General features: G+C 42.8%; 2 protein-coding genes across 3 annotated transcripts; one reads left to right on the top strand and one right to left on the bottom strand.

The window, feature by feature from the left end:
- Nucleotides 1-10,647: 10,647 nt before the first annotated feature.
- BBLN (bublin coiled coil protein) lies at nucleotides 10,648-18,260 on the bottom strand. Its single transcript, XM_089669016.1, has 2 exons — nucleotides 17,841-18,260; nucleotides 10,648-13,607 (listed from the first exon to the last, which is right to left on the bottom strand). Exons 1-2 carry the CDS (start codon nucleotides 17,896-17,898, stop codon nucleotides 13,417-13,419), a joined length of 249 nt encoding a protein of 82 aa, XP_089525142.1. The 5' UTR covers nucleotides 17,899-18,260; the 3' UTR covers nucleotides 10,648-13,416.
- On the top strand, nucleotides 18,008-40,518 carry PTGES2 (prostaglandin E synthase 2). Of its 2 annotated transcripts, none has more exons than XM_089669014.1 (7): nucleotides 18,008-18,383; nucleotides 24,263-24,457; nucleotides 29,657-29,715; nucleotides 29,812-29,964; nucleotides 33,686-33,886; nucleotides 35,252-35,369; nucleotides 38,293-40,518. In XM_089669014.1, exons 1-7 carry the CDS (start codon nucleotides 18,045-18,047, stop codon nucleotides 38,419-38,421), a joined length of 1,194 nt encoding a protein of 397 aa, XP_089525140.1. In that variant the 5' UTR covers nucleotides 18,008-18,044; the 3' UTR covers nucleotides 38,422-40,518. The 2 variants fall into 2 exon arrangements, with proteins under 2 accessions (XP_089525140.1, XP_089525141.1); XM_089669015.1 differs by having other exon boundaries at nucleotides 18,009-18,383; nucleotides 29,660-29,715.
- Nucleotides 40,519-72,089: the final 31,571 nt, after the last annotated feature.

The raw sequence follows: 72,089 nt of genomic DNA on the forward strand, positions 1-72,089 counted from the left end.
GATGAGCTCTCACGCATGTTTCATGACCCAATAGTACCGTCTGAACCTGACACAATCCTGCCAGCTAAAAACTTTTTACTCCTGCAAGCAGACCTTGTATCACAAATAAAGGAAGTGGTTGATGATCATCCACTCCCCTTGGAAATGCATTTTCACCTAAGGGACGGACTGAATCTATATAAAGAACAGATTTATACACCAGAACAACTCAGGACTCTCATTCTTAAAAGATTATTATTATTATGCAGGATTTATTTAGCGCCAAAATTTTGCGCAGCGCTTTACAAAATAAAAAAAAAAATTATTATTATCAGGTACCTCTATAGCGCCGTCAATTTATGCAGTACTTTTACATATATATACAGTTGCAAGAAAAAGTATGTGAACCCCTTGGGATTACGTGGAGTTTTGCATGAATTGGGCATAAAATGTGCTCTGAACGTCATCTAAGTCACAACAATAGAAGAACACAGTCTGCTGAACATAATACTACACAAACATTAGATGTTGCCATGGTTTAATTGCACATAACATGTAAACATTCACAGTGCAGGGAGGAAAAAGTATGTGAGGCCCTAGCTTAATGACTTCTCCCAGAGCTAATTGGAGCCAGGAGTGAGCCAACCTTGACTCCAACCAGTGTGATGATATTGGATGTGCTGCTGACAGCTGTCCTGCCCTTAAAAAACACACACCTGTTTTGGGTTTACTGGTTTCAAGAAGCACTGTCTGATGTGAACCATGCCTCACAGAAAAGAGCTCTCAGAAGAGCTACAATCAAGAATTGTTGACTTGCATGAAGCTGGAAAGGGTTACAAAAGTATCTCCAAAAGCCTTGATGTTCATGTGTCCACGGTAAGACAGACTGTCTACAAATGGAGAAAGTTTAGCACTCTTGATACTCTCCCTAGGTGTGGTCATCCTGTAAAAATGACTGCAAGAGCACAGCGCAGAATGCTGCATGAGGTAAAGAAGAATCCCAGAGTGTCAGCTAAAGACCTACAGAAATCTCTGGCACATGCTAACATTTTTGTTGACACATCTACAATAAGGAAAACATTAAACAAGAATGGAGTACATGGGAGGACACCACGGAGGAAGCCATTGCTGTCCAAAAAGAATATTGCAGCACGTTTGAAGTTTGCAAAAGAGCACCTGGATGTTCCACAGCACTACTGGCAAAATATACTGTGGGCAAATGAAACGAAGATTGAGTTGTTTGGGAAGAACACACAACACTATGTGTGGAGAAAAAAAGGCACAGCACACCAACATCAAAACCTCATACCCACTGTAAAACATGGCGGGGGGAGCATCATGGCCTGGGGCTGCTTTGCTGCCTCAGGGCCTGAACTGATTGTTGTCATTGATGGGAAAATGAATTTCAGAGTTTATCAAGACATTTTGCAGGAAAACGTACGACCATCTGTCCGCCAACTGAAGCTCCGCAGAGGATGGGTGATGCAACAGGACAATGACACAAAGCATACAAGTAATTCAACAAAACAATGGCTGCAACAGCACAGAATACGCCTTCTGGAGTGGCCCAGTCAGAGTCCTGACCTCAACCTGATTGAAATGCTGTGGCATGACCTTAAGAGAGCGATTCACACCAGACATCCCAAGAATATTGCTACACTGAAACAGTTTTGTGAAGAGGAGTGGTCCAAAATTACTCCAGATTGTTGTGCAGGTCTGATCTGCAACTATTGCTGCCAAAGGAGGGTCAAACAGTTAATAAGTCCAAAGGTTCACATACTTTTTCCTCCCTGCACTGTGAATGTTTACATGTTATGTGCAATTAAACCATGGCAACATCTAATGTTTGTGTATTATTATGTTCAGCAGACTGTGTTCTTCTAATGTTGTGACTTAGATGACGTTCAGAGCACATTCTTGCAACTGTAGTTCACATCAGTCACTAACCCTCAAGGGGTGTACAATCTAAGGTTCCTAACTTACATTCATACTAGGGCCAATTTAGACAGGATCCAATTAACATACCAGCATGTCTTTGGAGTGTGGAAGGAAACCGGAGTACCCGGAGGAAACCCACGCAGGCACAGGGAGAACATGCAAACTCCAGGCAGGTGGTGCCATTGTTGGGATTCGAACCAACAACCCTAGTACTGCCAGGTGGAAGTGCTAACCATTTAGCCACTGTGCTGCCCAAATATGGCATTTCACTGCAATACATGGGATGTTTAGGTAGAATACATGTATATTATCCATGTTATGTGTTTATTTCAGACAGATCAGCTAATGTAGGATATCAATGGCATGATCATCCTTTAACGGGTCACTTCCGGATTCAAAAGACCTTGAATTATGTCTCCCATTCCTTCTGGTGGCCAAACTTAATGAAATATTGTAAAAATTACATTAGATCTTGCTTGGTATGCCCTGAAACAAGTCTGATAGAGCCATAACCTAGGGCCTATTGGAATCCCTTCCAGTACCTGAAAAACCATGGAGTATGATTTCTCTGGATTTTATTGTAGAGCTTCCCCCATCCGAAGGGTTCACCACCATCTTTATCGTGATTGATCGTCTGTCAAAAATGGCCTACTTCATACCCCTGAGAGGGACTCCTGCTCCTGAGACTGCTTCTGCTTTCAATAAAGAGATTGTGAGGTTACATGGTATTCCCAGCAATATCGTGTCCGATCGGGGAGTGCAGTTCACTTCTAAGTGCTGGAAAGCTCTGTGTGAGACACTAGAGATCGAACTTCGCTTTTCTTCTGCGTATCATCCACAAACGAATGAGCAAACTGAGAGAACAAACCAGACCCTTGAACAATATTTACGATGTTTCTCATCTTACCCACAGGATGACTGGGTGTCTCTCCTTCCATTGGCAGAAATTGCATATAACGTTTCCATCCACTCTGATACCAAACAGTCTCCTTTTTATGCCAACTATGGATACCATCCTTCCTTCCTCCCTGAAATTCCGGGGAAACCCGCTGTCCTGGCGGTACGAGAAAGGCTGGATTTCCTCAATAGGAACGGTCAAATGTTACGAGAAACTATTTTAGAGGCTCAGGCAAATAAGAGATTTTTTGACAGAAAAAGAAGGGGGAATCTGAAACCAGGAGATAAGGTTTGGCTATCCACAACAAACTTGAAATTGAGCTGCTTAGTTTAGTCTGAGGTATCTGGGACCATTTACAATTAAAAGAAATATTAATCCTGTAGGTTTTGAATTAATGTTACCAAAGAATATGAAGATCCATCTGGTATTCCATGTCTCTTTATTAAAACCAACAGTCCCAAGTTTATTTCCAGATCGAGGTACAGAAACACCTGCTCCACTGCTTGTCGAAGGTAATGAGGAATATGAGGTAGAGGCTATCCTGGATTGTAGAAAGAGGGGTGGTCAGACCCAGTTCCTCATCAAATGGAAAGGCTACGGTCCAGATTATAATTCCTGGGAACCATCCACTAATGTCCATGCTCCACGGTTAGTACAAGCTTACCTTCATCTTCATCCTGAAAAACAAGCTTTAGTGGGCATCCGGAGGCTGCCCCTAAGAGGGGGGCAATGTAAGGGAATTCCCGCATGGAAATATCAGGAAAAGAGTGACCAGACGTGCGTATGCGCACAGAAACGTGCGATCGTGCACACTCATGGTGAAGATTGGTGCCAGACTGACTATTTAAAGGGTGCCTCTGCCTGTGCTGAGTGCTGACTGGTCTTCAGCTGTCCCCGTGTCCTGCTTGTTCCTGTGTGATTCCCTTGTTGCTGACCCAGCTTGTTCTTGACTTGACTTGTTTTCTCCTCTGCTTGATACTCGTTCCTGACCTCTGCTCTGCTCCTGACTTTGGCTTGCTTATGATTTGGTACCTCGCTGTCCGCCCGTTGATGACCCCGGCTATTCCTATGACATTGCTCCTGTCTCCCATCCCAGCTTCTTGCCTTGCTCTGGTGCACGCCTGGCGATCTACCATACCGGCTCTGCATATCGCTACTGTTCCTGAATCGGTGGTTGATCAGTCTTTTAAGGACTCCAGCTGCAAGAGCTGCAAACAACATCTGGTGGCACTCTTGTCACCCTGGTCCCTAGACACCCTCTGTTTCACTTCCAGTGGGGTCAGGGTTAGTGACACAAGTGAAGCCGACCTCGTCATTTCAGTATCCAATCAGGTATGTGACATTCACTCTGTGGTAGTTCATTGAGTCTTCCTGTCAGTATATCTGCTTGCCCATACATACCATACGGGCAAGCAGATATACTGACAGATCTACAGAAGAGCTGGATGGCACCAGTGATCTGCTGATTTGCTGGTACATTGGTTTACAGGCTCTTGCAACAAAAAATAATAAATGCACATTTTTTTACGTGCAAAAAATGTGCATTTATTATTTTTTGTAAAGGTGAACTTATCTTTTAAGACAGTTGTCTGTTTGTTTTTTAAATTCGATATAGATTTACTAATGTTTGGACAGAACTTTTGTGGTGACGTAGTTTCTAATCTGAAGGTATGCCCATTGGGGAGATGGATCAATGCACTGGTTGCACTTAGGGGCCTGTCTTTTCAAAAATTCTGGACAAAGTTTCTGCACACTGCTATACACTCTTTCTAGCAAACTTTGCTTAAGCGCTTGCCAACTGCCTCCCGTAAGAGTATGGCAGCGGCTCTCTTGTGCCAGATCACATATCTATTACATGATCTGACACTTGCGGGTAGGGGGCACGCGTGCTAGCTGTGCTGTGATTAGTCACAGCACAAACCAATCAACAGGTGCCAGTCAATGATTTACCACCGGCATCCACTGATTGGTAAAGAGGAAGACAAGGCAGAGCTCTGTCAATGTAAACCTTAGAGTTCTGTCTTCTCAGTGGGGATATGCCAGGGGAAAAAAAAAACAGAACATCCCTTAGTGAAAGCACCTCACAGTACACACACAAACACTGGTTACGCAAATATTTAACCCTTTGATCGCCCTAGATGTTTACCCCATTCCAGCCAGTGTCATTAGTACAGTGACAGTATATTTTTAGCACTGATCCCTGTATTAGTGTCAATGGTTCCCACAAAGTGTCAAGTGTCAGTTAGTGTCAGATTACCAGCCATACTATCGCAGTCCTGCTGTAAGTTGCTGATCGTTGCCATTACTAGTAAAAAAAAAAAAAAATGCAGTATATATATATATCATAGTTTGTAGATGCTACAACCTTTGCGCAAACCAGTGAATATATGTTTAATACATATTGGCCTAAATGTATGAAGAAATTAGATTTTTTAAAAAATGTTTTCATTGGATATTTTTTTGTTTTAATTTTCAGTCTTTTTTTCATTTATAGTGCAAAAAGTAAGAAAAATTCCAGTGGTGATTAAATACCACCTAAAGAAAGCTCTATTTATGTGGAAAATAAAATAATTACGTAAATGTCATTTGTGTAAAGTGTTGCATGACCGCGTAATTGTCAGTTAAAGTAACAGTGTCAAAAAGCAAAAAATGGCCTGGTCAGGAAGTGGTGGTAAATCTTCAGGAAGTCAAGTGGATAAAAACAGGGATTTTTAGTTCACATACATTTCAATGTATGTTTAAGCTGGCCAACTGCGTCGAAGTAATCCCTCTCTGGCCAGTCCCTACCCTACAAAATGCAAATGCTGCAGTGGATATAGTGCCAATATGGGGCAAATAGATACATACCGTAGGAGAGCTCCAGGTGCAAGTCTGATCACTGACTTGGACTATGCAATAGAAATAAGATATACCTTTTGCTCAAATTCTAATAGCTTATATACAGGGCTATTTTTCCCTCAAAGAATAGAGGCAGGTGCTCCCCACTTCTGAGTCACAACTTATCTCTGCCCCCTACCAACCTCAGAGCACCAACCCTTGGTTCCACCCCCTACCCATCTCCCAGTACCCCTTTCAAAAACTACAGAACCAAGTAAGATTTAGTGGTGCCAAGTTATTTGTATGGCTTTTATTAAACAGAAAAGCAGTAAAATATATCAGCTGTAGCCTGGAACAATGGAGTCCCCACAACAAAATATCCCCCTCCCAGCAACAATAGATCCACCCAAGCAACAATAGACCCCACTAGCATTACCGAGTCCTAGCAAACTAATTGTCATGTTTTGGGAAATTTAAGTAATCATCACGCGTATAAATCCCCCCTCCTATCACAAACCCCTTGCTACCAAATCCCCCTCCTATCTCGAAACCCCTTGCTCCTAAATCCCCCCTCCTATCACAAACCCCTTGCTCCTAAATCCCCCCTCCTATCATCCCAAATCCCCACTCCTAGCCCAACCACCCCAAATCCCCCATCCTAGCACAAACCCCTGCTCCCAAAATCTTCCCTCCTAGCACAACCCCCCAAATCCCCCCTCCTATCACAAACCTCCTGTTCCCAGACCCCCACTCATAGCACAAATCCTCTGCTCCCAAATCCCCCCTCCTAGCAAAATTCCCCCCCAAATCCCCCCTCCTATCACAAACCCCCTGCTCCCAAATCCCCACTGATAGCATCACATGAGTACTTCTCCTGTGTGTCACATGAGTGCATGAATACTCCTCCTGTGTGTCACATGAGTGCATGAATACTCCTCCTGTGGGTCACATGAGTGCATGAGTACTCCTCCTGTGGGTCACATGAGTGCATGAGTACTCCTCCTGTGGGTCACATGAGTGCAGTGCAGTTGGTTCTGCACTACTGTAACCCAAATTCAGCTAACGGCAGGATAAAGCCTGCTGTCAGCTGACATCAGAGCCGTTCTAGGCTGTGCAATGATGCTGACAATAATGTTGGAATCCACCCAGCTGCCTGACTGGCAGCTGGCTCAGCCTCTCAGAACAACTGCTGGTTGTTCTGAAGTACCTTGGGCTTCTTGTTTGCTTGATGCTCGTCTTAAAACTAAACCTTCCTCTGGCTTAGAATTCATCTTTTCCTCCATCTCCCCACTTGATTCACAAGTGTAGTACGTACCACTTTTTGCCTCCTTTTCTCCCATCTCCCCACTTGATTCACAAGTGTAGTACGTACCACTTTTTGCCTCCTTTTCCTCCATCTCCCCACTTCATTCACAAGTGTAGTACGTACCACTTTTTGCATCCTTTTCCTCCATCTCCTCACTTCATTCACAAGTGTAGTACGTACCACTTATTGCCTCCTTTTCCCCCATCTCCCCACTTGATTCACAAGTGTAGTACGTACCACTTATTGCCTCCTTTTCCCCCATCTCCCCACTTGATTCACAAGTGTAGTACAAACCACTTATTGCCTCCTTTTCCCCCATCTCCCCACTTGATTCACAAGTGTAGTACGTACCACTTTTTGCCTCCTTTTCTCCCATCTCCCCACTTGATTCACAAGTGTAGTATGTACCACTTTTTGCATCCTTTTCCTCCATCTCCCCACTTGATTCACAAGTGTAGTACGTACCACTTTTTGCATCCTTTTCCTCCATCTCCTCACTTCATTCACAAGTGTAGTACGTACCACTTTTTGCCTCCTTTTCCCCCATCTCCCCACTTGATTCACAAGTGTAGTACGTACCACTTTTTGCCTCCTTTTCCCCCATTTGATTCACAAGTGTAGTACGTACCACTTATTGCATCCTTGTTGGATGATGAGTTGCTTCTTTGCTTCTCTGCTTTGGCAGTCATGAAACTTGTTGTTTCCTGAGGTTGGCATTCTTCCCATTGTGGTGACTCTTTGGAGTCCCTTCTGCCATTCTCTGGAAAATCTTGAGGCTTTTCTGGGGTCTCAGAAACTGCTGATGTTTTTGTGGATCCAGCCAATAGATTTTTTGTTTTTCAATTTCCAACGGCCTCATGCTGTGTAGCTAAAGTGCCTGTCAGGGGCGGACTGACAACTCATGGGGCCCACGGGCAATAGGGGACCATGGGACCCCTGTGTCCTTGCCCACACTCAAACCACACCCAAAAAAGCCTATGGAAAAGGTACCAGGGGAATCTCATGGGGCCCACTTCTGACCCCGGGCCCTCGGGCAATGCCTGAGTTCCCAAATGGTCAGTCTGCCCCTGGTGTCTGTTGGTACAGGACGTCCCAGTCTGGGGGTTGCTAAGTGATGAGACCAGCTCTCAGCCAGCCAGCAGGGGGCACTGACTGCAGTGGACTGAATGACAGCATTGGGGTCTGGTGATCAGCCTATAACAGGAAGGGCTCAGAGAAAGCAGATAATGGTAGGATCAACAGTTGTTTATGAAATATTTACTCCTACCGATATAAAGACCTTTACGCAGCTACAGTTCCAGAGCAATGAGGGAGCTTTTCAGCCAGCCTTGGGCACACACATAGCAGGGGATGTTTTCACTGACACGGAGCGATGCCGGTGCTCTTGTAAGTGTTCCTGTGTACACATTATAAATATTCGACATTATAAAGATTGATCCCAGCCATTCATAATGTGCAACCATCAGGATTGGAAAGAAGAATGAAATCATGCAAAAAAAAAAAAAGCGATATTTATGCTCCACATCATGATATTAATGTTATTGGTGATACCACCACTGACAGGGGATACATAAACATGTATATATATCCATCCATCAACCGAACTGGCCAGAGCGTCCAACAACATGTGAATATCCAATATTACAATTGTGATTCTTAGTAGTTCCACCCAAAATAAAAAAAAAAAAACCCCCACTCCAACCAAAACTGAAATGTTGTTTAAAAAAAATCAGAGCACAATAGCAGAGCCGGAGTGATTCCCCGTAACACATTGAATGTATTCATGGGGTAATTTTTTTTTCCTTCCATACACTGGTTAAATAAATAATGTATGGCCAGCTTTAGAAACCTGAACATGTCCCAGAATCTTTAACTGTTTCCCCACTGCCCTACAGTAGCAGGGCAAAATCATGTGTATGTACATGTGATTTGCATTTCCGGGTAGGAAGTACGTGCGCCACCATTGGTGGCTACAGGGTTCAATCCCCGGGTCCCAGCCAGAGATTCCCCGCTGGCACCCGGCGATCACCAAGTAACACTGGCAGGGAAGAGACCTGTGTGTAAACAACACAGGTCTCTCTCCTGCCAGCAAGAACATGCGGCTGTGTATTTCTGCGCACAGCAGGTTTCCCTAGTAAAACACAGCACATTATGTGAAACAGCACACAGTTAACCCTTTGATCGCCCCAGATGTTAACCCCTTCCTGCCCAGTGCCATTAGTACAGTATCAGTGAATGAGACTATCAGGGCTTTTTTTTTTAGCACTGATCACTGTATTGGTGTCACAGGTGATGTCAGTGAAACCAAGTCAGTTCCCACAGTGTCAGAATGCCTGCCGCAGTCCCGCTATAAGTTGCTGATCGCCACCATTACTAGTAAAAGAAAAAAATAATTTCCAGTATCTATATTGTCATTTGTAAACACTGTAGCTTTCATGTAAACCAATCAATTTGCACGTATATTGGTATTTTTTTTTTTAGTAAAGACGAAGCAGAATAGTTTGGCCTAAATTTATGACGACATTAGATTTTTTTTTTTACTGCATATGTTTTATTGCAAAAAGTCAAAAATATATCATTCAAAATTCAGTCTTTTATTTTTTGCGCTATAAACCAAAAAAAAACTGAGAGGTGATAAAATACCACTGATAGACAGCTCTATTTGTGGGGGAAAAAAAGGACATACATTTAATTTATGTACAGCGTTGCATGACCGCGCAATTGTCAGTTAAAATAACGCAGCGACGTATCGCAAAAAATGGCCTGGTCAGCAAGCGGGGCAATCATAAACACTTTAACCAATTGCTTAAGGTCAATGTGAGAGTGCCCTAACATGCCCAAGTCTCATTCACTTTAGGAACTGTTCTAGGGTGGGTTTGTTACAACAAACTTGTAGACTGATTGACAAGGCAAAATGCATTAATCCCCCCACCACCACCCTTCACCAGCCATACTTACCTTCACTTTCTCTCTACTCTGTTCAACACTTGAAGCCAAAGGGCAGATCTTGTACTTCTGGGTATAGTCAAGCATGTGATAGCACCAGGATAATCACCTATAGCCCTCTGTAAGCTCTGGTGACTTGTGATGACAACGGGTGTTTTTTCTGATCCAGAACAGAAGGTGAGTAAAAGGGAGACAAGTGTATGCTGGCAGGGCCTGCAATCCAGTAAACCCGTCTCTTTGCCCTGTGTGAGCAAAAGCAGGATGAGCAGAGAGTGTGTGTATGTGTGTATATATATATATATATATATATATATATATATATATATATATATATATATATATATATATATATATATACATACATACACACACACACGTAAGACCAAAACATTTTTATTTTCTTTTTGGATAGAGTGGGGTCTGGTTATTTTTATTTTTTTGCCGCTCTTTGTGTTTTACTTGAGGAGATCCTCCTTTACTCTCTGGAGTCAGCAGGAAAGCTCTCCAAAGCTAGTGGAATTCCCCTTTTAGGCAATGTGACCAGAACAGGTGTCCCTATTGGAACAGTAAGATGGGGTACGTGCACCCCAGAGGCCATCAGATTTGCCTAGCTAGACCAGGGCATTGCTTATTTTTCATTCTTCACTAGAATAGATGTAATTCTGTAGAAAATGCAGGCAGACACAATTTGGGTAACACATTTAACCATGTGAATGTAGACCCTGGACTCCAAGTAGCCCTGCAAAAAGAAAATACAGACACGTTTTATGGAGACCAGAAAAATCTTTATTTCTGAAAGTGTAGAGAACTGACTTCTGTGTCACATGTAGCCAACAGACAGAAAAAGTCAGACACTGACCATGACTGGAGAATCCTATGCCCAGCACAACCTGCTGCCAGGACTATAGGGGCATAGCCTGACCGATCTTTATTGGAGAATCCTATGCCCAGCACAACCTGATGCCAGGACTATAGGGGCATAGCCTGACCGATCTTTATTGGAGAACCCTATGCCCAGCACAACCTGATGCCACGACTATAGGGGCATAGCCTGACCGATCTTTATTGGAGAATCCTATGCCCAGCACAACCTGATGCCAGGACTATAGGGGCATAGCCTGACCGATCTTTATTGGAGAATCCTATGCCCAGCACAACCTGATGCCACGACTATAGGGGCATAGCCTGACCGATCTTTATTGGAGAATCCTATGCCCAGCACAACCTGATGCCACGACTATAGGGGCATAGCCTGACCGATCTTTATTGGAGAATCCTATGCCCAGCACAACCTGATGCCACGACTATAGGGGCATAGCCTGACCGATCTTTATTGGAGAATCCTATGCCCAGCACAACCTGATGCCAGGACTATAGGGGCATAGCCTGACCGATCTTTATTGGAGAATCCTATGCCCAGCACAACCTGCAGCCAGGATTATAGAGGCATAGCCTGACCGACCTTTATTGGAGAATCCTATGCCCAGCACAACCTGATACCACGACTATAGGGGCATAGCCTGACTGATCTTTATTGGAGAACCCTATGCCCAGCACAACCTGATGCCACGACTATAGGGGCATAGCCTGACCGATCCTTATTGGTCTGTTGCTGCCATAAGCAGCGTCACTAACAAATGATGAGATGGAGGAGGTGGTAGGCTGGGGCTCAAATCCAGGAACTGGATTCATTCAGTACCCTGCCATCAGGAAGTTTTGGGGTCATCAGTAAAATTTATTAGGGTGCCTACAATGACTTGTGGGTATTTATCATAGTTCAGAAATATCACAGAAAAAAATGATTTCAAAATACAGAATATGAATACCTCCTCTATGTACATTTTAAATCGAAGTTCTATCTAGGGGAGGTGACTCACAATTTATAATATCCTAGCCAGCAATGCAAGTATAGCACTGACTAGTTGTCCTCCCCCCCCCAGTGTAGGGCAATGTGATGGTGACCCTGCAAAGGCCTCTGACCCCTTATTCTCCCCTTCCCAGCACTCCCTGTGCTCATTCCTTTGTCACTGCCGGCCACAATTAAGGTAGGCAGGTGTATGCGATCCCCTCACCTGTGACAGTGCTCAGGCATAGCAATTGGCTGCTAGACTCAATTACTGTTACTTAATCAAGGGAATGATGTCACCCCTCCCTCAGTCGCCAACGCCGGTGATTTCACAGTCAGCTGCAATGCAGGCAAAGGGAGTATAAGGGGTACGGGGGGCCCTTTGCAGAGACACTGTCACTTTGCTGTACATACATATACAGTCCATTGAGAGTGCCAAACAATCCAAAAATCCTAGTTAACTGAATGATAAAATTGATTCATAGCACAATAAAGCTAATGCATTTCAGTAGCCAGGTAGTCCCCCTTCATCGCAGCTGATAGCTTTTCCAGAATGTCTGAGAATGGCTGCTTCCTCTTCAGACAGAAGCAAATAAAGTGGTATAGGTGGCCTCAGAGGCGCTTTCAGTCACACGTGAACAAATGGAATCATGATGGCCTTTCCTTTTGGGATTCCGATTGTAAAGCCACTGAGTGATAAATTAAACTTGTAATGTACTTTTTTTTTCCTAGATCTTTGTGAATGCAGAGGAATCTGATCTGCAGCTCTAGAAGGAGATATTCTGTTTACAACAGACAGTCCCATTCACATTCTGACATTTATATCTAGTCAATATTCTTCTAGATTTAAAACCTGCAGCTAAGGCTGGTTGCTGTTCATAAGGATATGAGGGAAAAAAAAAAATCAAAAAAGGTCAGCGCTAATCCAAAAAAGAGAGAAAAAAACACTGCGTGCAATGGATAAAGATGTACCAGAATCCTATAAAGTGCTATAAACAGAAATTGCAGCAAGAATATGAACTACAGCAACCATCCTTGGCCCCCCAAACCGCATTGGCTGTATTCTGCTATAAAGTAATGTTATCATTATCCTTGCCTTGGACATTTGTTTGCCACTCTCAGTGGATTGTATGTACGTTGATCCTCAACTCTGGCTCCTTTCCCTTTTTCCTGGGTGGTCCCCATTTTTGTGGAGTACTGCTGAAGTAGGGCAAGTGCACCCAGTGACCATTATAGTGACCCTCAGATATTCTGAATCCAGCATCATGTTTGTCCTTGTGTTTGGATTTTGCTGCTCCTTCATGTCCAATCACAGGCTGGGACAGAGAAGTGACCAGGCTGTATTTCTTAACTGCAGCAGAGAAAAATCAGGTCACCAACCTGCCTATGCTGTCTGATAAGCCTGTAAATCTCAGGACTGCATGGACAGAAATGCAAACCCTTCGTATTCAGCAGCTTGTCTACAGTTCTGTAATAATTTCTAAAAATAAGTGTTTTTGTGGAGTGGAATTCCTCGTGTTCACCGGGAATTCACTGGAAGGTGACACTATGTTGTGGTAACTTTTATACTATTATTTTTATTTACTCTTCATCCAGCTATTTGCAGGCCACAGGAAGGAAAGCACAGTCTTAAGGAGGGATCCTAGGAGCACCTGAGTGCTTGGAGGGAGCCATCTGCTTGGGTGGTTACATTTCAGCCTCCTGTTGTGCAGAATTCCCAATTCCATTCTGGCTTATCTGCTGCTGGAAATCACGCCGCGCCTGCCGATTGGATTCCAAAAGATCCTGAAGCTGGGCGTGTAAAAGATCATTCTTCTCTTCTAGGTGATCCAGGCAAGAGTTTATTTGGTCCAACATGAAGTCTAATGCTGCATAATCTGAGGAATTAAAGAGAGAAATAAAATATATTTGAGCCGAATAGAAGATTGTCTACATACAGATTAATGCTGTATCTGGCTAAACTGCCAATAATTGGCATGTGTACAGAGTGAAGACCAGACCCTAGAAAAATGGATGGTGGAGATGTAGATTATCCGAGAATGGCACGGGGGAAGTTGTAAGAATACACAGGGACCTATCACTTGTCCTCACAGACTTTCCTACCACTGCCGCATATTATTTGACCTCTCAAGACTTGCAATCTTATACATGAAGGTAAAAAACCTTCTCTGTGCAGCATCCTCCCCCCCAGCCCCCCTAATATTCACCAAGCCCCCTCTCGATCCAGTGATGTCAATAATGGTTATTGACTTCAATGCAAAATTGGCTCCTATTGACTTCAATTCAAAAAGGGCTCTTTTTAAGTATATATATATAAACTTAAAAAGAGCCCTTTCTGCATATTATTATTATTATTATTATTATTATTATTATTAAACAGGATTTATATCGTGCCAATACAGTTCAATACAAGAGGGTTAGGAGGGCCGTGTGTGTGATTGTATGTCTAGTTTTTGTGTTACTTTCATAAGTTATTTTAAGTTACTGGGTTGTATTTTTTAAATGCATATTCATTTAAATTCATGACAATAATAAAAAAGTCAAATAAAATACAATTTATATAGGTTTCAGTTTTCGGCCAAGTGCATCCTGAATCTTTGGTTTCGGTCCAGAATTTTCATTTTGGTGCACTAGAAGAAGGCAGTGAAATGATGTACCAGGGTTTCCTCTTCTCCTGAATCACCCTCTGCAGCAATATGAAGAGAACACAGGAGGACACCACAGGCTCCGCACTGTGATCTGCAATTGTCAAATGTACAATCCAGGTGCAGTGCTGTGCATTCATTGTGGTATCTTTTGTGGAGTGCTATCCACTCTCCTTTGTAAATAAGGCCCTAAATGTTTACTAGAGACAAATTATAAAATGGCAAAACAATCTCTGCCAATGGCTTGATGAACATTCCAGCAGCCATCCTCGGAGCCTGCAGCCAGCTGATACCTGATGTAACTAGAGCTGGCCAGCACACTACACCCAGCAAAGTTTATAGATAAACATTGTGCAGAGTCTGTGGTATGAGGAATGCAGAGCTCACAGGTCACCACATCTCTATGTGAGCTCATTCCTTCCTACCCTGGAACTAATGTACAGCAGGATGATGGACACATTGGACAACCCCTAGGGAGTATCCTTGTGCTAAGAATGGGGGGTACATAACCGACAAGTATATCATACCCCCCATATCTATTTTTTTTCCTTTTCAGGTACTTGTATAGCGCCGTCAATTTTACTTATCGCTTTTCTCTTCTCCTACTCTACAGCCAGCCTGACATCATCCATTTCTCTACCCACGCAACCAAGGTGACCATAAAGCTAGATTCCCAGCTATGTGCTTTTTCAGTGCGTTTGCACATCTTCAGAAACGCACTACAATCCATGTAACAGTATAATGTACATATGTGTAATGTGCATATATTTAAAGCGCTGCGTACAATGACAGAGCTATACAAGTACCTGTAATATTTATTTCCTATGGGTCCCATTCACATCTATGCAGTTTCCTGCAATGCATTTTTTGGAAAGGCGCAGGTTTTTTTTTTGTTTTTTTTTACAAGTAGCACAGTGCGCTTTTGGCTCCACAGACTTCAATGGAATGGCATGAAAAACGCATAAATAAATATACACACACACATTTTTGTTGCTTTTTCCTGTTTGACGACAGATACCTCCTCTTAGCAGCATCAACACCTACCTTGCCATTGGTCAAAACAAAAAAGCATAACATTAAAAATGCATAAAAAAATGTGCATTAAAATGTAAAACGTACTGGAAAATGCACCACAAGAACACATCAACTGCATATGCATTGATCTGAACCTAGCCTAATGAAGCAAACACTACTCCCTATACTCCTCAGAGAAGAGGAAAGCTAACACATGTCTAGGAGAAGTTTTTGTGTTGTGTTCATCGATGACAATATTCCCTCCCAGTCTAAGTCTTGGAGAACAGCTCTCAGCCTTGGAAAATAAGCTCTCTTAAAATTGAGCATTTTTATTTTTCCCATATGCGCTTGCTGTTTACAGCTAACAATAAATGAAATCATATTATGGTCACTGCTACCCAGATGTTCTTTTATATGGACATTCGTAATAAGCTCTGCATGGTTTGAGATTACCAGGTCCAGCAGAGCATCATTCCTAGTAGGGGCCTCTATGAACTGTACCATAAAATTGTCCTGTAGTAGGTTTAAAAACTTTTGCCCTTTAACTGTTCCTGCAGTACCATTACTCCAGTCAATTTCTGGGTAGTTAAACTCCCCCATTATTATCACTGTCCCAGCCCTTTCAATCTGTGCAAGGAGCTGAAGTGGCACACATCCTTCAAGAAGAACTTACTATGTATTTAGGAGAATCTATCACACATGTCCTTCAAGCAGAACTAACCTGTCTGGGGGAAGTCACACTCCTCCTTTGAAGAGAATTAACACGTCTAGAAGAAGTGGCACACATCCTTCAAGGAGAACTAACATGTCTAAAAGTCGCACACAATTTTGAGAAGAACTAACATGGCTAGAAGAAGTCACATGCGTCCTTGGAGTAGAACTAGCCTGCCTCGAGAAAGTTGCACACGTCCTTTGAGAAAAACGAACTCGTCTAGGAGTCGCTGCACACGTCCTTTGAGGAGAACTAACCCATCTAGGAGTCGCCGCACACGTCCGAGGAGAACTAACCCATCTAGGAGAAGTCGCACACGTCCTTTGAAGAGAACTAACCCATCTAGGAGAAGTCGCACACGCCCTTTGAAGAGAACTAACCCGTCTAGGAGAAGTCGCACACATCCCTGGAGGAGAACTAACCCGTCTAGGAGAAGTTGCACACGATTCTCGAGGAGAACTAACCCATCTAGGAGAAGTTGCACACGACCCTCGAGGAGAACTAACCCGTCTAGGAGAAGTTGCACACGATTCTCGAGGAGAACTAATCCGTCAAGGAGAAGTTGCACACGTCCCTTGAGGAGAACTAACCTGTCTAGGAGAAGTTGCACACAATTCTCGAGGTGAACTAACCCGTCTAGGAGAAGTTGCACACAATTCTCGAGGAGAACTAACCCGTCTAGGAGAAGTCGCACACGTCCCTCGAGGAGAACTAACCCGTCTAGGAGAAGTCGCACACGTCCCTCGAGGAGAACTAGACCGTCTAGGAGAAGCCGCACACGTCCCTCGAGGAGAACTAGCCCGTCTAGGAGATGTTGCACACGACCCTCGAGGAGAACTAGCCCGTCTAGGAGAAGTTGCACACGACCCTCGAGGAGAACTAACCCGTCTAGAAGTTGCACACGTCCCTCGAGGAGAACTAACCCGTCTAGTAGTCGCACACGTCCCTCGAGAACTAACCCGTCTAGAAGTTGCACACGTTCTTGGAGGAGAACTAACCCGCCTAGGAGAAGTCACACACGTCCTTCAAGGAGAACATAGGTGTCCTTTTATGACACAGAGAATAGCTGTGATTCAGAGGATCGCAGCTATTCTCTGGTCATTCACAGTTTATAACACTGCTAAAAGCCTGTGTGTACATATGTAAAGTCGGGTTTAGGAGCTGCTCGTGTATATGAAGCCTAGCACACCCTAGAGGTCCTCCAAGCTGCAGTCACACACACACACAGGTTCGGAATGATAGGTCCCCTTTCGTTGAGCCCTATACAGGCATAGTCACGGCTGGCCTCCTGGAAATGCCCTTTGCTTGGCTGTCAGAGTCTTGTTTAGGTGCATGTCACCTCCCAACAATTTCCATCGCCACGCCTGCAAGGCTTCGTTCACACCCAGTGTTTCATGAATGTGCGTTTTAGTTGTCATACTAAATGCTTAGGGCAGCCGATTCTTCTCAATGGACCTCCACAGGTGCCATAGCAGCTCATGTACTAACATGGGAAATCTGCTCCGCTTGTTGCGTTTCTAGCACCATTAATGATGAATGGCACCACAAGTGTGACGTGTTTTCCACGCATTTCGTGAACGTGCTTTTGCATGCGATCTCAGGTGTGAATGAAGCCTGTGTGAGAGGGGCCTCAGTCACTGAACTCCTATCCACACACCTGGCTGGGGCAGCCAAGCACAGCAGCATGTCCAGAGAGGTCAGCTATGGCCGCACACAGGACAATAGAGAAGAGCGCTCACCTTCCTCCCCGGACACCTCACCCATAGGAATCTGTGGGTCACCATTAGGTCCTGACATTCTGCCTCTAGGTCATGTGACTGCCGATCATGTAACTCCCTGGGCAGCGGTGACGTAGCCGGCGCTCTCAGCCTATAGCTGGCTGGAGCGGGTCATGTGCCGGGGTACTGGGAGCAAGAGGTGGGCGGGGCCAAGGTGCAGGGAACATGGCTGCTTACAGGGTACACGAGCTGGGCGCTCTGGCCGGGTACTGGAAAGCTGGCATAGCGGGATTAGGCAGCGGGCTGGCAGCCAGGGGGGCTCTGCGGAACTGTAGTGGATATGTGTGTCTGCAGAGCCGGCGCAGCTTTCTATCCTCCTCTCCACACACAGGGCTGACCCCCCTCACTGCCGCCTGGAGAAGGTACACCACAGGCTGGAGGGGTCAGGAGGAGGAGAGCAGAGGGGGGCGGAGAAGGGGGTGGGGAGTGGTGATTGTGGTAGGTGGAGCCTTGGGGGTCATACATTCCATGAACTATGTCCTGGCCGAGGAGGAGGAGACACAGGTATGACCACACTTGTCTATATACTGTATATACAGAGAGAGAGCGCGGGGGAGGGGACATTGGGACTGAGCCCCCCCAATACAAACCTGTATACAGAGAGAGTGGGGGAGGGGACATTGGGACTGAGCCCTCCAATACAAACCTAAATACAGAGAGAGTGGGGGGAGGGGACATTGGGACTGAGCCCTCCAATACAAACCTGTATATAACCACTAAATGAGAGAGAGAGGGGGGAACATTGGGACTGAGTCCTATATACAAACCCAGTATCTCACAGAAGTGAGTCCACCCCTCACATGTTTGTAAATATTTGATGCTATCTTTTCATGTGACAACACTGAAGAAATGACACTTTGCTACAATGTGACGTAGTGAGTGTACAGCTTGTAAGTCCCCCATGTAAGCAATGCGTACCCATGCGGAGTCCCCCATGTAAGCAATGCGTACCCATGCGGAGTCCCCCATGTAAGCAATGCGTACCCATGCGGAGTCCCACCATATAAACAATGTATATCCATGCGGAGCCCCCCCATGGAAGATTTACCCTCTTCCTGACATTTTTAGGGATACGGCGCTGCGTTACTGAGAATTGCGCAGTCGTGCAATGCTGTACATACACCGCGTTCCAAATTATTATGCAAATTCTATTTAAGTGCCACAAAGATTAAATATTTTGTTTTTCAGTTTAACTCATGGATGGCATTGTGTGTCAGGGCTCTTTTGATCACTGAAAACAATCTCGGACACGTGTGATAATTAGATTGGCCGGTGAGCCCAATTTAAGGACAAACTACTAAAGGAGGGTGTTCCACATTATTAAGCAGAGCACCATTTTCAAGCAATATGGGGAAGAAAAAGGATCTCTCTGCTGCCGAAAAGAGTGAAATAGTTCAATGCCTTGGGCGAGGTATGAAAACATTCGATATTTCACGAAAACGTAAGCGTGATCATCGCACTATTAAGAGATTTGTGGCTGATTCAGAGCACAGATGGGTTTGTGCAGATAAAGGCACATTGAGGAAGATTTCTGCCAGATCCATGCATCGGATAAAGAGGGCAGCTGCTAAAATACCATTACATAGCAGCAAACAGATATTTTAGCTGCTGGTGCCTCTGCAGTCCCACAGACATCAAGGTGTAGAGTCCTCCAGAGTCTTGCAACTGCATAAACCTTCTATTCGGCCACTAATAACCAATGCTCACAAGCAGAAATGGCTGCATTGGGCAGAAAAATACATGAAGACTAATTTTCAAACAGTTCTGTTCACTGATGAGTGCCGTGCAACCCTGGATGGTCCAGATGGATGGAGTAGTGGATGGTTGGTGGACGGCCACCCTGTTCCAACAAGGCTGCAACGTCAGCAAGGCGGTGGTGGAGTCATGTTTTGGGCCGGAATCATGGGAACAGAGCTGGTCAGCCCCTTTAGGGTCCCCGAAGGTGTAAAGATGACCTCTGCAAAGTATGTGGAGTTTATGAATGACCACTTTCTTCCCTGGTACAGAAGAACTATGCTTTCCATAATAAAATCATCTTCATGCATGACAATGCACCATCTCATGCTGCAAAGAATACCTCTGCATCAATGGCTGTTATGGGGATAAAAGGAGAGAAAGTCATGGTGTGGCCTCCCCCCCTGACCTCAATCCTATTGAGAACCTTTGGAGCATCCTCAAACAAAAGATCTATGAGGGTGGGAGGCAGTTTACATCCAAACAGCAGCTCTGGGAGGCTATTCTGACATCTTGCAAACATATTCAAGCAGAAACTGTCCAAAAACTCACAAGTTCAATGGTTCAAGACTTGTGAAGCTGCTATCAAATAAGGGGTCCTATGTTACAATGTAACGTGACCTGTTAAAATGTTTAAAAAGTTAAATGTTGTTAAAAGTTTGATTGAAATAGCTTTTGATTTCAGTAAATATGCTACAAACACAACAAATGACAATTTTCAGTTCTTTACAACCTATAAAGTGTTTTCAAACTTACTGTGCGTAATAATTTGGAACACTGCATTGTACGTTTTATATGTTTAAAAAAAATACTGTTATCATTAGGAGGTTTGTTCAATAAAATTTGAATTGTACTCTTAACCACTTGACCTCCAGAGGATTTACCCCCCTTAATGACCAGGCCTCTTTTTGCTACTAGGCGCTGCACTAATTCAACTGATAATTGCGCGGTAATGCAATGCTGCACCCAAACGAAATTTACGTCCTTTTTTTCACACAAATAGAGCTTTCTTTTGGTGTAATTTGATCACCTGTGCGCTTTTTATTTTTCACGCTATAAACAAAAAAAGGCCAAACATTTTGAAGAAAAACGATATTTTTTACTTTCAGCTATAAAAAATATATAGTAAACTCAAAGTTGGTTATAAATTTAGGCCAAAATGTATTCTGCTCCATGTTTTTGGTAAAAAAAAAATCCCAATAAGTGTATATTGATTGCTTTGTGTGAAAGTTACAGTGTCTACAAACTATGGTATAGATACTGCAATTTACGCCATATTTTTGCTATACAGCGCTGCGCTAGTTTAACGGACAATTGCGCGGTCATGCAAAACGGTACATAAATTTACATCCTTTTTTTCCCACAAATTGAGCTTTCTTTCGGTGGTATTTGATCGCCTGTGCGGTTTTTATTTTTTGCGCTATAAAAAAAAAAGGCTGACAATTTTGAGGGAAAAAAACATTTTGGACTTTTTGCTATAAAACATGTCCAGTAAAAAAAAAATGTAAAAATCAAATTTAGTCATAAATTTCTGCCAAAATGCATTCTGCGACATGTCTGTGCTAAAAAAAAAACCCAATACATGTAAATTAATTGGTTTACGTGAAAGTTATAGCGTTTACAAATGGCGGGAAAGATACTGGGATTTTTAGTTTTTTTTTTTTATACTAATAATGGCGGCAATCAGCGACTTATGGCGGCGATCAGCGACTTATGGCGGGACTGCGGCGGACATTCTGACACTGGGGGAGTACTGACTTGGGGTCACTGACATCCCCAGTGACACCAATACAGTGATCAGTGCAAAAAAAAAAACACTGACACTGTACTAATGGCACTGGGGAGGAAGGGGTTAAGTTTATTATACAGGGAAAGGGTTAACTTTGTGAAGGGAGTGTTTTACTAGGGGGTGGGGGTGTGTACTGCAGGGAACATCGCTGATCGGGAGAGAGAAACTCCTTCTGTCCCGATCAGCGTGTCCTGGAGTTGTCAGGGAACTGACAGAAAGCACAGCTACTGCAGCTGTGCTCTCTGTCAGCGATTGCCGCCGATCGCTGGGACATAGCCGGTAACGACCGGCTGTGACCCGGCGACTGACATCCGCGGCTGTGATCGGCGGGACAGGTAGGGCGGTAGCGTGCCTCGCGCGTGCCCCCTACCTGTTTTAAAAACACGTTTTAAAATGTGGTTTTGCCCAGCCGTGCTGCCCTGCCGCTGTATTTCTACAGTGGCTGGGCGGCATGTGGTTAATAGTTGATAACATGAGAATTATGCTGACTGTTATTTACATCAATTATTTAGGTAAATGAAAAAAATATAATTTGCATAATAATTTGGAACACGGTGTAAATGTATGTCTTTTTTCTTCCCACAAATAGAGCTTTCTTTCGGCGGTATTTGATCACCTCTGCAGTTTTTACTTTTTGCATTATAAAAAAGGAACGACAATTTTGAAAAAAATAAAAAAATATTTTTTATTTTCTACTATAAAACATAAGCAATATAAAAAATGTAAAAGTCAAAATTTTTCATAAATTTAGGCTAAAATGTATTCTGCAACTTATTTTTGTTAAACAAAAATCCCAATAAGCGTATACTGAAAGGTTTGCGCAAAAGTTATAGCGTCTACAAACTATGGGACATATACTGGAATTTATTTGATACATTTTTTTATACTAGTAATGGTGGCAATCAGTGACTTATAGCGTGACTGTGATATTACAGCGGACATTTTTACTCTGACACTTTGTAGAAACCAGTAACACTAATGCAGTGAACAGTGCTAAAAATATGCACTGACACTGTAAACAATGCAAATCCATATGGAGTAACTCCCCCCATATAAACATTGCATACACCTTTGTGGGCCTTGGTACAAATAAAAGATTGATGTAAAAATTTTTTTTTAAATTGATTTATTGCTGCCAGTACAATCCCATATACTTGGGGAATTTTTACAGTTTGTCGACAGAAATTTTGGGATGTGGGCAAATGTCAGAGGCTAACCCCTGTGGTTTTATGTAATCCTGAAAATAGAGATACAATTATATTTTAAGGCCAATTCCAATCTTCACATGTGTGGTTTTGTGCGGAGCATTCTATTCATACTGTACATTGCTGCAGTTTGCCAATGGTTTCCTATGACTGAATCTAGAAAAGAAAGGAGTTGTACAATGTACTTATACTGTGGCCTGCAAAAGGCAGGAAAGGAGTCCTTTGGGAAGATACCCCTTTGACTTGGTTACTTGTCCTACAAGGTGTATACAATTCATCTATGTGTTTAAAATAGAAGTGTGGCTTTTTTCCCCCCAAATTTTGTCCCCCACAGCCTCTAAGGTTGAGAACTTGGCTATCACGACCATTTATTGCTAAGTTCTCACCGCCGCCGTTAGCAGAGAGTGGTGACTGTCAGTCACTGCTCTCTGCTCTGCCCCAACCCCCGAGCTCACTGGAACGCTGATTTGTGGAGGAGGGGCAGCTGGCTAAGGCTTTCGGCAGATCGCGGACATGCTGAGCTAGGTGCGGCTTCAGGCTCTGGGGTGGATCCCGACTTTAAAGTTGAGATCTTTCCCCAGCCTGAACCGACGATTTTACTTTCAAGAATGATTTTACAAGTGTCTGAATGGCAGGTTCCTGTGGGTGGAAAAGTGTAATGTAGAGTACTGCGCCTGTGTAGTCACTGTGGAAGCAGATAACAGACTACTGTTGAAAGACAATACTGCATGAGTTTAGCTAAACCTGGTCGTCAGTCCATCTCATGGTATTCCTGTGAGCCAACTGCAGAAACAGAATTCATATTTCATCCAGGTCTTCCCTATTCTCTTGCCAAGTATGGCGACATTGCTCATTGCACTATACAGTGCAGACCAACTGAATGTAAACAGAGCAATGTTTACACTGTACTGGGACTAGCTGACATATCTTAAAGCACTTGGGATACGTTACAGCTGATACTTGCAGAACTGATTAGTGTTCTTGGCTATATTAGTGTTACTAAACCCACAACAGTAAAATCAGTCTGTATATGCAGTAAAACATGGTTGTTATACCCACTGTGGAACCTAAGGGGTTAATCCTCCACATTGTATAAAAAGGCTGTATGATCCTGACTTCTCTGATCCTCACCTTCTTCTGCTGTCCCCAATCCATCTGATTGTACAGAGCTCTAGGAGTCACTCTGCACATGTTCAGTTTAGTGTGTATTGCTAGAGAGTTTTTTTTCTTTGGGAGGGTGCATGTGATCAGCACAGGGCCATCAGGGGTCATGCAGCCTCATAGGAGAATTAAAACTTTTCCTACAAGCTTTAACCAGTGCTCAGCTGGACACTGAAAGAAGTCACAAAGCTTCTATATACTGCTGATGTTAAAAGGTATTTAGCAGTTTTTATTTACTTAAATAATTGCATTTCCATGTTGTTTGTACTGTGGGAGACCAGATATAGTGAATGCAGGGTCCGGGGAGACCAGATATAGTGAATGCAGGGTCCGGGGAGACCAGATATAGTGAATGCAGGGTCCTGGGTTTAGTAACACTTTAAGAGAGCTCATTTGTTTACAAGTACAATTATCCTGTAATGTGGGACAGTGTTTCTTCTTAATTTAAGGAACAAAGCATTTTTAGTTTAAATCATTCTTTTTATCCTTTTCAGGTCCCGGTGGGTGGTCTACAGCTTACACTGTACCAGTACAAAACCTGTCCCTTCTGCAGTAAGGTGCGAGCCTTCTTGGACTATCACCAGCTGCCACATGATATAGTGGAAGTGAATCCAGTCATGAGGAAAGAGATTAAATTCTCCACCTATAGAAAGGTTCCCATCCTGTTGGCTAATGCTGGCTGCCCTATTGTGAGTTTGTTTATACTATATAAGCTCTTGTAGATTTCTTTTATGTTAAAGTTTATTTTACATGCTTTGCTTTAACCACTTGCCTACCAGGCACTTGTACCCCTTCCTACCCAGGCCAATTTTAAGCTTTCAGCGCTGTTGCATTTTGAATGACAATTGCACGGTCATGCAACACTGTACCCATTTGAAATTTGTATGATTTTTTTTCAAATTCAAAACTCAAATAGAGCTTTTTGGTGGTATTTAATTGCCACTGGGTGTTTTATTTTTTGCGCTATAAAAAAAAAAAGCTCTTCGTTTCTATTATAAAATTTTGCAAACAGGTAATTTTTCTCCTTCACTGATGTGCATTGATTAAGTTGCACTGATGGGCACTGATAGGCGGCACTGATGGGTGGCACTGCTGGCCAGCACTGATGGGCACAGGTGGGTGGCACTGGTGGGTACTGATCTGTTTTCTGACAATTGCTGGTTATCGGCAGTGACAGAATGAGAAAAGTTCAGCTGACAACCGGCAACCGCATTTACCCAATCTGCTGTGTCATTGGACACAGCTGATCACGTGGTAAAAGGCTGCTGTGATTGGCCTTTTACCACATCACGTGGTCAGCTGTGTCCGTAGGACACAGAGATCACGGAGATCGCCTGGTGCGCGCCCCTGGGGGCACGCGAGAGGGCATGTTCCGGGAGGACATCATATGACGCCCTACCAGAATTGGACAACTGCTCTGTAGTCATAATTCGGCTATAGCCCGGTTGTCAAGTGGTTAAAGAAAGACTCAAAAAAAGTTTTAAAATATTCTGCTGGGTTACAAATGGTTAAATATTAGGAGGTGTATGCCACCTCTTGGAGCGCAGCCTGTTCTTACAATTTACAGTTTCACTGATGCCAGGAGGTGCTCCGCACATTGGTTAAATGTATCACACCTGAGCTACAGACAAACAGCCAATTTTACAGATGGAATACATATAAGGGAGTTGATTCATCTGCCTAAGGATTTGTATTTTTGTCCAGTCCTGAGCTCTAGCACAGTCTTGTCTGGCAGGGTAGGAAACCTGAATTTTCTCTGTTGCAATTACTGGTCTTGTCCCTCTCCCAGTGTCAAGGTCCTACCTTTTCCCAGAGGTTATGTTACTCCATGTGCTGGCATCCATCTTGGATTTATGCTGAGCATGGTGGGAAGCTTTTATGCCTTCAGGTCTCTGAGGTCCATCCCCCAGAGGGGTGTGGCTGAGTACATATAAGCCTGTGATCCGCACATGCTCTTTGCACTTGTGTCTTGGTCTTGCTACAGCTCTGTGTATATGCTCGTGACTCTTCTGGTATTTGACTCGGCTTGTGACTAGACCCTTCTCTGTGTTTTCCTTCGATCTGACCTTCCGTTGCTGAACCCGGCCCGTGACCTGTGATTCTCTGTCTACTGTTCTGTACTGTTTTGTCCTGTTGTTGTTGACCCAGCTTGCCTGACTACGCTATTGTCATTCTCACCAGCTACACGCCATTAACGGCGGCCATTACCGCAGCCGGGGTGTCTCGGGGGCCGCGACCTGGTTCCTGGCTGCGTCAAGTCCATCCCCACCATCAGGGGCCCTGGTGAAGGGCAGCCTGGGACTTAGACTCCGCGCCCTGAGGGACTTCGGTCTGTTGGTGGTGGTTGTCGTCAGTCAGTGCGTTACCCTGCCACTAGGCCTACCTGTCCGTTCCACAGCCCTGCCCTGACACCCAGCCTGTGACTAGACAGTGAAAGGAGAAGCAGCAGACTGATGAGCTCATTGGTCTGTCACTTTGTTCTATTTTCCTATCAGCATGTTCCTTGTAAGCATATGAACTTTGTAGCATAGTCCTCGTAAAGGGATAAGCTGTAATCCCCTGAAACCACTTCTCTTCAACACTCCATCCAGTGCTAACGGCCTGATGTCATCACATGTGATACAGGGCCAGCAATCCTGTATTGTTCGTGAAAATGGCTAGGGCCTGCCTACAACCAGGAGAATCATAGAGAAAAGGAAAGTGCTGGCTAACATGTGGATCAAGGAATAAGGTAAGTATTACAGCTTATTCTTCTATCCATAGACTTAGCCAGCATTTAACTGCTTCCCCGCCACCCTATAGCAGAACTACTGCTACAGGGCGGCAGGGCTGTGCAAAATCACGTGTATATATACGGGATTTTGCATTTCCGGGGCGGGGGCGCGTGCGCAACCCGCCCTACCCGTGCCACCATTGGCGGATACAGATGTCAATCACCGGGTCCCAGCCAGAGATTCCCTGTATGTAAACACAGGTCTCTCCTGCCAGCAGTAACATGCTGCTGTGTACTTCTCTTCACAGCAGAGAAATACACACAGTAGCATGTTTCCATCGTAAAACCGCACACAGCACATACAGTAACACACAGCACACAGTTAACCCTTTGATCGCCCCAGATGTTAACCCCTTCCTACCCAGTGTCAGTGCTTTTTATTAGCATTGATCACTGTATAAGTGTGATTGGGATGTCAGTGGCAGTCAATTCCCCCCCAGGGTCGGAATGCCCACCGCAGTCCTGCTATAAGTCTCTGATCACCGCCATTACTAGTATTAACCACTTGCCGTCCGCCTGCTGTTTATAAACGGCAGGGCGGTGGCAGTCCAGGGGCGGGTTGCCGTTCATAAACGGCACCCGCCTTTTCTAGCTGTGCGCGCTCCCTGTCCTCCGGACACAGTGAAACACCGATCGTCGGACGGGACCTCTGTACGAGGTCCCGATCATGTGATCACTGATTGGCCAATCAGTGATCACATGCAAAGTAGTAAGCAAGATGTCACTTGTGACATCATTGCTTACTACGTGTGAAATCTGTGAATGATCACAGAGGTCACATGGTACAAGGCTATTCACAACAGCCTTGTACCATGTGACAAGCTGGGACCAATCACAGCTCACTCAGTACTTCTCAATGACTGCAAGAATGTAGACAGAGAGAAAGAGAAATGATTGCTTTTACATCCTATATGGGTGTAAAAGCAATCAGTGTAAAAAAAGAAAAAAAAAAAAAATCTTCATCACCCCCCACAAGTAGTACAGTATCCCCATGGTGACACTGTACTGCTAGGGTGACGGTATGTAAAAAAAAAATAAAAATAAAAAATAATATATAAAAAAATAAAATAATGTAAAAAAAATGTTTAAAAATTATAATTTTTGGTTATAAACTAATTTGGATTTTTTTTTTTTACAAAAAAAATAACGGAATAAATTTTGGCCAAGATTTATGATGAAATATTATTTATTTGCAAAATTTTATTAAAAAAAAACACTTTTTTTCAAAATTTTTGGACATTTTCATTTACATAGCAAAAAAAATAAAAATCCCAGCGGTGAATAAATACCACCAAAATAAAGCTTTATCTGTCCCAAAAAAATGGTAAAAAATTCATATGGGTACAGTATTGTCATTCAAAGTGTGATAGCGCTGAAAGCTGAAAATTGCCCTGGACAGGAAGGGGGTAAAAGTGTCCGGACAGGAAGTGGTTAAAAAAAAAAGAATACATTTTGGTCTAAATTTGATTTTTTTTTTTTAATTTTTAGTGGATATATTTTATACCAAAAGATTGAAAATATTGTTTTTGTTTTTTTTTTTTTTTCAAAATTGTCAGTATTTTTTTGTTTATAGCGCAGAAAATGAAAAACTCTGAGGCGATCAAATACCACCATGAGAAAGCTCTATTTGTGGGGAAAAAGGGACACAAATTTAATGTGGGTCCAGCGTTGCATGACTGTGCAATTGTCAGTTAAAGTAACACAAATAAGAGCTTTCTTTCGGTGGTATTTGATCACCTCTGCTTTCTTTTTATTTTTTGTGCTTTAAACAAAGACCGACCAATTTAAAAAAAAAAAAACAACAATATTTCTGACTTTTTGCTATTAAACATGTCCAATAAATTTTTTTTTTTTTAAATCAAATTTCACCATAAATTTAGGACAAAATGTATTCTGCTACTTGTCTTTGCTATGAAAAAATCCTAATACGTGTAGATTAATTGGTTTACGTGAAAGTTACAGCGTTGTTTTTTCTTTTGTTTGTTTGTATTTTGTTTTGTTTTTTACTAATATCGGAAGCGATCAGCGACTTATAGCGGGACTGTGGTGGGCATTTTGTCACTGGGGGGAAATTGACTAACTGCCACTGATATCCCCAGTGACGCTAATACAATGATCAGTGCTAATAAAAAGCACTGACACTGTACTAATGACACTGGGCAGGAGGTTAACATCTGGGGCGATCAAAGGGTTAACTGTGTGCTGTGTGTGTGTTTTACTGTGTACAAGCTGCTTTGTATTGTTGTGCTGTGCAGAGCAATACAAAGCAGTCTGTGCTGACAGGGGAGAGATCTGTATTGTTAACATACGAGAATCAGCGGCCGGGACCCGGTGATTGACATGCAGAGGAGCCAATAGCGACGCGCACGCGCCCCCTTCCCGGAATTACAAAATCACATGTGTATATATACGTGATTTTGCGCAGTCCTGCCACCCTGTAGCAGTATTTCTGCTATAGGACGGTTGGGAAGCGGTTAACCAATGCTCTGCTGGACACTGATAGAAGTTACAAGACTACTCTTACTGCTGATGAGAAAAGGTATTTAGCAGCTTATACAGTTGTTCTCAAAAGTTTGCATACCCTGGCAGAAATTGTGACATTTTGGCATTGATATTGAAAATTATGACTGATCATGCCAAAAAAATTTTCTTTTAATGAAGGATGATGATCATATGAAGCCATTTATTTTCAAATAGTTGTTTGGCTCCTTTTTAAATCATAATGATAACAGAAATCACCCAAATGGCCATGATCCAAAGTTTACATCCCCTGGAATGTTTGGCCTTGGTACAGACACAAGGTTAAGAGTTTGTTGCATTACGGTCAGGATATTGTTGGAAGCTATTGAATTTCATGTACAATCATGCAATGATGGTTAGTTAATGTGCTTTATTAGATAATTTTTTTGTAAACAGGATGTTAAATAAACATTATGACTTTTAATTGGAATTTATTTGCAGTACCACTGAAAATCTCCATTACAGTGAGTTTTATGATTTGTATAGATTACAATCCAAAACTAGAAGAAAAAAGTTTTGGTTGGAGTTCTACTTTAATAGATTTTATTTAGTAATTAGAAGTTGGTGTCCATGACTAATACAAACTGTCTTTCAGCAGCAACTAAATGACTCTTCTGTTATCATCAGTGCTATGAAAACCTTCCTTATCTCCAAGTAAGTCCAAACAAATTCTGTCCTTGAAAGGTCTGTCAAGGTTACATTTTATTTGTCATTGTGCTTTCTTTTTTTTTTTATCTTTCTGTTTTGCAGGCAGAAAAGTTTGGAAGAGATTATGTATTATTATCCAGCTATAAAAGCAACAGATGAAAAAGGGAAGGAGGTGACCGAGTACCAGAACAGATACTGGCTCATGCTGGATGAGCAGGAAACCAAGCAGTTGTATGGTTCTAAAGAAGCACAGATGTAAGTATACTGCGTTGTGTGCTAAGCCGACATGTCACATGACCTGACTGTGTCTTCAGGCGCAGTCCACGAACACTGTAATGTGAGGGCATGTCAGAGAGTATTTGACATTTAACCTTCATGTTAGATTTTGAACACCACCCTTGAAAAGGTTATGTGCCTTACCTTCCTGTAAGCTTCCTACACCCTCCACTTCCTGATTCAGCGCTTGAAACATGGAGGGTGACAGCATTGCAGGGTTTGAAACTGGAGGTCCAGGAAATTCAGGGGGATGGGAAGTGTAGTTTGGGGTTCCAAGCATCTGAAAGTTTGTGCTTGAGATTAGTTAAGAGCGGACAAATGTAGCATACAGATAATGGATTATCCAGAGGTTCTATATGATTTGGAACTTGTGTAGACTTTTGCATTGAATGGTAGTTCGTTTTGAAGCATTCATGATTTAAATGATAGAAATGTTAGGTATTTTCCAGGCTTAGCAATGATTTGCCTAGCCACTATAAAGACATGGGTGAGCAGGTGTGTTATGTGTAAGTTGGTGGCTGCCTAAAAAGGCTTCCTAGGGGCTTATTGAAGGGTAATGTCCAATAAGGTTGCCATGATATGATTTATTGAATGCCAGAATTGTTTGATAGGTACTCCCAGATAAGTGGATAGATGCCATTTTCGAGACATCCTCTAATGCAATGTGGAGAATATACTGGTAATGGTAGGGCTATTCGGGTTAATGCAAGGTATTGCCGCATCATGCATATTCTATTCAGAAGCAATGACATTAATCAAGCATTTGGAGATCGCCAACCACATATCCTCGAATGCAAAAGTTTGACCCAAGTCTTTCCACATCTGAATGACTGTGGGTGGGTTATTAAAGCAGCAGAGATGATGGAGGAATAAATTGATGTGATTATGCCCAAAGAGTGTAGATCATCAATGAAAGAGGGTTAGAACAGAGACTGTGTTTTTCAAAGTAGACATAGTGTAATTTTTCAGTTGCAGGTAACAAAGATTTCAAATAAGGATTTGTGTTTTTTAGAAAGCTTTTATTGCCAAAGAGGAAGCTTACACCATTGTTCTGCTTCCACAATCTAAGCACTGAAAGTGTGACCTCTGTAACTGATCTAGTTGTGGTGAGATAGCTTGGCAGACAGTGACTCGATCCAAATTACATCTTGCAGCTCGTAGAAAGCTTTAATCCAAAGAGTTGTGCAGATCATAACAGAAGAGCATCAGATAAAAAAAAAATCATACTGTGTCTTACTCAAGCAGGATACAGCACATGTGGTGAGTGGAGGCAAAAGGGTGGAACTAACTACAAAGAGCATCCCCTAGCTATGGATTGAGTTAGGGACAAAATTGTTTAAAAGCAAGCAACAATGCCTGAGTAACCTGGTAACCATAGAAATACACTTTGCAGAAGTCCAGTGACAATTAAACCTCAGGAATACTGGATCATTGAGAAATCATAGTACAGCACAATATAATAATAACAATAGAAATAATCTATACATACATTAAAGTATTACTAAACCCCGGACCCTGCATTCACTATATCTGGTCTCCCACGGTACACAGAACATGGAAATGCAATTATTTTAGTAAATATAAACTGCTAAATACCTTTCCTCATCAGCAGTTAGAGCAGTACTTGTGACTTCAGCAGAGCACTGCTTTAAAGCTTGGAGTAGGAGTTTTCTCTAGGAGGATGCAGAACCTCTGACCTCTGTCTGGACAGTGCTGATTGGCCCTGTGCTGATTACATGCACTCTCCAAAGAAAAGAAAAAAAACCTCTCTAGCAATACACACCAAATTGAGCATGTGCTGTGTCTCCACACTATATGTCTTATCAGGAGATAGGAGGGAGACTCTGGAAGGATCAGAGAAGTCAGGATCAAACCGTATTTTTACACAATGCAGAGGATTAACCCCTTAGGTTCCACAGTGAGTATAACAAGCATGCTTTACTGCATATACAGACTGATTTTACTGTTGTGGGTTTAGTAACATTTTAAGAGAAGAAAAACCCTGATGAAGGTATTCTGTGTGAATATTTCAGAGCCTAAAATGACCTAACCCCTTGTAAAGAGATTTTTAGTTTTACCTGTCTTAACCATCAAAATAAATGTGGGGAATTGAAACTTGGGTAGATCATAATATACAAGAAAATGTATTGTCATCCTATATCTTCACAGAGTATTTTCATGATCGGGTTTGTGATACACACTCTGTAATGGGGTGGGAGCCAAAGGATGGTAGCAAAATGCGTTAATCTGCAGTTGCTCTTAGTAGCTTCCTTTCTACATGCACTCCAGTGATGCTTTGCTTTGCTTTTCCAAGGGCAGTTTTCCTGGTGGTGACAACAGGGGATGATGCTTGTGCTATATGCATTGACATGACTGCTTGTCATCTCCCCTGGGAGAGTGTATGAAAATACAGGTGCACAGTTGGGAAGCAGAGATAGAGCATTGTCACTCTAGGATGGAAACTGTATTTTATTGAAAGCTGCAAATATGAAAATATAGAAAATTACTTGGGAAATTTCTTGAATGTGTTAAAACTTGTGTACCATTTTAGTGGTTTGGTTTGTTTTTGGTAATTATACTAGCAGTAATAATAATGTTAATTTCAGTTTTAATTACTCTAGAATGGCCAGTTAGAATAGGCATTTTAGTATTTTATAATTCTTGGAGACTATTGAGGAGAATTTGTGCACCAAGGTATCTAATCCCTCCCTCCTGGTGTGGACATTACAGGGAATGCTACTGGAATTTTCAACAGGGTTACATCAGAGGACTGACGTTTCCTTTGCAGCAACAGGAATTCTACACTGATGGTATAATGGCATAGAGCCAGGAGCTCCTCCCAAGAGAACTGATTAATGCTCCACATCAGACAGATCCTCTTTTTTTAATACCTATACTGTTAATGTGCAACATTATACAGGATTTATATAGCGCCAACAGTTTGTGCAGTGCTTTACAAAATGAAGGTAGACATTAGAGTTACAATACAATTTGGTACAAGAAGAAACAGAGGGCCCTGCTCATTAGAGCATACAATCTAGGAACATAAAATGGATGGCAATTTCAACCAGTTTCCTATCTCAGAAATTACAGAATGGATCAAGGCATCCAACCAACAACAATTTTGACAATTAATTAATCAAAACTCTTGGCAGAAGTTTTCCCTGATTCATGTTTTTTTTTTTTGTTCTTTTAAGCGAAAGTGGCTGATAATGCCTGAAAGTTTCCATGTGTATGGTCAGCATTGGGGTTTATGCAGAAATTTTTTTACCAAGTATACCAGAATGATCAGTATTAGCAGTGTTTGCAGTACCAAAGTAAACAACAAATTACTATTTTTTTTTTTTTTCAGAAATACGTTTGATGTGTATAATTGACTTGGAGAAGACTGTATTTTCTCCTTAAACCAATGGTGGACCCAAACTCAAAAATCGAACATTTGCTATGTTATATGGAACATATACAAATGTTAATTGGGCCTAAGCTGTACCCTGAAAGATGTAACTTTCTGAATTCCTCTTGAAAAATGAACAGTGCATTTCCTGGTATCTGAGGAAGCCTAGGTGCTCTTATGCCTACAGTCTCATAACTGTGTATCCACAGTTTGAGATCTAAAGCACTGCTGCCTCTAATTGCTAGTCTCAGGTGATTTGGAGTGCATGGTAAGTACAAGGTAAAACATTGTTTGTCTCTTTTACAGGGAAGAGATTAAATGGCGACGGTGGGCTGATGACTGGCTGGTTCACCTCATTTCACCAAATGTTTACCGCACCCCAGGGGAAGCACTTGCTTCGTTTGACTACATTGTACGCGTAGGGAACTTCGGCCCTGTGGAAGGCCTTTTTGCTAAATATGTGGGAGCGGCAGCTATGTTTTTCATCGGCAAGAGGCTGAAAAAGAGGTCTGTGAATTTTAGTGTTCATCTTTGTGGTTTTACATTTTTGTCTCTGTCCTCCTCCTGTGCACAGTGCTCGATATTAAAGTGGAACTAAAGAGAATAACGTTTACCTTGTCTCAAATGGCCCGGAACCCACACCGCCATCTTTTTCCAGGGTACCGGTCTTCGGGCATCTCCATTGGCTAGAGTGGGTTTATATACTGTAACCCCTGTGCATGTGCAGGAGCCCAGTCATCCTAGCGCATAAGGACCATGCAAGCAATGGAAGCTGGGCAGCTCAGTTTACATGCTGCAGAAGACTGCAAGCAGACAAGACAGATGTATTTTATTGCAGAAATTACATTGTGTATATCTTCTGTGATAATAGTCTGCACATGTGTGGTGCGGATTGAAGCTTAAGTTTCACTGCTAATTGACACAGTAGGTGTTCAGCAGTTCAGGTCAGTTTACATCATGTTCAGGACAGGATCAGGTCAGGATTTTATCTTGTTTAAACATATGCAGTTTAGAAACAGTTCCCGTAGAAGTCATTACCTGTAATCCGCACCTGAACTGGGCCGCACTGCTAATCGTACAGGGCTCTTTCAATCAGTATTGAATCCGCATTACCAGTGTACCGGGCGTATCTGAACTGGCACCATAGGATGCAATATTATTTCACATGTCATGTGGATTGGATGCTGTTCAAACTCTATCCAATCCGCATATAAGTGAACTGGCACATACTGCTGCTCAGGGTTCTGGGTTTCAGTAAAATGGCAGCCTCTGGCAAGAAGAATCAGGAACAATGCTGGAGGCAATTTACAGCACACACTAATTTTGGTAGCATAATTTTTAATGTGGAATGTATGTTTCTTGCTAGAGAACATGATTTTTTGTGTGGTGTAAACAGGGAACATGGGAAAACAACTGTTTTCTATTGGTTCTTTTCAAATATTTTTATTCATTAAAAAGATTGTTATACATAGAAAGCACTAAACAGGCACCAACAATAGAAGGCTACAGAAAACCAAGTCTGAAACACCACATACAAATTGGCTCCATTTACACCATGAACAATAAGTACATTAAAAAAACCTTTATGTGCTGTATTCATAACATACATGTATGATGGTGTGCAGAAAAATGCAGCTTAACGGACATAATGTGAACAAAGAGGTGAGGCAAAATTTAGTGTGTATCACAGATTCCCTTTGTATCGCAGGCTAATAATGTACTTGTTAATTGATAATTTGGCTTTGTTCATTAACATCTGTATTGTCCTGACTGGTTGGAGTTTGTAATACAAACAGTTCTTCTTTGAAACTTTTTTATATGCAATGCCTTCTGTATCCTTTGGACCTCTTCTACAATGATTTGTCGTCACAGGCACAACTTACAAGATGATGTGAGGCAGGACCTGTATAAAGCCGCTGACACCTGGGTTAAAGCTGTGGGGAAACACAGAATGTTCCTGGGAGGTTCGGAGCCAAACCTGGCAGATCTGGTAAGGCTGGTCCCTAACCCCCCATATGATTTAGACTGGAACTAAAGTTGAAAAAAATAAACTGCTAGGAGCAATGTTTCACACTTTGTGGACTTGTCCCCATGTGTTTTTTGATCAGAATGCATGCATTGATCCATTAAGTCACTAGGAGTGCTGTGCGTGGATTTTTGGGAACGTTTATCATAAACTAACCTATAGCTGGTATTTCTAAACATGCTCAATCGTAGATCTTCTATAGATCTTTGGCTGCAGAAAAATAGCTACTTGAAAGAATCCTGTAATAGACATTAATATCGTAAAAGTGGAACTTTAAGTAAAAAAAGAAAAATGAACAGGCAGGAATTTTAATGCAGAAGAGATATGCTTTGTCTCTCCTGCATTAAAGTTACCTGCCTGCCTGCCCCTGTACAGTGAGCTGCGCATGTGCAGCTCATTGTTCAAAATCGGCAATGCCAAATTTGATGGAACTCTTGTGCATGTGCAGAAGTGATGTCATTCTCCCCCAGCCAATGACAGCGGCCGGCAATTGAGACCCAAAAGCCAGGCACCTGAAGATGTCAGCGCCCGGGTGGGGAGCAGGGGGGCACCGCATCGCTGGAGCAGGGGTGAGTGTAGTTCCACTTTAAGAGTAAACTTAATTGGATAACGCTACTTGAAAAAATCACCAGGACAAAGAATAACACTGAGAGTGTCTGCTCACCGTGGATACAAAACTTACAAACCTGCATAGCAGGGTGGATTTGATTTAAATCAAACTGATTTAAATCACTAGTCAGTAAGGCTTGATTTAAATCCTAGTTTTCTACATAAAGACTAATTCTTGCTGGTATAACTTTAATATACAAGTAGATGAAGATTTTTAGAATAACAACTTTTCATATTAGTTTTTTTATCCCCAGTTTAATAGGTTAATCATTCATATTTGGACAACTTTTCTGTTGTACTTAGGAAGGAGAAAAATAATCATTACCTTAATAATAACAATTTAAATAGATTTATTCAACTGAAACAACAACATTCCAGCATATGTGATTTGCTTAAACAAACATCCATGTTTGTAACTAATTTGGGTAAACAAAATATATATATTTTAAGAAACTTAGACTGTCAGCCCCTTCCTCCTCACACTTAGTTTCACTTTCTTCTTGTGCAGATCTATTCCACTCCAAACAATCAGAAAAATATTGTTTCTATTCTATTCACTGAACTTCTTGAAACTTAGCAGTGAAGGGGTTGATTCTGTATTCATAGGTTTGTAGAAGTTAGGATTAAGGTCTTTTTCTTAACTCTGTTCATGTTATAACATTTTTGCTGTGAAGAAGAGGCATGTGATCTCCGCTGAGTCAAATTCAGTTTTGAGAACTGCAAAAGTAAACCAAACGTCTGTGATAATATCTTGTAGGCAGAGAAACTGCCCAATAATCTTACAAAAACCTCTGGAAGAGCATGACATTGTGAATGGATTCATGGAGTTTATTTACCAAAAAAATTAAACATATACAGCCTTATTCTACATAATTAAAAAACTAATCTTTATTTCATGATGGAATAACCTTTGGATGGTAATATATTTTCCTCAAAAAGCATTTTATTTAAAAAAAATCCAATTTAAATCAAAAAAATCTGATTTTTTTGATTTTTAAAAAAAAAATCATTGGTTTTTATCCACCCTGCTGCATAGTGACCTTTTGCTACTTTTTTCGGAGGTTGGCATAGGGCAAGTGACTGGTCTGCCTTGTTCTTTTTCCTTTCTTGCTTCTTTTCTCTTCCTACTCTATTTCTTCATTATCCCTTTTATCTGAAAGATTTTCTATGTGCTATTGCCCTGTTGAGGCGGGAAGGGGGTTCTTTTTCATTTTTATGCTTCCACATGGCGTCAACTGTTTTGAGGAGCATTTCAGGTTCCGGTGCCTGAATGTTGGATACTATTGAGTTGCTGTGCTTTTTCAGTGGATAACTCTCTCGGGTTAACTTTTTTAACTTTCTCTTCTCCTGGTCCTTCTGTTCATTAATACTGACTTTTAGTTGCAAGAAGTTCATGTGAGGGTCTGTCTAGGAGTTATCCCATCTTTGAGCTACCCTGAATATTCTCTGTTTCACCATTTTATGTGATCGTTTTTATGTTGTACCCCTACCCTTGTGCATCTACTGGGTTACACTATGTATGCTGGTTACTTACCTGTCTTGAACAATAAAAATCTATTACATAGTCTGGCTGAAAAAAGACAAAAGCCCATCCAGTTCAACCATAAAAAAAAAAAAGTTATAGTTTTATACCCACAGTTGATCCAGAGGAAGGCAAAAAACCCAGCAAAGCAGGATGGAATTTGCTCCGGCAGGGGAAACAATTCCTTCCCAATCCCCTGAGAGGCAATCAGATATTCCCTGAATCAACTTTACCTATAAATGTTAGTATCCAGTTATATTCTGTGTATGCAAGAAATAATCCAGGCCTTTTTTAAAGCAATCCACTGAGCTGGCCAGAACTAACTCCGGAAGGAACCTCTAGAGAACCAACTCTATTGAAAATAAAAAAATAAATTGCAGTGGTAGAAAATGTTTTGTTAAATGGCACATGTTGAGTGTACATTCCGGTCACACACTTTGCATTATAAAATGCCAATATTGGGAGCCAAGTACCAGGATAATTTAGCTCAAAGGTTCATACACAGGAATTACATCATGAATGGTTCAGGAAAGAAGACACCTGTCCGGAAGGCATATATGGCAAGTGAATTTGGCATGAAATAATGTGCTAGTATGTAAAGCATAACTTCACAACAATTGCTTCTCATCCTATACCCCATTTCCCCAGCACAATTTAACTCTGCTTTAATGAATTGTATAAACCCAAATGTTTTTCTGGCAAATTGTATATTTTATAGCCATTTTTCCATTGTTCCTTTGTGTTTTACTCTCACAGGCTGTATATGGAGTCCTTAGAGTTATGGAGGGCTTGAAATCCTTTGATGAAATGATGGCAAATACCAAGATTAAACCATGGTACCAGAGAATGACCAGCACCATACAAGAAAAAGCAGCTTTGCACTGAGAAAAAACATGAACATTCCTTTATGGGAATATACTTTTCTTCAAGGGCTTTACAAACTGTTCAAACCAGAAGTTGTGATTTGCCTCTGCTTAGCAGATTCCTCATGGTAAATGCAATTTACCTTTAATGGTTGGATTGACAATGGTCATAAGATGGTCTCTTCTGCAGTAAGGTAAAATTAATTCCACATGAAATTATCAACGGTTTAAAACCAGTCTACTTGTGATAAAACACAGCCATTGGAAATTCTTCAGAGAGGTAGGGTCAACTAGTATATGCAGTTTGCTATGAGAGAATGCAGCTTCCTTCAGAGTCTTCTCACACAAGTATCTTGCTTATAATATATTAATTTTGTATTTCTTTAAAGATTTAAGATTCGAGTTTAGGGGAAATCTGTACTGAGAGAATATAATGGCTGCCAAGGCCTCTCTTTTTAAAATTCTAGTTACCTGACTGTCAAGCTGATCAGTGAATCTAATACGTTGTAATGGCTGCCAAGGCCTCTATTTTTAAAATTCTAGTTACCGAACTGTCAAGCTGATTAGTGAATCCAATACATCCTGAGGCCATGACCTGCTAATGTAGATCAGGAGTTCTGACTTTCTGAGCTGCATGCTTGTGTTAGGTCATGGACTCAGAAAGTACTGAAATCAGAGACAAACTACAGTATTAGCACTCTTAGAAGATAAGCATTAGCAGTCATGTATTTATCTCAGTACAGTTTTCCTTTAAGTTAACAGTTGATTAAATAATAAAGCTTTAAACATTTAGTATCAATAAAGACTGTTACTGTGATTTTCAATAAATCCAAAAGTCTCAAGTTCTTCCCACAAATGGCTGACTGCTTTGCTTCTGCTACATGTCTCTGCCTTTTGCAATATCAGGTGCCATTATCTTGTGATCTGTGTTTGGATCATAGGATAATGACGCTGGAAGGGGTAGAGATGTGATGTGGGCACAACTCTTGGCTGAGACTATCCCCATTTATGAGGGGATTGGGGTACCTTTATATCGCGCATGCTTTAACATTTAACAGCCTAAAAAAAAAAAAGTCCAAATTGCTGACTGGACCCAAGCTCCAGAGATCTCATCCCTAATCCATCAGGAGTCCCAATACATCAGTATGCTTGTTCCAGGTAACTTACTCACCGAATGGTGAAAAAAAAGGGAAGAGTTACAGCCCTGGAGCATGCTTCTACAAGCTGGCAATGGCAGTTCCAGCATCTCTATCATAACATTTCAGAAAATTAGAGACTAAATAGTTCCTTAAAGCAGAACTACACTGCATCTGAGCAGCACATACCAAAAACACTATAATTCATTTTTATTATTCAAAGAAAACCTTCCCATCCATTCATGTCTCCATGCTTTTTTTTGCTGAGAAATCACTTCGAAAAATACCCCTGTAGCATTTCAGGCTGCAGTCATCTTAAGGGCAGATGAATTTACTCCCTGGAATCCATCTGCAATTGGCTCAGGCAGGAGGGTGTGCTTAGCTGAAAAAGCCCCTTCCTGAAGACTCCTGGATGTTTGACATCATTTGCCTAGGCATGGAAACCAGGAAGTAACTGAAGGGGAAAAAAACGTTTAAACAAGCAAATGTAATGTACAGTACTTTCCTATCTGTTTACTAATATTAGCAGCATAAGGATTAAAAAAGTCATTGTTGATTGTGAGAGTGAACTTCCGCTTTAATAACTGGTAAAATAGTACTGCAACCCAGTCAACCTAAGTTCTGATTGCGTTTCTCTTCCCCAGTTTGAGTAACAGGTCAATCTGATGGAAATATGAGCCAGTCTAAAGTCTACTATACCTATCAGCAAGGGCAAATGACCTCACCAAGGCAGCCGGTGTGGAAAAAACATATGCCTCTGCTATAAAGAGGCAGCAGGTTCACCATTAATATGCAAGACCCTATGACAGAGTGTGTATGGTCCCTTCCATTTATAATAAAGCACTTTAGAGAGCTGTGGCTTTTCTTGGTCGCTTCCTAATTTAGGAATACATTGGAAAATGGTAATCCCTTTACTAATGTTTTGTTTTGTTTTTGTTTTTTTTTGGATTGCTGGTCAGTAGATTAAAGATGAGTGGAATAAAGACACTTTCTGTTTTCATTTATCCAGGTGGTGGCATAGTTACTAGTAGTTGGACACATTCGCTGGACTTGTTCTGTAATAATGTCAAGGTTCCATTACCACCAATTTACACCTATGTAATTATGTAAGTTTATTTTGTTTTGGATTATGTTAGAGCAGGGTGGTTTCATAGCTTTTCATGTTTTGGACACATTTTATGACACTATGATGGTAATTGTGATGAGGATTGAAATAAAGTGAAGTACAGGTGAACATAAATCAAAATATAAAAGTGCAGCGCAACAGTATAAACTAAAATGGTGCTAATAATACAAACATGCATATATGAATAGTGAAACAGAAATGGTGTTTGTGACAATAGATATGTGCTACACTCAATATCTTCTCAATGCATACACATTAATAACCATAGACTTGCACATAACAGTGCTAAAATGAATATATATACCAAATAAATTGTACTTAATAGTGAACTGTCCCTTTAAATCTCAAATATCTTCACGTGTGCTTGTGCGGTATGTCTCCTATATATCGTGGTCCAGATACACCAGCAACAAGTGTCTCATGAATTAAATCTTCAAACAATGGTGAACCATCCCTTTAAATACACTGTACTCCATGTGGTTCAGTGTAATCACACTACTGCATACACGTGTACGGTGCTCCTGTGCCACCCCTTAGTGTACATTCACCGCCAACACACTATTGCGCTCACCTCCAGGTTTGACCCGTAATGCCAGGTCAAACTACGCTTTTCCCTTTAACCCGGGAGGGTATACTGGTATGCAGATCTTCACCACCGTCAGTACTTTAAGACTCTCCAGAATGCTCCACAATCATAGGAAAAAAATGCTCCATATTGCCAAGTAAAACGGACTTTATTAAAACAATCAAAGTAAACTCACATTTAGAAGTGTCCACCTGGGACACTGCAGGATAAAAACTCACTATACAGCATGTCTTGGTAACAATGTACAGGAATCTCTTTTCCAAAATGGCGGCACGTGTACTTCAGGTTTGCGGCTTGACGTCATCAGCGTACTCTATGCGTCACGTCACGTGACTTCATTAAGAGTAGCCGATTGGATGTCAAGCCTAACCTATACACTAATGCAAAACATCTGTGTCAGTGCCATTTTCTTGGATACCGTCACATGGTCTCAGGCACCAATTTCTTGTGGACCTGTGTATAGATATAATGCTCCAATCTCACTCTGCCAAGGAGATTATTCTGACAACACCTGGAGCAAGTACAGGGGGATCTGATCCCCAGAAGATTACTCCCTATGCTCATCTATATGAATAATACTAAATACATAAAGCATATGGGCATAAATAAATAATTAATCTGGCAGATTGGATAAATAAATAATGGCAGATAAATACACTCAATATCTCAATCGAATGGGCATAAAGGAGATGAACAAAGGGGGACGTGAATAAATACTTGATATAACATAAAATGACATGTAAAATTGTGGGCATGAATAAATAATTAATACGGCAGGTTGGATATACTCAATATCTAAATCTAGTGGACATAAAGGACATGAACAATGGGACCATAAATAAATTATAATCTGATAGGATAAATACCTAATAAAATCTCACAAATATAAATTTAGAAACATTGATGACATAAATTAATAATTAGTGTGATAAGATACATACTAGATATTTATATCTACTGGACATAAGAAAAGGGCATAAATCTACTGGACATAAGAGAAAGGGATAATAGGATATACAAATTCTGAATGATCTAAAACAAACTATACTCAATAAGATATTGCATGATACAAACATATACGGTGTCTCTTCTCAAAGACGTGTATTTATGTGTGTGTGAGTGTGTGTGTGTGTATGTATGTATGTATGTATATATATATATATATATATATATATATATATATATATATATATATATATATATATATATATATTCTAGCCGTCTACCTAATATGGGCTGTGACTGATACTATGAAACTATTACTGATGCCATGTACCATTCAGACTAGAGTCAATAAATAAACTGAATAAAAGAGGTATATGTATATATCTAAACATTCCAATATACATGGGATGTTAATAAATATAATAAATTAAATACTAAAAATTCCCTTCAGGATAATATAACTGATATGGATGTACTGTATGCCATGGGTATAAATACTGACTCACTGCATACTAGGTGTCGTATATGTAATTTATAAAATATATGTTGCTCTGATATGTTGAATACATCCGGCTAAATTGATGGAGCAATGCCTGTGTAGTACATAAAACCATACGTGAATGTGTATGTTTACATTCCTTGTAACAACAAATGTATATGCTGATGAGGAGGTTATGTTTGTAGAAGGTATTGTGAGGACCCTCTATATCAAAATACTTTAAAGTAATATGTTCTGATTGTCCGTGGATTTTTATGAATCTTCTATGAAGCAATTAAGATCAGAGTCCACATTTAACCCTTGCGGTACCATCGTTTGTAATTGGAAGATCCACTTAGACTCCTTTTGGCTTAAAGTTCTGATTTTATTGCTGCCCCTCCAATGAGGTTTGTATCTTTCAATCCCCCTGAATTGTGATCCAACAGGGTTCTTGTTATGGTGCACTGCAAAATGCTTAGACAGGTTATGTTTACTGCATCCTTTTTTGAGATCACTAACATGTTCTTGTATTCTCTTGGCCAACATGCGTTTTGTATGGCCTACATATTGCAATCCACATTGACATTGGATACAATACACTACACTTTCCATTCTGCATATAATACAATCTTCTATCTCGTATTGTGTGGCCGTGGAATTTGATGTAAATGTATTTTTTCTTCTGGGCAGTTTGATGTTTTTACACCCAAACATTGTCTATAGGCGAAAAAACCTTTTTCATTAAAAAATTAGGTCTTAGTAGTTTTAGGTGGATCAATAATACTCAACCAATTTGCTTCTCAGATTTGGCGCTTTCTTATATATAAACTTTGGTTGTTTTGGTAAGATGTTTATTAACCATTTCTCTGCCGATAAGATTCCACAATGTTTACATATAATTCTTTCCGCTCGTTAATACTGTTTGTTATAATGCCATACGATTGCTCCTGTGAAATCTTCCTCTTTTTTCTTTTCTACATTGCTGATGAGGTCTTTTATGTCATGATTATCAACCAGATTATCAACCAGCTACTTCTGCTTTTCAATCAATGTTGTATCGTATCCTTTTTTGATGAACATTTTTCCAATTTTTATAGCTTCCCTTGTATACTTTTCTTTCTCAGTGTAGTTCCTTTTGAGTCTCATGAACTGTCCCTTTGGGATGTTCATTAACCATGTGATATGGTGACAGCTATCCATCGTAATATAACTGTTTCTGTCTGTTGGTTTAAAGTATTTGTGGGTAATGATTGTATTTTTCCCTGTTGATATTTCCAAATCCAAGAAATGTATGGATTCTTTACTGACTTCCCCCATTAATACGATATTTTTCTGATTATTCATTTTTGTCATAAAATTGTTTAGGGAGCTAGTGTTACCCTTCCATATATCTAAAATGTCATCAATAAATCTGCGCTATAAGACGAGCTCTTGCGGTATGTGGTTAAATCTTTTCCTCCCATCTTGACATAAACAAATTTGCAACACTTGGGGCAAACTTGGATCCCATTGAAACTCCTGTTTCCTGTTTATAGTATTCACCATCATACCAGAAATATGTATGTTCTAGACAAAATTTCAGGCATCTTCTTATATACTTCTTCTGTTTGTTCTCCATTTTGTTATTCTTTTCAAGGGTCCACTTGACCGCTTCCATTGCTTCCCTATGGTCGATAATCGTATACAGTGATTCCACATCAGCTGTAGCAAATATTAAATCTTATGTATCCTTAATTTCCTCCAATAAATGTAGGACATGCTTCGTAGCTTTCAAAAAAGCCTTGGTGTTCTGTACTTCCGGTTGCAGGAAGACATCTACATACTGTCCCAATCTTTCCGTGACCGAGCCAATACCGTTGACTATCAGTCTCCCTGGAGGATTTTCCCTGTCTTTATATATCTTTGGAATAGAATATATAATATGTATTCTGCATGCTCTTGGTACCAGGTATTTCTCTTCTTTTGCCTTTTTAACATGCCTTTTTTCCGCCCTTTTTTAATCATTTTTATCAACTTTTTTTATAACCCAATGTCGGATTGCGAGGTAGGAGGGAGTACGTGTTTTCATCCTTCACCAACCTTTCCATCTCCGCTTTGTATTTGACTTTCGATAGGATCACTATACCCCCCCTTTATCTGCTGGACGTATCGCTACCTCCCCTCCTTTATATTGTCTGCGTTATTGTAATTCTTAATATTTAATTTGTTTAAATCTTCCAGTACCATCCGTTTAAAGACATCTACATATGTATTGTTTCCAATTTGGGGGTTAAATGTGGATCTATTCTTATCTCAACAGCATAAGCACATGTGAAGATATTTGAGATTTATAGGGACAGTTCACTATTAAGTACAATTTATTATTTATATTCATTTTAGCACTGTTATGTGCAAGTCTATGGTTATTTATGTGTATGCATTGAGAAGATACTGGGTGTAGCACATATCTATTGTCACAAACACCATTTCTGTTTCTCTATTAACCACTTGAGCACCTGAGGATTTACCCCCCTTAATGACCAGGCCTTTTTTTGCTGTTTGGCGCTGCACTAATTCAAATGATAATTGCGCGGTCATGCAATGCTGTACCCGAACGAAATTTACGTCCTTTTTTTCACACAAATAGAGCTTTCTTTTGGTGGTATTTGATCACCTGTGCGCTTTTTATTTTTTGCGCTATAAACAAAAAAACCACGAAAATTTTGAAAAAAAACAATATTTTCTACTTTCAGCTATAAAAAATATATCGTAAACTCAGTTAGTCATAAATTTAAGCCAAAATGTATTCTGCTACATGTTTTTGGTAAAAAAAAAATCCCAATAAGTGTATATTGATTGCTTTGTGTGAACGTTATAGCGTCTACAAACTATGGTATAGATACTGCAATTTATGCCTTTTTTTGCTATACAGCGCTGCACTAATTCAAATGATAATTGCGCGGTCATGCAATGCTGTACCCGAACAAAATTTACGTCCTTTTTTTCACACAAATAGAGCTTTCTTTTGGTGGTATTTGATCATCTGTGCGCTTTTTATTTTTTGCGCTATAAACAAAAAAAACAAACTTTTTGAAATAAAACAATATTTTCTACTTTCAGCTATAAAAAATATATCGTAAACTCAAAGTTAGTCATAAATTTAAGCCAAAATGTATTCTGCTACATGTTTTTGGTAAAAAAAATCCCGTGCATTAGCGGGCAAACTGGCGCTATCTAGGAGGGGCGCTAACACTATCGGAAGTCACCAGTGACACTAATACAGTGATCAGTAAAAATCTGTTCACTGTAATCAATGACACTGGTGACAGGGCAGTGAAGGGGTCAACTCGGGGGGGGGGGGGCGATCAAGGGGTTAGACGGGATTATTGGTGTATTAGTGGGCAATCTGGCGCTATCTGGGAGGGGCGCTAACACTATCGGAAGTCGCCAGCGACACTGATACAGTGATCAGTAAAAATCGGTTCACTGATCAGTGACACTGGTGACAGGGCAGTGAAGGGGTTAACTGGGGGGGGGAGATTAAGGGGTTAAATGGGATTACTGGTGTACTAGCGGGCAATCTGGCGCTATCTGGGAGGGGCGCTAACACTATCGGAAGTTGCCAGCGACACTGGTACAGTGATCAGTAAAAATTGGTTCACTGATCAGTGACACTGGTGACAGGGCAGTGAAGGGGTTAACTGGGGGGGGGGGGAGATTAAGGGGTTAAATGGGATTACTGGTGTACTAGCGGGCAATCCGGCGCTATCTGGGAGGGGCGCTAACACTATCGGAAGTCGCCAGCGACACTGATACAGTGATCAGTAAAAATTGGTTCACTGATCAGTGACACTGGTGACAGGACAGTGAAGGGGTTAACTGGGGGGGAGATTAAGGGGTTAAATGGGATTACTGGTGTACTAGCGGGCAATCTGGCACTATCTGGAAGGGGCGCTAACACTATCGGAAGTCGCCAGCGACACTGGTACAGTGATCAGTAAAAATTGGTTCACTGATCAGTGACACTGGTGACAGGGCAGTGAAGGGGTTAACTGGGGGGGGGGGGGGGGGGAGAGATTAAGGGGTTAAATGGGATTACTGGTGTACTAGCGGGCAATCCGGCGCTATCTAGGAGGGGTGCTAACACTATCGGAAGTTGCCAGCGATACTGATACAGTGATCAGTAAAAATTGGTTCACTGATCAGTGACACTGGTGACAGGGCAGTGAAGGGGTTAACTGGGGGGGGGGGCGATCAAGGGGTTAAACAGGATTACTGGTGTACTGGCGGGCAATCTGGCGCTATCTGGGAGGGGCGCTAACACTATCGGAAGTCGCCAGCGACACTGATACAGTGATCAGTAAAAATCGGTTCACTGATCAGTGACACTGGTGACAGGGCAGTGAAGGGGTTAACTGGGGGGGGTGGGGCGATCAAGGGGTTAAACAGGATTACTGGTGTACTGGCGGGCAATCTGGCGCTATCTGGGAGGGGCGCTAACACTATCTGAAGTCGCCAGCGACACTGATACAGTGATCAGTAAAAATCGGTTCACTGATCAGTGACACTGGTGACAGGGCAGTGAAGGGGTTAACTGGGGGGGTGGGGCGATCAAGGGGTTAAACAGGATTACTGGTGTACTGGCGGGCAATCTGGCGCTATCTGGGAGGGGCGCTAACACTATCTGAAGTCGCCAGCGACACTGATACAGTGATCAGTAAAAATCGGTTCACTGATCAGTGACACTGGTGACAGGGCAGTGAAGGGGTTAACTGGGGGGGGGGGGGCGATCAAGGGGTTAAATGTGTCCTAGGTGTGTTCTAACTGTTAGTGTAGTGCTTTGTACTCACTTTTACTGTGTCTTCTTCTCTGTCTGGAACGGAATGTGTCCAGGCAGAGAAGAATTACATCATATCCTGCCCTGTGTAAATGTCAACAGGACAGGATAGGACAGGGACCGATCATCTGATTTCAGCCAGAAATCACTGGCTGAAATCTAACGATTGAGCCCTCCTGGATCGAATTGTGTCACCCGCGGGTCGGCATGAGCGTGCGCGCGCGCCCCCTACCCGCGAAAGCGTCGGGAGCGCGGAGCCCGTTTTAAAACAAGCTTTTGCGCTCCACTGCCGCCCTGCACACATATATACAGTGGCAGGGCGGCAAGTGGTTAATATATGCACGTTTGTATTATTAGCACCATTTTAGTTTATACTGTTGCTCTGCATTTTTTATTTTGATTCATGGTTTACATGTGGGAACACATTATATGCTAGATGCACAATTTGTTTTGTAGGAGGTTTATTGCGCTGAGGGTTTTCTATATACAGGTAAACATAGACACAGAAAAAAAAGGATATAGAGGAGCTGTATTTCCTGCCAAAGAATTTGCTTTAGCATCTTCAGAAACGTCCTAAGAGCAGAAGAGGTTAAGACAAGCATAAAAAGTGGAACTTAAGTGTGTCTGAGCACCACAAACCAAAAATGCTTTTTCATTCATTTTTAATAGTCAACGCAAACTTTCCCATCCATCCATGTCTCCATGCTTATTGTTGAGAAATCACTTTTAAAAAAAATCCTCTAGCATTTCTAGCCACAGCCATCTTGAGTAAGAGCAGACAATTCATGTATCATGCACTTTCTGGAATCCTTCTCCCCTTAGCTTAGGTATGCAGGCAGGAGGGTGTACTTGGCTAGGAAATGCCCCCATCCCCACCTCCAGATGAAATTAAAAAAATACCCATGAAGACTGTGGGAGGGTACCTACTAAAGCTGGTTCACTCAGAATCTTGTGAACCGACGCATGGTAGCCAATCAGCTTCTAACCTCAATATAAATCAGAAGTGCAGCGCTAGAAGAGAAGCACAATATGAGTATAGATCATTAAATAAACAGTTCATTAGGTGACTTGAAGTGACTTCAGGTGCTTTCATATAACTGTATCCTCCTATTAGTAAGGTGCTGTGATATAAAGTGCGGAAAGAGTGCGCACTCACCAGAACGCGCAATTTAATGAGCGTTTATATATATTTTTCTCCAGATGTCATCTGCCGGTCTGGGTAGTGTCTGGAATCCAGTATATTCCCTTCAATGGTCCTGGATACTGTTAATAGGACATCAAAGTGTTCCAGAGTTCCCCTCAGGTGAAAGCCTGGGTACTGCTCTATAGGGGTTGTAAAGGCTCCCTCTCCGGTGGTCAGGTGTGTAGCTGTGAATTAATACTCCTCAGGGGAGTCAAAGCAGAGACATCTCCATAGTGTAGTAAAGTATGATAAGGGATTTATTGAGGTATATACAAAGATCTTTGCAACGGATAGGTAAAAACAATGTGGACTAACCGTCCAGTGCATAAGATGGCCGCCGGAGCGCCACGATGCCCCGGCGGCGTGATGTCACGGCGTTGCTGGCTGCTCCTACGCGTTTCGTGCGCATGCACATCGTCTGGGGGGACTTGCCAATAACGCCAAGCCGTATGACGCCAATTTATATGCTAGGCGCATGCGCGTTCGGAATACGCCATTTAAAAGGAGTCTTAATCCTATGTGTCCGCGCGATCGTGCAGGCGCCATTTTCTGTAGGATATTTTCGATTTAAAGTGGCACCATAGTTACGATATGTATGCTTTAGTGGTCATGGCTAATTTTCTTGCATGGATCCGAACAGAAATATGCCATTAACAATGTGTAATAGAAGTATTGAAACTAGCCAGTATATGTTCTTTTATGGTGGTTAAAATTGTTTCGATATAGGATAATGTACATTAAATTTAAACCATTTACCAATCGACCAGTGAGCCTGGTGTTTGCTAAAAAGGATGCAAATTGATTCCAAAAAGATATATAGCACTAGCATATAAAAAGTTTATGACGAAAATTGTGAATAAATAAAGAAAACAATAAATACTGCATGATGACATAATAAAATTAGTTAATAAAAATAATATTCATGACAATGCTGAAATCAGTTATAGAGATTATTGATCATTTATGTTGCCCTTTGCTGATATTGTAGTATAGAGAGTTGGTATTAAAAGACACATGAAATGACAACATAATTCAATTCTAAGAACCATATCGGATTTTTTTAAAATAGGATGAGATCGTATTCTTTCCTATTCTATTCCTTAAAATTATAGACAAAATATACAACAGAGAGATGTTAACTGTTGTCAAGAAAGCAGTTTAGATCTATATCTATATTATGGCCTTTTGGGTGTAGAGTTCGGAGCTCATGTATCCAACGTGTTTCAAGTTGTGAAACCACCCGCAATTTGTTGACACCTCTCCAGTGTGGTTGTACTACATCTATTCCAACAAATTGTAGTGAAGAAGGATCTTTATTGTGTTTCCGTTTAAAATGGCAAGACAAGGAATGATCCTTATAACCCTTCTTAATGTTATTGACATGTTCTCTGAGTCTATCGCGTAAACGTCTGGTAGTTCGTCCTACGTATTGGAGTTTACAAGAACATTCAAGGAGATAAACTACGTTCTTGCTATAACATGTAATACATTTGTCAATATTATATATTCTACCTGTAGTACATGAAGAAAAAGAGTTTAGCTTATGCTTTCTAATGCTATTTGTTGTGCATATAACGCACTTATTACATGGAAATAAGACACATAGGTTTAAGACTCCTTTAAAATGGCGTATTCCGAACGCGCATGCGCCTAGCATATAAATTGGCATCATACGGCTCGGCGTTATTGGCAAGTCCCCCCAGACGATGTGCATGCGCACGAAATGCGTAGGAGCAGCCAGCAACGCCGTGATGTCACGCCGCCGGGGCATCGTGGAGCTCCGGCGGCCATCTTATGCACTGGACGGTTAGTCCACATTGTTTTTACCTATCCGTTGCAAAGATCTTTGTTTATACCTCAATAATCCCTTATCATACTTTACTACACTATGGAGATGTCTCTGCTTTGACTCCCCTGAGGAGTATTAATTCACAGCTACCCACCTGACCACCGGAGAGGGAGCCTTTACAACCCCTATAGAGCAGTACCCAGGCTTTCACCTGAGGGGAACTCTGGAACACTTTGATGTCCTATTAATAGTATCCAGGACCATTGAAGGGAATATACTGGATTCCAGACACTACCCAGACCGGCAGATGACATCTGGAGAAAAATATATATAAACGCTCATTAAATTGCGCGTTCTGGTGAGTGCGCATTCTTTCCGCACTTTATATCACAGCACCTTACTAATAGGAGGATACAGTTATATGAAAGCACCTGAAGTCACTTCAAGTCACCTAATGAACTGTTTATTTATTGATCTATACTCATATTGTGCTTCTCTTCTAGCGCTGCACTTCTGATTTATATTGTTATTTTGAGGTTTCTATGGTTACCTGGTGCACAGCTGCTATACTTCCTTTTTATGTGCGCTCGCTAATATTTACCTTATTGAGCTTCTAACCTCAGCTTGTTCAGTTAAGCTTTAGCAATAAAACCTGTAATCTGCTTGGTTTCCATGCAAAAGTGCACGAGATTCTAAGTGAACTAGTTTTAGTAAATAAACCCCTGTATGACATCATACAAACAAACCGCTATTTCCTCAGCATTTCAAAAGGTAAGAATCTGCAACAGTTTGCTAAAAATTCTTGCAGTGTGCATTCATCACCCAGAGGGGAATTTTTTTTCTCAACAAAATTGAAGTTACACTTTAAGGCAATCTTGATTATTTCAGCTTTGTTTGGCTGCGGCTGCATGATCACTTTTACGGTACTTGACCCCATTGCCTACACACACACACACGAATGTAAGTGCGCACACAGTGTGCGCATGTGTATGTAAACACCATATTAGGTGTTCAAATAAATACAAAAGTGTTGCCCTGCTCCAATAACCAGAAAATAAAACTATATAAATAATATTAACACCGTGATCAATTGTCGGGCTCTGTCCACAGTAGAGGTGCTCGAAGACCTGGTATTCTTGCCAGTACTTTGCATGTGCGCAGAAATGCGCAATGGTGCACATCAATGTGCATTGGCGCACAGGCATGCATGCGAACCGAAAAACACATGCATACTTGCAGACAGTTACGCACTCCACCGGCCCAGTTTGGCGCCAGATGGCCTCTATAGGGAAGCCAATCACTCTCTCCAATTGCTGGTTCATCTCTGGCTCCCCAGTACCTTTTGCCCCATGTTTCCTTGCCATTTTGATCTCCTGTTACCGACTCGGCTCGTTCCTGGACCTGTCTTCTCTGCCCATCTCCTGACCTGACCCCAGCTTGGCTAATGAATATTTTCACTTGCTCTCTTGTGTATGACCCCGGCTATTCATCCGACTACATCTTCTCTAATCTCCACCTGGTACCTGACCCTGGCTCCGAACCGGCTACACTGAAGACCTGCTATCTCTCACGGGTACCACCTGTCTGCAGACACCACTCCAGTGCATCAGCTGTGGAGTGGGTGTACCTCTGACAAGCATCCTCCATCAGATCATCTCTACAAACACTCCTGCAGGTGACCCGTGCTACTTTGGGCCTGACTCCTTCTGTCCCATCTCCGGGGAAGTCTGGAACTTAGCCGCAAGTTAAGTCCTTTCTCCATTGGCCTCCAACACCAGGTGCGTGATATCAATATTATAATAAAGTGCTATAATCATACAGTCTCTTAACAGTGAACAAAAAAGTCTTAAAGTCTCTTTCGCTACCCCAGCGCTGCAAACTTCCAACAGTCTCTTTTCACTCCAGTGTACTTTTATTATAATACATTATTTATTTGGGAATAGGTATGATTTAAATTGGCATATAGATGATCAAATAGGATCGTTTTAGGCATAAATACAAAAGGGCTAAATTATTGTAGTAACAGTAGATAGCATTATTGCAGCGTCCTAGCCGGTTACCATAGTGACAGATATACAGGGAAGTAATGCTGATAAAGGACCTAGCGCATGTCACCTAGCTAACCCTGATGAAGTGACGCATGATTCGTGCTAATACGCGTGGGGAGGAGCCAGGTAACATCAGAACCAGAAGTGCGGTAGAGACACTGTTTGTGTTACGAACAGGAGCTTTGCATATACCTGTATGGAAGCAAAATACTTCTGCTTACATGTGAGTGTTTAAATGTAAAGTGAATCAGCATTTTAACCACTTACGGTCTGCACTATAGCAGAAATACTGCTACAGGGTGGCACGGGTGTGCAAAATCACGTGTGTGTGTATGTATGTGTGTATATATATATATATATATATATATATATTATTATTATTATTATTATACAGTATTTATAAAGCGCCAATAGTTCACTCAGCGCTGTACATTACAAAGGGGGACAGAACATGTGACAGAACAATACCAATACAATGCAAAACATGAGGGGATCGAGGGCCCTGCTCTTTCGAGCTTACAATCTAGAAATATATATATATATATATGTGTGTGATTTAACATCTCCAGGTAGAAGGTGCCCGTGAGCCGCACGTGCGCCCTACCCACGCCGCCAAGCATGGTCCTGGGTGTCAATCACCAGGTCCCAGTCGGTGATTACCCTCCGGCGCCGGGTGATTGCCGAGGATCACCAAGGGAGAGGAGGACTGCTTTGTTTACCAACAGTCCTCCTCCCTGTCAGCTTGGGCACACTGCTCTGGATGTTGCACGTTTACTGGTGTGTTTGGGGTCGTTGTCTTGTTTGAACAGCCATTTCAAGGGCATTTCCTCTTCACCATAAGGCAGCAGGACCTCTTCAAGTATTCTGATGTATTCAAACTGATCCATGATTCCTGGTATGCGATAAATAGGCCCAACACCGTAGTATGAGAAACATCCCCATATCATGATGCTTGCGCAACCATGCTTCACTGTCTTCACAGTGTACTGTGGCTTGAATTCAGTGTTTGGGGGTCGTCTGACAAACTGTCTCCGGCCACTAGACCCAAAAAGAACAATCTTACTTTCATCAGTCCACAAAATGTTGCGCCATTTCTCTTTAGGCCAGTCAATGTGCTCTTTGGCAAATTGTAATCTCTTCAGCACATGTCTTTTTTCCAACAGTGGGCCTTTGCGGTTGCTTCTTGCAGATAGCTTGGCTTCACATAGGCGTCTTCTAATTGTAACAGTACTCACAGGGAACTTTACACCTTCTTTCATCTTCCTGGAGCTGATTGTTGGCTGAGTCCTTGCCATTTTGGCTATTCTATCCATTTGAATGGTAGTTTTTCGCTTTCTTCCACGTCCTTCAGGTTTTGGTTGCCATTTTAAAGCATTTGCGATCATTTTAGCTGAGCAGCCTATCATTTTCTGCACTTCTTTATATGTTTTCCCCTCTCCAATCAACTTTTTAATCAAGGTACGCTGTTCTTCTGAACAATGTCTGTAACGACCCATTTTCCTCAGAATTTCAGAGAGAAATGCACTGTAACCAGCATGTACAACATTTGCTGCCTTCCTTCCCTAAATAAGGGCAATAATTGCCACCTGTTTTTCAAAGAATGAATGGCCTCTTTAATAGAACTCCACACTGCTATTATTTTGAACATGCCCCTTTCAATTAGTGATTCAATTACACAGAATTAGCAGCATGCATGTCATGATTGTTGGGTCTGTTGGATTTCTATTACTCTACTACACCTGCTAGTAAATTATTTGCCATGTAGAAATATCATTACTACCAAAAACAGTGATTGATCAGGTTAGTGATGTCTGACTGCTATTATTTTGAACACAACTGTAGTTGCCCAATTAAACAGTGCATTGAGGTCGGCTTGTAAGTTGAAGACATCCTGTTAGGACGTTATTCCACTGCACAGCTTGGTGTCATCTGCAAAGACTGAAATGGGATTTTTAATCCCAGACCCTATATTGTTTATAAATATATTAAAAAGTAAGGGTCCCAAAACTGAAAACCCTAGACCAGTGGTCGGCAAGCCGCGGCTCGCGAGCCACAAGCTCTTCTGTGTGCCGGGCGCCCGCTCCCCTCCCTTCTCTCGGGCGGCCGCCCCAAAAGTCAGGACTCTGCAGCTAGCCCAGCAATGGGCAAACTACGGCCCGGCGGACCTTTTAATCCGGCCCGCGGAGCGTGGCAAACATTGGCTGTCAGGATGTAGGCGGGGCAGCGTGACGATCTCCTCTCACAGTCCGCCCTGAAGACCAGAACGGCGTGGCAACACGGCGAGAGGAACGCGCGGAGCAAAGGTAAGTGAATTGACACAATATGGGGAATGAATTACTATAGGGGGGATGAATTACTATAGGGGGGGATGAATTACTATAGGGGGGGTGAATTACTATAGGGGGGATGAATTACTATAGGGGGGATGAATTACTATAGGGGGGATGAATTACTATATGGGGGATGTATTTTCAGTTTTAAAAATGTGGCTCTCAAAATAAATTTCAATCGTGGTTTTGGCAAGATTTGGCTCAGTTGAAAAAAAAGGTTGCCCACCACTGCCCTAGACCATTCAGACTATGAATCATTAACCACTACTCTCTGAATAGGATCTTTTAGCCAGTTTTCTATTCATTTACCTATGGATTTTTCCAAGCCCGTAGACCTTACCTTACACATTAGTTGATTAGTGAGTGAGTGATTACTTTTATGCAGTTGGTCAGAGAGGGATCACTTTTATGCAGTTGATCAGAGGGATCACTTTTATGCAGTTGGTCAGAGAGGGATCACTTTTATGCAGTTGATCAGAGAGGGATCACTTTTATGCAGTTGATCAGAGGGATCACTTTTATGCAATTGATCAGAGAGTAATCACTTTTATGCAGTTGGTCAGAGTGGGATCACTTTTATGCAGTTGATCAGAGGGATCACTTTTATGCAGTTGATCAGAGAGGGATCACTTTTATGCAGTTGATCAGAGGGATCACTTTTATGCAGTTGATCAGAGGGATCACTTTTATGCAGTTGATCAGAGGGATCACTTTTATGCAGTTGATCAGAGGGATCACTTTTATGCAGTTGGTAAGAATGGGATCACTTTTATGCAATTGGTAAGAGAGGGATAACTTTTATGCAGTAGGTCAGAGGGATCCCTTTTATGCAGTTGGTCAGAGACGGATCACTTTTATGCAATTGGTCAGAGAGGGATCCCTTTTATGCAGTTGGTCAGAGAGGGATCCCTTTTATGCAGTTGGTCAGAGAGGGATCACTTTTATGCAGTTGGAAAGAGAGGGATCACTTTTATGCAGTTGGTAAGAGGGATCTCTTTTATGCAGTTGGTAAGAGAGGGATCACTTTTATGCAAATGATCAGGGAGTGATCACTTTTATGCAATTGGTAAGAGAGGGATCACTTTTATGCAGCTAATCAGAGAGGGATCACTTTTATGCAGTTGGTAAGAGAGGGATCACTTTTATGCAGTTGGTAAGAGAGGGATCACTTTTATGCAGTTGGTAAGAGAGGGATCACTTTTATGCAGTTGGTAAGAGAGGGATCACTTTTATGCAGTGGGTAAGAGAGGGATCACTTTTATGCAGTTGGTCAGAGAGGGATCACATTCATGCATTTGGTAAGAGAGGGATCACTCTTATGCAGTTGGTCAGAGAGGGATCACTTTAATGCAGTTGGTAAGAGAGGGATCACTTTTTTGCAGTTGGTAAGAGAGGGAACACTTTTATGCAGTTGGTAAGAGAAGGATCACTTTTATGCAGTTGGTAAGAGAGGGATCACTTTAATGCAGTTGGTAAGAGAGGGATCACTTTAATGCATTTGGTCAGAGAGGGATCACTTTTATGCAGTTGATCAGAGAGGGATCAGTTTTATGCAGTTGGTCAGAGAGGGATCACTTTTATGCAGTTGGTCAGAGAGGGATCACTTTTATGCAGTTGATCAGAGAGGGATCACTTTTATGCAGTTGGTCAGAGAGGGATCACTTTTATGCAGTTGGTCAGAGGGATCACTTTTATGCAGTTGGTAAGAGAGGGATCACTTTTATGCAGTTTGTCAAGAGGGATCACTTTTATGCAGTTGGTCAGAGAGGGATCACTTTTATGCAGTTGGTCAGAGGGATCACTTTTATGCAGTTGGTAAGAGAGGGATCACTTTTATGCAGTTTGTCAAGAGGGATCACTTTTATGCAGTTGGTCAGAGAGGGATCACTTTTATGCAGTTGGTAAGAGAGGGATCACTTTTATGCAAATGATCAGGGAGTGATCACTTTATGCAATTGGTAGGAGGGATCACTCTTATGCATTTGATCAGAGAGGGATCACTTTTATGCAGTTGGTCAGAGAGGGTTCAATTTTATGCAGTTGGTAAGAGAGGGATCACTTTTATGCAGTTGGTAAGAGAGGGATCACTTTTATGCAGTTGGTAAGAGAGGCATCACTTTTATGCAGTTGGTAAGAGAGGGATCACTTTTATGCAGTTTGTCAAGAGGGATCACTTTTATGCAGTTGGTCAGAGAGGGATCACTTTTATGCAGTTGGTCAGAGAGGGATCACTTTTATGCAGTTGGTAAGAGAGGGATCACTTTTATGCAGTTGGTAAGAGAGGGATCACTTTTTTGCAGCTAATCAGAGAGGGATCAATTTTATGCAGCTAATCAGAGAGGGATCAATTTTATGCAGCTAATCAGAGACGGATCACTTTTATGTAGTTGGTAAGAGAGGGATCACTTTTTTGCAGTTGATCAGAGAGGGATCACTTTTATGCAGTTGAAAAGAGAGGGATCACTTTTATGCAGTTGGTCAGAGAGGGATCACTTTCATGCAGTTGGTAAGAGAGGGATCACTTTTATGCAGTTGGTAAGAGAGGGATCACTTTAATGCATTTGGTCAGAGAAGGATCACTTTTATGCAGTTGGTCAGAGAGGGATCACTTTTATGCAGTTGGTCAGAGAGGGATCACTTTTATGCAGTTTTTCAAGAGGGATCACTTTTATGCAGTTGGTCAGAGAGGGATCACTTTTATGCAGTTGGTAAGAGAGGGATCACTTTTATGCAGTTGGTCAGAGAGGGATCACTTTTATGCAGTTGGTCAGAGAGGGATCACATTCATGCATTTGGTAAGAGAGGGATCACTCTTATGCAGTTGGTCAGAGAGGGATCACTTTTTTGCAGTTGGTAAGAGAGGGAACACTTTTATGCAGTTGGTAAGAGAAGGATCACTTTTATGCAGTTGGTAAGAGAGGGATCACTTTAATGCATTTGGTCAGAGAGGGATCACTTTTATGCAGTTGATCAGAGAGGGATCAGTTTTATGCAGTTGGTCAGAGAGGGATCACTTTTATGCAGTTGGTCAGAGAGGGATCACTTTTATGCAGTTGATCAGAGAGGGATCACTTTTATGCAGTTGGTCAGAGAGGGATCACTTTTATGCAGTTGGTGAGAGGGATCACTTTTATGCAGTTGGTCAGAGAGGGATCACTTTTATGCAGTTGGTAAGATTGGGATCACTTTTATGCAGTTGGTAAGAGAGGGATCACTTTTATGCAAATGATCAGGGAGTGATCACTTTTATGCAATTGGTAGGAGGGATCACTCTTATGCATTTGATCAGAGAGGGATCACTTTTATGCAGTTGGTCAGAGAGGGTTCAATTTTATGCAGTTGGTAAGAGAGGGATCACTTTTATGCAGTTGGTAAGAGAGGGATCACTTTTATGCAGTTGGTAAGAGAGGCATCACTTTTATGCAGTTGGTAAGAGAGGGATCACTTTTATGCAGTTTGTCAAGAGGGATCACTTTTATGCAGTTGGTCAGAGAGGGATCACTTTTATGCAGTTGGTAAGAGAGGGATCACTTTTATGCAGTTGGTAAGAGAGGGATCACTTTTTTGCAGCTAATCAGAGAGGGATCAATTTTATGCAGCTAATCAGAGAGGGATCAATTTTATGCAGCTAATCAGAGACGGATCACTTTTATGCATTTGGTCAGAGAGGGATCACTTTTATGCAGTTGGTAAGAGAGGGATCACTTTTTTGCAGTTGATCAGAGAGGGATCACTTTTATGCAGTTGAAAAGAGAGGGATCACTTTTATGCAGTTGGTCAGAGAGGGATCACTTTCATGCAGTTGGTCAGAGAGGGATCACTTTTATGCTGTTGGTCAGAGAGTGATCACTTTTATGCAGTTGGTAAGAGGGATCACTTTTATGCAGTTGGTCAGAGGGATCACTTTTATGCAGTTGGTCAGAGAGGGATCACTTTTATGCAGTTGGTAAGAGAGGGATCACTTTTATGCAGTTGGTCAGAGAGGAATCACTTTAATGCAGTTGGTAAGAGAGGGATCACTTTTATGCAGTTGATCAGAGAGGGATCACTTTTTTGCAGTTGGTAAGAGAGGGATCACTTTTATGCAGTTGGTAAGAGAGGGATCACTTTTATGCAGTTGGTAAGAGAGGGATCACTTTAATGCATTTGGTCAGAGAAGGATCACTTTTATGCAGTTGGTCAGAGAGGGATCACTTTTATGCAGTTGGTCAGAGAGGGATCACTTTTATGCAGTTGGTAAGAGAGGCATCACTTTTATGCAGTTGGTAAGAGAGGGATCACTTTTATGCAGTTTGTCAAGAGGGATCACTTTTATGCAGTTGGTCAGAGAGGGATCACTTTTATGCAGTTGGTAAGAGAGGGATCACTTTTATGCAGTTGGTAAGAGAGGGATCACTTTAATGCATTTGGTCAGAGAAGGATCACTTTTATGCAGTTGATCAGAGAGGGATCAGTTTTATGCAGTTGCTCAGAGAGGGATCACTTTTATGCAGTTGATCAGAGAGGGATCACTTTTATGCAGTTGGTCAGAGAGGGATCACTTTTATGCAGTTGGTCAGAGAGGGATCACTTTTATGCAGTTGGTAAGATTGGGATCACTTTTATGCAGTTGGTAAGAGAGGGATCACTTTTATGCAAATGATCAGGGAGTGATCACTTTTATGCAATTGGTAGGAGGGATCACTCTTATGCATTTGATCAGAGAGGCATCACTTTTATGCAGTTGGTCAGAGAGGGTTCAATTTTATGCAGTTGGTAAGAGAGGGATCACTTTTATGCAGTTGGTAAGAGAGGGATCACTTTTATGCAGTTTGTCAAGAGGGATCACTTTTATGCAGTTGGTCAGAGAGGGATCACTTTTATGCAGATGGTAAGAGAGGGATCACTTTTATGCAGTTTGTCAAGAGGGATCACTTTTATGCAGTTGGTCAGAGAGGGATCACTTTTATGCAGTTGGTAAGATGGGGATCACTTTTATGCAGTTGGTCAGAGAGGGATCACTTTTATGCAGTTGGTCAGAGAGGGATCACTTTTATGCAGTTGGTCAGAGAGGGATCACTTTTATGCAGTTGGTCAAGAGGGATCACTTTTATGCAGTTGATCAGAGAGGGATCACTTTTATGCAGTTGGTCAGAGAGGGATCACTTTTATGCAGTTTATCAGAGAGGGATCACTTTTATGCAGTTGGTCAGAGAGGGATCACTTTTATGCAGTTGGTCAGAGAGGGATCACTTTTATGCAGTTGGTCAGAGGGATCACTTTTATGCAGTTGGTCAGAGAGGGATCACTTTTATGCAGTTGGTGAGAGAGGGATCACTTTTATGCAGTTGGTCAGAGAGGGATCACTTTTATGCAGTTGGTCAGAGAGGGATCACTTTTATGCAGTTGGTCAGAGGGATCACTTTTATGCAGTTGGTCAGAGGGATCACTTTTATGCAGTTGGTCAGAGAGGGATCACTTTTTTGCAGCTAATCAGAGAGGGATCACTTTTATGCAGTTGGTCAGAGAGGGATCACTTTTATGCAGTTGGTCAGAGAGGGATCACTTTTATGCAGTTGGTAAGAGAGGGATCACTTTTATGCAGTTGGTAAGAGAGGGATCACTTTTATGCAGTTGGTAAGAGAGGGATCACTTTTTTGCAGCTAATCAGAGAGGGATCAATATTATGCAGCTAATCAGAGAGGGATCAATTTTATGCAGCTAATCAGAGACGGATCACTTTTATGCATTTGGTCAGAGAGGGATCACTTTTATGCAGTTGGTAAGAGAGGGATCACTTTTATGCAGTTGATCTGAGAGGGATCACTTTTATGCAGTTGAAAAGAGAGGGATCACTTTTATGCAGTTGGTCAGAGAGGGATCACTTTTATGCAGTTGGTCAGAGAGGGATCACTTTTATGCAGTTGGTCAGAGAGGGATTACTTTTATGCAGTTGGTCAGAGAATGATCACTTTTATGCAGTTGGTAAGAGGGATAACTTTTATGCAGTTGGTCAGAGGGATCACTTTTATGCAGTTGGTCAGAGAGGGATCACTTTAATGCAGTTGGTAAGAGAGGGATCACTTTTATGCAGTTGATCAGAGAGGGATCACTTTTTTGCAGTTGGTAAGAGAGGGATCACTTTTATGCAGTTGGTAAGAGAGGGATAACTTTTATGCAGTTGGTAAGAGAGGGATCACTTTAATGCATTTGGTCAGAGAAGGATCACTTTTATGCAGTTGATCAGAGAGGGATCACTTTTATCCAGTTGGTCAGAGAGGGATCACTTTTATGCAGTTGGTCAGAGAGGGATCACTTTTATGCAGTTTGTCAAGAGGGATCACTTTTATGCAGTTGGTCAGAGAGGGATCACTTTTATGCAGTTGGTCAGAGAGGGATCACTTTTATGCAGTTGGTCAGAGAGGGATCACTTTTATGCAGTTGGTCAGAGGGATCACTTTTATGCAGTTGGTAAGAGAGGGATCATTTTTATGCAGTTGGTCAGAGAGGGATCACTTTAATGCAGTTGGTAAGAGAGGGATCACTTTTATGCAGTTGGTCAGAGGGATCACTTTTATGCAGTTGGTCAGAGGGATCACTTTTATGCAGTTGGTCAGAGGGATCACTTTTATGCAGTTGGTCAGAGAGGGATCACTTTTATGCAGTTTATCAGAGAGGGATCACTTTCATGCAGTTGGTCAGAGAGGGATCACTTTTATGCAGTTGGTCAGAGAGGTTTCACTTTTATGCAGTTGGTCAGAGAGTGATCACTTTTATGCAGTTGGTAAGAGGGATCACTTTTATGCAGTTGGTCAGAGAGGGATCACTTTTATGCAGTTTATCAGAGAGGGATCACTTTCATGCAGTTGAAAAGAGAGGGATCACTTTTATGCAGTTGGTCAGAGAGGGTTCACTTTTTTGCAGCTAATCAGAGAGGGATCACTTTTATGCAGCTAATCAGAGAGGGATCACTTTTATGCAGCTAATCAGAGAGGGATCACTTTTATGCAGTTGGTCAGAGAGGGATCACTTTTATGCAGTTGGTCAGAGAGGGATCACTTTTATGCAGTTGGTAAGAGAGGGATCACTTTTATGCAGTTGGTAAGAGAGGGATCACTTTTATGCAGTTGGTAAGAGAGGGATCACTTTTTTGCAGCTAATCAGAGAGGGATCACTTTTTTGCAGCTAATCAGAGAGGGATCAATTTTATGCAGCTAATCAGAGAGGGATCAATTTTATGCAGCTAATCAGAGAGGGATCACTTTTATGCATTTGGTCAGAGATGGATCACTTTTATGCAGTTGGTAATAGAGGGATCACTTTTATGCAGTTGATCAGAGAGGGATCACTTTTATGCAGTTGATCAGAGAGGGATCACTTTTATGCAGTTGATCAGAGAGGGATCACTTTTATGCAGTTGAAAAGAGAGGGATCACTTTTATGCAGTTGAAAAGAGAGGGATCACTTTTATGCAGTTGGTAAGAGAAGGATCACTTATGCAGTTGGTCAGAGAGGGATCACTTTTATGCAGTTGGTCAGAAGGATCACTTTTATGCAGTTTATCAGAGAGGGATCACTTTTATGCAGCTGGTCAGAGAGGGATCACTTTTATGCATTTGGTCAGAGAGGGATAACATTTATGCAGTTGGTCAGAGAGGGATCACTTTTATGCAGTTGGTCAGAGAGGGATCACTTTTATGCAGTTGGTCAGAGAGGGATCACTTTTATGCAGTTGGTCAGAGAGGGATCACTTTTATGCAGTTGGTCAGAGATTGATCACTTTTATGCAGTTGGTCAGAGGGATCACTTTTATGCAGTTGGTCAGAGAGGGATCACTTTTATGCAGTTGGTCAGAGGGATCACTTTTATGCAGTTGGTCAGAGAGGGATCACTTTTATGCAGTTGGTCAGAGAGGGATCACTTTTATGCAGGGCACTTCCAATGCTGGGCATAAAATGCCCCGGCCCCCCCAAAACTACCCCTTTTTGGAAAGTAGACACCCCAAACTATATGCTGAAAGGCATGTTGAATCAATAGAATTTTTTTTCACCACACGATTTTAGAAAGTGAAAAAAAAATGTTTTTTGGTTTTTTTTACACAAAATTGTCACTTGAATGATTTATTGCTCACACATGCCATGGGTATATGTGGAATTACTACCCAAAATATATTCTGCTACTTCCCCTTTTTTGGAAAGTAGACACCCCAAGGAATTTGATAAGTAGCACGGTGAGTATTTTGCAGATCTCCTTTGTTGTCACAAGTTTTTGGAAAATGAAGAAACTAAACAAAAACATATTTTTTCTTTTTTTTTTATATTTCAAAACCTTGTGAGAAAAAATGAGATCTGCAAAATACTCAACATCCCTCTTTGTAAATTCCTTTGGGTGTCTACTTTCCAAAAAGGGGTCATTTGGATGTTTGGGGTTTGGTGCTATCCTGGCATGTCAGGGCCTTCGAAACTGTGATAGGTAGTGAGGAAGTATAATGAGGAAGTTACGCACCTTCAGGCTTTCAAAGTGGTCATTGGATTTAAGGCTCCTGTATGTGGCTAGGCTCCCAAAAAGTCTCACATGTGGTATCCCAATACACGGTAGAAGTAGCAGAATGTATTTTTGGGTGTAATTCCATACAGTTGTGGCCAAAATTATTCAACCCCCACTGAAATTGAGTGTTTTGGCCAGTTTGACATTGCTTTTGATCATTCAGTCATCTTGCTTACATTTACATTAAAGAGGCACTTGTAGGTCAGACAAATATAACATAACAGTTATAATGAAATAACCACAAATGTCTTTTCTGTGCTCACAGCATTATCAGTTTTATTCAACCCCCAAGTGACATTCAATCTTAGTACTTAGTACAGCATCCTTTTACAGTTATAACAGCTTTTAAACGTGAAGCATAGCTTGACACAAGTGTCTTGCAGCGATCTACGGGTATCTTCGCCCATTCTTCATGGGCAAAGGCCTCCAGTTCAGTCACATTCTTAGGCTTGCGCACTGCAACTGCTTTCTTTAAGTCCCACCAGAGGTTCTCAATCGGATTTAAGTCTGGTGACTGCGATGGCCACTCCAAAATGTTCCAGCCTTTCCTCTGCAACCATGCTCTAGTGGACTTGGAGGTATGCTTGGGATCATTGTCCTGTTGAAAGGTCCAACGTCTCCCAAGCCTCAGGTGTGTGACGGACTGCATCACGTTTCCATCCAATATCTCCTGGTACTGAAGAGAATTCATGGTACCTTGCACACGCTGAAGCTTCCCTGTACCTGCAGAAGCAAAACAGCCCCAAAGCATGATTGACCCTCCACCATGCTTCACAGTAGGCAAGGTGTTCTTTTCATCATAGGCCTTGTTCTTCCTCCTCCAAACATAGCGTTGATCCATGGGCCCAAACAGTTCTAATTTTGTTTCATCAGTCCACAGAACACTATCCCACAACTTTTGTGGTTTGTCCACATGGCTTTTGGCATACTGCAGTCGACTCTTCTTATTCTTTGGAGACAGCAAGGGGGTACGCCTGGGAGTTCTGGCACGGAGGCCTTCATTACGCAGTGTGCGTCTTATTGTCTGGGCTGAAACTTCTGTACCCACATCTGACAAATCTTTTCTCAGTTCCTCAGCAGTCACACGGGGACTTCTCTCCACTCTACGCTTCAGGTAGCGCACAGCAGTCGAAGTCAGCATCTTCTTTCTGCCACGACCAGGTAGCGTTTCAACAGTGCCCTTTGCCTTGAATTTGCGAATGATGCTTCCTAAGGTGTCTCTTGGTATGTTTAACATCTTTGCAATCTTCTTATAGCCATTGCCCTTCCTGTGAAGAGAAATCACCTCTTCTCTTGTCTTCCTGGACCATTCTCTTGCCTTCACCATGTTTGTAACCACACCAGTAAATGTCTAGAAGGAGCTGAGTATCACAGTCATTTTAAAGCTGCCTAATTGGTGCTTATTATGCTTGATTGCTGCTCGGTGACATCCACAGGTGTTTTCAATACCTGATGGAAAGCACCTGTATGAACCTCTGTTCTTCAGAGTGGTAGTCTTTAAGGGGTTGAATAATTGTGGCAATGAAGAAACCACATAAGAACCATTTACTACTGTATTACATAAACAATTGATGTCATTTTAGTTGCATTTGGGTAGTTACAACGTCCTTGTAGGATTTGATTCTGAATACAATTCCAAATGTACACTATAGTCCCTAAACCCCTTTACAGCATTGGGGGTTGAATAATTTTGGCCACAACTGTATATACCCATGGCTTGTTTGAGCAGTATACACTTAAATGTATACAGTGAGCAGTGTACAGTAGGGGGGAGTATACAGGCGAGGGAGGAAGCAGTGGGCAGTATACAGGGTGTGGATGGAGGCAGTTTATGAGGGGGGGTAGCAGTGGGAATAATACAGTGTGGAGGGAGATGTGGGCAGAATATGAGTGGAGCCAGTATAGTGAGGGGGAGCAGTAAACTGTGTGGGTGGGCAGTATGCAGTGGGGGGAGCAGCAAACTGTGTGGGGGGCAGTATACGGACAACGGGGGAAGCAGTGGGCAGTATGCAGTGTGTGGGGGGAGGCAGTAGACAGTATACAATGGGATGAGCAGTAAACAGTGTGGGGGGGGCAGTATACGGGCAAGGGGATGAAGCAGTGGGCAGTATACAGTGTGGGGGGGGGGGGAACAGTGAGCAGTTTACAGTGTGGGGGGGAGCAGTAAACAATGTGTGTAGCGGCAGTATATGGGGGCAGAGCAGTGGGCAGTACACAGTGTGGGGGAAGTGGGCAGACAGAATACAGGGGTCAGTGAGTATGGGCGGGAAGCAGTGTGTGTGTTGGGGGAAGCAGTGGGCAGTATACATGGGAGGGGGTATACGGGCAAGGAGGGAAACAGTGGGCAGTACGCAGTGTGTGGGGGGGGGGAGTGGGCATTACACAGTGTGTGGGGGGAGAGGAAGGTGGAGCCAGTGGGCAGTATACAGGGGAGCAGTATATGAGGGGAGGCAGCAGTGGGAATAATATAGTGTGGGGGGGAGCAGTGGGCAGAATATCGGGGGAGCCAGTAAATAGTGTGGGGGGCAGTGGGTAGTATACAGTGGGGAAAGCAGTAAATTGTGTGTGGGGGGGCAATATATGGGGGGGAGCAGTAAGCAGTACATGTATAGGAGGAAGCAGTGAGCAGTATAAGAGGGGAGGCAGCAGTGGGCAGTATACAGTGTGGGGGGAGCAGTATACAGTGGGGGAATATGGGGGGAGTAAACAGTGGGAAGGAGGAGCATTAAACTGTGGGGGTAGTAGTATACGGGCAAAGGGGGAAAGCAATGGGCAGTATACAGTGTGGGGGGAGAGGCAGTGGGCAGTATACAGTGGGAGGAGCAGTAAACTGTGTGTGGGGCAGTATACGGGCAATGGGGGAGGAAGCAGTGGGCAGTATACAGTGAGGGTGGGAGCAGTTAAATGGTGTGTGTGGGGGTCAGTATATAGGGGGGAGAGGAGTGGGCAGTATACAGTGTGAGGTGAAGGGGGCAGTGTGTGAGTATGGGGGAAACAGTATGTGGGAGAAGGATGCAGTGAGCAAGATGGGGGGGCAGTATACAGTGTGGGGATGGAAGGTGCCAGTATACAGTGTGGTGGGGGAGCAGTAAATGGAGGGAGGCAGCAGTGTGGAGTATACGGTGGGGAGGGGGGAGCACAGTGGGCAGTATACAGTGAGGGGCAAGTGTCCTGTATACGGTGGGCAGTAAGCAGTATACTGTGTGTGTGGGGAGTGGGCAGTATACAGTGTGGGGGGTGCAGTAGGCAGTATACGGGGCAGTGGAGGCAGTATACAGTGGGGGAACAGTAAGCGGTATACATATGGAAGCAGTGGGCAGTATACAGTGGTGGGGGAACAGTATATAGGAGAGGCATCAGTGAGCAGTATACATTGTGTGGGCGGGAGCAGTGGGCAGTATAGGGGGGGAGCAGAATACAGTGATGGGGGGGGAGGAGTATATGATGGAGGGGGAGCAGTGTACGGGGGTGGAGAGGGCAAAGAGCAATATATGGGGGAGCAGTGGGCAATATACAGTGAGCGGGGGGCAGTGGTCAGTATACGATGGGGGAGAGAGCAGTGGGCAGTACACAGTGGGATGGGGATTCACTAGGCAGTATACAGTGTGTGGGGGGAGGGGAGTATACAATGGAGGGGGAGCAGTAAACGGTGGGGGGCAGGAACAGTAGGATGGGGCATTGAGCAGTATACGGTGCAAGCAGCAGTGGCAAGTGTACTGGGGGAGCAGTATACAGTTGGGGGACACAGTATATGGGAGAGGGGTTAGTGGGCAGTATACAGTGGGGGGGCTATATACAGGAGAGGGGGGAACAGTGGGCAGTATACAGTGTTGGGGGAGCAGTATACAGGGGGGGTAAGGAGCAATACATGGGAGGGCAGTATACAGTGTGTGGGGTGGGGGGAGCAGTAAACTGTGTGTGGGGGCAGCATACGGGGGGCAATTAGTAGTATACAAGGGGAGAGCAGTGGGCAGTATACAGAGGGGCAGTGAGTATATGTATGGGGGGGAGCAGTATATGGGTGAGGGGTGCAGTGAACAGCATGGGGGGGCAGTATATGGGGAGTGGGGCAGCAGTGGGCAGTATACAGTGTGGTGACAGAAGGGGGCTCTATACAGTGTGTGTGGGGGAGGAGTGGGCAGTATACAGTGTGGTGGGGGAGCAGTATACGAAGGGAGGGAGAAGTATACAGTGGAGGGGGGGGGGGCAGGAAACTGTGTGTGGGGGTCAGTACACAGTGCGGGGGGGGGGGGCGTATATGGGGGATGGGGCACTGAGTAGTATACGGGGCAGTATACTGTGCAGGGAGCAGTGTAAGGGGGGGGAGTGGGAAGTACATGGGGGGAGCAGTATACAGTTGGGGGGGAAGCAGTATATGGGAGAGGGGGGGTAATGGACAGTATACAGTGGGAGGGGAGCAGTACCCAGGGGAGGGGGGGAAGCAGTAGGCAGCATATAGTGTGTGTGTGTGTGTGTGTGGGGGGGGGAAGCAGTGTACAGGGGGATGGAGGGGGTAGGGAGCAATTAATGGGGGGGTAGTATACCGTGTGGGGGAGCAGTATACAGTGTGTTGGGGCAGTGAGTAGTATACAAGGGGGGAGAGCAGTGGGTAGTATACAGTGTGGGGGGAGCAGTATACAAGGGGGTGGAGGGGGAAAGGAACAATATATGGGAGGGCAGTATACAGTGTGTGGAGTGGGGGGAACAGTGAGCAGTAGTTAGTGAAGGGAAGCAGTAAACAGTGTGTGGGGGCAGCATACAGGGGGGCAATTAGTAATATACAAGGGGAGATCAGTGGGCAGTATACAGAGGGGCAGTGACTGTATGGGGGGGGAGCAGTATATGGGTGAGGGGTGCAGTGTACAGCATGAGGGGGCAGTATATGGGGGAGTGGGGCAGCAGTGGGCAGTATACAGTGTGGTGACAGAAGGGGGCTCTATACAGTGTGTGTGTGTGGGGGGAGCAGTGGGCAGTATACAGTGTGGTGGGGGAGCAGTATACGAAGGGAGGCAGCAGTGAGCAGTATATGAGGGGGAGGGAGAAGTATACAGTGGGGGGCAGGAAACGGTGTGTGTAGGAGGCAGTACACAGTGCGGGGGGGACATGTATGGGGCACTGAGTAGTATACGGGGGGAGAGCAGTGGGCAGTATACTGTGGGGGGAGCAGTATACAGTTGGGGGGAAGCAGTATATGGGAGAGGGGGGTAATGGACAGTATACAGTGGGAGGGGAGCAGTATCTAGGGGAAGGGGGAAGCAGTGGGCAGCATATAGTGTGTGTGGGAAGCAGTGTAGAGGGGGTAGGGAGCAATATATGGGGGGCAGTATACCGTATGGAGGAGCAGTATACAGTGTGTTGGGGCAGTGAGTAGTATACAAGGGGGGAGAACAGTGGGTAGTATACCGTGTGGGGGAAGCAGTATACAAGGGGGTGGAGGGGGAAAGGAACAATATATGTGAGGGCAGTAAACATTGTGGGGGCAGTATATGGGGGAGACAGCAGTGGGCAGTATACAATATGGGGGGAAGTGAGTATACATATGGGGGGGAGCAGAATATGGGAGAGGGGCATAGTGGGCAGTATACAGTGGGGTGAGCAGTATATGGGGGAGTGGTGCAGCAGTGGGCAGTATACAGCGTGTGTGTGGTGGAGGAAGGGGAGGCAGTGAGCAGTGTACAGTGTGGGGGGGGCACAGTGGGCATTATACAGGGGTGGGGGGCAGTGGGCAATATACAGTCTGGGGGGGGGAAACAGGGCATGTGTGTGTGGGGTAAGAAGTAGGCAGTAAACTGTGTGGTTTTTTTTTTTTGGGAGGGCAGTGGGCAGTATACAGTGTGGGGGAAGCAGTGGGCAGACTACAGGGGTAGTCAGTATTCAGTGGGGGGGGGGGGGGTAGTAAAGCAGTATATGTATGGAGGGAAACCGTGACCAGTATATAGTGGGAGGATCAGTGGGCCGTATACAATGGGGGGAGTATACAAAGGAGGGGAGCAGTGTGTGTGTGTGGGCGGTATATCGGGATTGGGCATAGAGCAGTATACTGGGGGAAAGCAGTGGCAGTATATGGTGGGGGAGCAGAAGGCAGTGTATTGGGGAAGTGGGCAGTGAGCAGTTTACAGTGGAGAAGTAAACAGTGTGTGGGGCCAGTGAGTAGTATACAAGGGGGGAGAGCAGTGGGTAGTATAAATTTTGTGTGTGGGAGGGAGCAGTGAGCAATATACAATAAGGGGGCAGTGGCCAGTATACAGAGAGAAGTGAGTTTACGTAAGGGGGGGGGGGGGTGCAGCATACGGGAGAGGGGCGCAGTTGGCAGTATACAGTGGCGGGAGCAGTATATGGGGAAGTCAGGCAGCAGTGGGAGGTATAGAGTGTATACAGTGTGTATAGTTTGGGGGGGGGGGGAGCAGGAAGCAGTGTGTGCAGGGGGACAGTGGACAGTACAGTGTGTGTGGGGGGGCAGTATACAGTGTGTGTGGGGGGGGGGGAAGTGGGCAGTTTACAGGGATATATTTAGTTGTGTTCAAAATAATAGCAGTGTGTTGAAAAATCCTTCTAATAGCTTTTATTTCCATACACACAAATGCATTGGGAACACTACACATTCTATTCCAAATCAAAACATGAAGAAAAATATATCAAATTTGTGTTGTTCCTCTAAAAAAAATTGAAGAAAAGTGAATATTAGACTTCAAAAAAATAGCAGTGTTTGTATTCTTCTTTACAAACTCAAACATTCACTATATAAACTGAAAAATGTTTGAAGATTTTGCTTTCCTTTGAATCACTTAATGAATATTTAGTTGTAGTCGCACTGTTTCTGAGAACTGCTGTACATCTGTGTTGCATGGAGTCACCCAACTTCTGGCACCTGTGAACAGGTATTCCAGCCCAGGATGATTGGACTACATTCCACAGTTCTCTGTTTCTTGGTTTTCCCTCAGAAACTGCATTTTTGATGTCACCCCACAAGTTTTCTATTGGATTAAGATCCGGGGATTGGGCTGGCCACTCCATAACGTCAATCTTGTTGGTCTGGAACCAAGATGTTGCACGTTTACTGGTGTGTTTGGGGTCGTTGTCTTGTTGGAACACCCATTTCAAGGGCATTTCCTCTTCAGCATAACCTCTTCAAGTATTCTGATGTATTTGAACTGATCCATGATCCCTGGTATGTGATAAATAGGCCCAACACCGTAGTATGAGAAACATCCCCGTATCATGATGCTTGCACCACCATGCTTCACTGTCTTCACAGTGTACTGTGGCTTGAATTCAGTGTTTGGGGGTCGTCTGACAAACTGTCTCCGGCCACTAGACCCAAAAAGAACAATCTTACTTTCATCAGTCCACAAAATGTTGCGCCATTTCTCTTTAGGCCAGTCAATATGCTCTTTGGTGAATTGTAACCTCTTCAGCACGTCTTTTTTTCAACAGTGGGACTTTGCGGGGGCTTCTTGCAGATAGTTTGGCTTCACATAGGCGTCTTCTAATTGTAACAGTACTCACAGGTAACTTTAGATCTTTGATCTTCCTGGAGCTGATTGTTGGCTTGAGTCCTTGCCATTTTGGGTATTCTTCTATCCATTCGAATGGTAGTTTTTTGCTTTCTTCCACGTCTTTCAGGTTTTGGTTGCCATTTTAAAGCATTTGCAATCATTTTAGCTGAGCAGCCTATCATTTTCTGCACTTCTTTATATGTTTTCCCCTCTCCAATCAACTTTTTAGTCAAGGTACGCTGTTCTTCTGAACAACGTCTGGAACGACCCATTTTCCTCAGAATTTCAGAGAGAAATGCACTGTAACCAGCATGTACAACATTTGCTGCCTTCCTTCCTTTAAATAAGGGCAAGAATTGCCACCTGTTTTTCAAAGAATCAATGACCTCACTAATAGAACTCCACACTGCTATTATTACAGTGTGCAGAGGGAGCAGTGGACAGTTTAGTGTGGGGAGAGAAGTCGGCAGAGTGCGGGGGAAGCCAGTATGCAGTGGGAAGGGGGGGGGACAGTATAGTGAGGGGGAGCAGTAAATGGTGTGGGGGGACAGTGGGCAGTACACAGTTGGGGTGTTCAGCGAGCAGTGTACAGTGGGGGAAGCCATGAGCAGTATGGGGGGAGCATTATACAGTGGGGAACATGGGGGGCAGTGGCCAATATACAGTGTGGGGGGGCAGGAAACCGTGTGTGCTGGGGAGTCAGTATAGAGTGTGTTTGGGGGGGCAGTATACAATGTGGGGAGGAAGTAGTATATGGGAGAGGCAGCAGTGGGCAGTATACAGTATGGAGAGAGCAGTGGGCAGAATACGGAGGGAGCCAATATACAGTGGGAAGGGGGGCAGTGTAGTGAGGGGGAACAGTAAACGGTGTGTGGGGGGACAGTGGGCAGTATACAGTTGGGGGGGGTCAGCGAGCAGTGTACAGTGGGAGAAGCCATGAGCAGTATGAGGGGGAACATTATACAGTGGGGGGCACAGTGGGCAGTATACAGGGGGTGGGGGACGGGGTGCAGGAAACAGTGTGCGCTGGGGAGTCAGTATACAGTGTGTTTGGGGGGGGGGGGCAGTATACAGTGTGGGGATGGAGTAGTATATGGGGGAGGCATCAGTGGGCAGTATACAGTATGGGGAGAGCAGTGGGCAGAATACAGAGGGAGACAGTATACAGTGGGAGGGGGGGGGCAGTGTAGTGAGGGGGAGCAGTAAACTGTGTAGGGGGCAGTATACAGTG

Source organism: Staurois parvus, unplaced genomic scaffold (genome assembly GCF_062004578.1).
Source record: "Staurois parvus isolate SC_StPar_1 unplaced genomic scaffold, SC_StPar_1.0 ptg000068l, whole genome shotgun sequence".
In the NCBI taxonomy this organism is placed as follows: domain Eukaryota; kingdom Metazoa; phylum Chordata; class Amphibia; order Anura; family Ranidae; genus Staurois; species Staurois parvus.

Excerpts from the sequence above, each read along its gene's own strand:
- BBLN (XM_089669016.1), bottom strand. The coding sequence starts at position 17,898 with ATGTCAGGACCTAATGGTGACCCACAGATTCCTATGGGTGAGGTGTCC. Across the intron at positions 13,608-17,840 it reads TGAGGTGTCCGGGGAGGAAG|ATTATGCAGCATTAGACTTC; the intron begins GTGAGCGCTCTT and ends TTAATTCCTCAG.
- PTGES2 (XM_089669014.1), top strand. The coding sequence starts at position 18,045 with ATGGCTGCTTACAGGGTACACGAGCTGGGCGCTCTGGCCGGGTACTGG. Across the intron at positions 29,716-29,811 it reads AAAACCTTCCTTATCTCCAA|GCAGAAAAGTTTGGAAGAGA; the intron begins GTAAGTCCAAAC and ends TCTGTTTTGCAG. Across the intron at positions 35,370-38,292 it reads AGCCAAACCTGGCAGATCTG|GCTGTATATGGAGTCCTTAG; the intron begins GTAAGGCTGGTC and ends TTACTCTCACAG.